Consider the following 72,089-nt stretch of genomic DNA (forward strand, 5'->3'; position numbering starts at 1 on the left):
TCTCCTTCAAGGGAAAAACACGATTTCCTGCAGCAGGATGCCCGCCATCTCCAGCTAATCTGTCTTCTTGGAAGATGTCCAAATATTTCTTTGAAAGTTTCCCATGCATCCCATTTAAAGAATATGTACTGTCATCTGGGTCCCATATTGGAATCTGCCACACAGGAGCCAGCCAGTTATTGACTATTGTCTCTTTCCCATCCATAAAATGAAGACTTCTAAGAAAATATTTGCAAGTGAAGCCAGGCTGAAAGCTTAGAATTAAAGCAGAGTTAGTGCTCCTTAGCTCCTGTGAAGTGATATAAAAAAAGCCCTGATGGGTTCTGCTAGTGACTGAGACAGTGCTTGCTGGGATCCCTGTAAGAATTCAATCTGTGTTCCCTGGACCATGTTGAAATCTGGGCAAAAGTTTTCCTGATACTGTGAAAACAGCTGGTTTCTGAGATTCCTCATAGTCAACTTTTTCATTTCTTTGATTTGAAGTAACCCAGGTCTAATACCAGCTAGGCCTTGATTCCATGCCCCTCCCATCTTTTTTTCCTCAATGACTGTGTGTGTATGTATTTGTGCATATGTGTTTCTTGGCCTAATATTAGGCTATCTGTTAATTGTAATACACATTTAATACTGAACTTCAATTCTAACCTTAACTGATTCTCTAAGACTAGGACATAATATGTATGCATATGTATGTGTGTGTGTGTGTGTATGTATGTATATATACACACATATATATAGTTTGTTAAGAATTTTTAAGAATCAATATAAATTGTAAAAGAACAAGATTCAGAACATTTTAGAAATAGAGGAAAAGAGATATGAGTCAGAAAGTGTATGAGAATTGGTATCTTGGCTTCTGCTGGCGGCTCTTCTGGCAGTGAGATCTGGCGTAAGCCACTAACAGTCCAGGCAGGAGTTTCTGTTTTCTATGTGTTTAATGTAACTATCCTGGACTATATCAGAAAAGAAGATAGGAATATTTCATGTTCCAGATATCTCAGACTACGTTTCATCTTACCACTCATTTATCACCCAACAAATGTTTATTCTATGCCTACTGTGTGCAAAACACTGGACTGGTTTCTGAGGATACATTGGTCCATTTGATGGATCTGGCCTTTGCCCTCCTGGGGTCCACAAGTCTCCAAGCATTCCTCCAGGGACCGTTAGGCTGGACATGATAAATCAGTGGGGACTAACTAACCAAACCTCAGTGTGTCCCCACACCAGAGTTCTCTTTGTCTTTGTCTCCTGAATCCTATGTATCCAAATGCAGGCACACCTTCCAATTATCCACTTATTCTACTAATTTATCTCTGCTAACTTTTTATCTCCAATTCAGTCTCTCCACCAAATTGTTTTTGGAGGATTTAAAAACAAATAAACATGTGCCCTCAAGAAACTTATAGTTTAAAAAAAAATAGAGGCAAATATGTAGCTGGATATATGAGCAAATTCAGGGCTGAGTAAAATCTCCTAGTACAGGATATTGACATGGTTCAGAGCCTATGACTCAAATATGCTTTATAATAGCTGAATGTAACCAGGTCACCTTATGAAAAAGAGCAGTATGATAATAAATCAGGCGTCCTTTATCTCATTACAAAATTGAAGGGCAAAAGTAGTTGGGTCTTAGATTGGTAGATGAAAGAGTGGGCTAAAGTGGAGAGGACTTCCCAGATTTCTCAGAGAAATTGAGACCTAAAGGGCAAATTAAAAAAAAAAAAAAAACTTAAGGCTTAAGGAAGCCTGTTGTTTTTGTGAGCAGAATAGCTTTTTGTGTCTGGTAAAGGCCTCTGTGTAACTGGGGGAGTTACAGACAGATTGATTACAAGTAAAAATGAGGGGAGAAGCATACTAAAGGATGAAACAAATATGTAAGTGGGTGTAAATTTTATAATTTTACCTTCATCTTTGAGTGAACTTGATTATCAAATAAATTGCCTGGATTTGCTTAATTTACTTAACCAATTCAATAATCAGATACAAAATTTTGTTCTTCAGGGTCCTCAAGGACACAAACACACAAAAAAAGATGTGTGCATTCTGACAAAACATAATCATAATGCAAATAATTTCTATTTATAAACTATTTTATAGTTCATGCATATCACTCAAACAGTGTATTACTGTCATTTCAAAATAACATGCTCTCTCCTCTGTAGTCTGCACACCTGAGAGTGACAGCATCTCTTAGCAGTCCCCAGTCTTGCTGAGTCATTCTGTTCATCCTCCTGTAGCTCAGGCATCATTCAGAGGCCCAACAGGTTGAGAATTGACAAGTGCTTAACTATGGATCCCTAACTTACTCTGGAGGAATGCTGTAAGACTGTGGACCTCAGGAGGGTAAAGGTCACATCCATCACATAGACTAGCACATCCCCAGAACCCAGTGCATTGTTGTGCATATGGCAGGCAGCCAATAAATATTTGTTAGATAATAAATGAATGGGTGAAGTGAAGTCTGAGGCTTCTGAAATGCACATTTTCTCTATCTTGTATAGTGCAGGGTCCTCTCAAGATTTAATCCCTAGCTCTGTCTACATTAACATGTTCTTATTTGATTGAAGAATCAACACACTTAAAGACTGGGATTTGGAAGTGAGAAGGAGTACATGGAAGTGATTCAGGAAGACAAGGAAATGAGACACAAGTGGCAACATTTGTCAAAGTAAGATAAAAGAATACTTATTACAAGATTACTTATTATATTTCTCATGTCTGTGCATGTCTTCATCTTCACCTTCTGGTAACATATACATCCACGTTGAATTGAGCCATTTTCCCCAAATCGAGGATCTTGTGACTTTGAAGTACCATAATATCTTGAGATTTCTTTGATAATTTTTGACCAATGGGTTCTAGAGATGCTGGAAACCCTGACAGTATAAAATAACAAGACAGTGTAAAAACATGAGTCAGAAAATCATGACTGCCTTTAGACATAGCTACTTAAATATAGCATGGTGACTAAAAGTATGGATTCTGGAGCAAGACTACTTAGATTCAAATCCTGACTTTGCCCTTGTGAGCTGTTTGATTTTTGTTGTTAATTAATTTCTCTGTGCCTTAGGTTTGTATTTCAAAAATGGGTTGTGGTGAGGATTAAATAAACAATACTGTTAGAGCAGTTCTAGGCATATAGGAAGTGCCATATTAATCTTAGCTCTTGTCGTGATCATAGGTAAGTCACTTATCCAATCTGGGTTTAAAGTTTCCAGGTATAAAATGAGAGATTTTGACTAGATTTTCTCTAAGGCCCTCCTGAACCTACTGTTTGCAAATGCTTACAGTCCATGTGCTTTTCTACATATATGTATGTAGTTTGTGATAGGAAAGTGCATGATTAGTAAATGCTTTCCTTGATTGATGCAAGGAGATGTTATTATGGGATTGAGACTGTCTTCTTCACTAGGCCAAATTCCTTGAGGGTAAGAGTGTATCTTTTCCTCCTCAGGATCCCAAGGCCTAATGTGGTGCCTGGGGACAGTGGGTGCTCTGTAAACTGTTAATAGATATGGAATAAATGCCTATGTCTTGTGTACCCAGATATATGGGAATGGGAAAGGGTTGTAACTCCTTCCTAGGCCTTATCTCAATTAAAGCTACTTACACCGAATATTCATAAAACATTAGTGCTCTCTACTGGAGACATTCCTAGTACAGGAATTCAAGTTTGAGTTTTTGATGGCAAATTCTGATTTGAGTTCATAAGTCCTGGATTTGAGAAGTAGGGTATAGCAGATACACATAGTTTACTGTGTTGCAAGCACAGATTTGGTGTTATGGCACTGAGGATGGCATGATCAGCATTAAAATGCCAAGTCTCATTTCTTTGCCATGTATTTATGCATTTTTTCCAGAGCAGCTTTATCTATAGATTTGTACACATGTTGTGTTTGCTCTGATTCATTTTAAGTAAAAAAAAAAAAAAAAAAAGAGAGAGAGACATAGCATTAATTGAAAAAGTAATGTTAAGAAAATGAAAAGACAACCCACAAAATGGTAGAAAATATTCACAAATAATATATCTGATAAGGGACTTGTATCCAGAGTTCATAAAAACAAAACTAAGCAAAACAATAGGATTTACATTTCTCATTTAAGTTATTATTTTCTCTACACCTCAAGTCTTTTTTTTTTGTCATTACTGTTTTCTTTTTCATTAATTGAATATTTTCTAGTATTACTTTTTAACTTCTTTAATGATTTTCTTGCTATATATTTTTAGTTATTTACTTAGTGATTGCTTTAGGCCTTACCATATATGTCTTATCAAAAACAGTTTCACAATTACACCAGCAATTTCAGAGAATTTAGAAACAGCATTCCCATATAGCTCTACTCTCTTTTCTTTCTTACTGTGGTATTCTTGTCATAGGTATTATCTCTATGCATGTTATAAGCCCAACAGTACATCATTATAATTATTATTCTTTATGTAATTTTATGTCTTTTAAAGAAGCTGAGAGGAGAAAAGAGAGCAAGTTTATACGTATAACTTTTTTTCTTTTTTTTAATTGAGTTATAGTCAGTTTCCAGTGTTGTGTCAGTTTCCAGTGTAGAACACAATTTTTATGTTATATGTATAATTTTTCTCATATTAGCCTTCTTTCCATTTCAGGTTCTATGCATTTGTTCCTTTGGATTCAAGTGAAACATCTGGAGTCAATTCTTAACCCAATGTTGGTTTGTTCTCACCAACCTCTTTGCCCTGCTATTGGAAAATATATTACATTTCTGTATGTTATATGCCCACAAATACAATTAAATGTATACTGCTTTATGAATTTTAAAGAAGATAAGAAAGGATAAGAAATAGGCAATTATACTCCTTTATAATTGCATAATTACCTTTATCAGTGTTCTTTGTTTTGTGTGTGTGTGTATTCAAATTACTGTCTTGGGTCACTTGCTTTCAGCCTGAAGAACTAACTTTAGTATGTCTTGTAAGGTAGGTCTACTGGCAGCAGATTCCTTCAGATTTTGTTTTCCAAATGTCTTTTTATTTCATCTTCATTTTTAAATGATAATTTTGCTGGATATATGATTCTTGATTAAGAACTTTTAAAATTTGAGGGCTGAGAATAGGTTATCCTATTGCCTTCAGCCCTCTATTGTTTCTGATGATAAGTCAACTGTTAATCTTATAGGAGTTTCCTTAAGCAAGATGTCATTTTCCTCTTGCTGCCTTCAAGATTTTCTTTGGCATTTTTACTATGTGTCTATTCATGGGTCTTTTTGAGTTTATCCTACTTGCAGTTTGTTGAACTTCCTGGATATGTAGATTTAAATTTTTTAGGAAATGGGAATTTTTTAGCCACTAATTTTTCAAATATTTTTCTGCTCCTTTCCTTCTCCGTTCTTCTGGTGCTGCCTTTACATGTCTGTTGTTATACATTAGTGTCCCACATTTCTCTGAGAATTTGCTCATTTTTTCTTCATTCTTTTTTCACTCTGTTCTTGGATTGCATAATTTCTATTGATCTATTCTTAAGTACTTTTACTTTCTGCCCATTTAAGTGTATTATTGATTCCATCTAGTGAATTTTTAAATTTCAGTTATTGCTCCTTTCAGTTCCAAAATTTCCATTTGGTTATTTTTAATAATTTCTGTCTCTTTATTAATGTTCTCTATGTGATGTGACACTGTCATCATGCTTTACTTCTAAAATCATGGTTTTCTTTGTTTCTTTGAACATATTTATAATGGCTTCTTTTCTCACATCTGTTCTCTCCTGCAGGTGGCTTTATTGCCTGCTATTCTTCTGGTATCTAGGCCATAATTTCCTGCTTATTTTGCATGTCTCATATTTTTTGGAAAATGAACATTTTAGATATTGCAGCAACTTTGGGTACTGGCTTCATCTCTCCCCTCTTTCAGTGCTTGTCATTGTTGTTAGCTTGTTTACTTGTTTAAAGACTAACTGGATTATTTTAGTGTTGTCCATTCCCTTCTCTTCCTCCTCTATCCCCTAAACAGACACAGGGTAAAGCCTCTGATGTTTTTCCTCAGGGATTCATCCTTGGACATGCCCAGCCACTTTGGGATAACAAGGTTTTAGCAGGACTTAGGCAGTGTTTGTCTAGTTACCTGACCACACTAACCTATGAAACTCCACTAAGTGCTGGTTAAAAGCTCTACTGTTCATAACAATGCCCTGGAGAATAAATTATTTACACCCTAATCCAGTCAAATTCAGGCTGCTATGAAGGGACAGTTCCTGATGGTCAAAGTTTGAAATTTATTCAGACTCTAGTTCTTGCAGCTGGTTTCTTATTTTTCTCCAGCAACTAGTTGGCTTATCATTTAGCCTGTATCTTCAATGAATTTATCAGTCTCCTCCCCATTGCCTCTCACCAACACTTCTACTGTTTTTGAAAGCACACTTAGATTTGAACTTCATATGCTGTTGCAAATAAAGTTGGCTCCTTTGGGGAGATAATTTGAACTCTCTGTTCTATGGTCTGCCTTTCCTCCGAGGGAAAATCTCTGAGCCACAACTCTGGTGCTGGAGTAAGGAACAATAGGTCAATTCTAAGTGACAGCCCAGTTTGAAGAAGTAAGTGCTCAGTGGATATATGGGCAAGAGCCCCAGGTGTCCTTGGCTTGTCTCCCTTGGCACAAGCCCATGTCCTATGAGCTGAGTCAATAGCAATTGGGACCTCAATGTCCTACCATGCCCAAGGTAGAACCTTTGTCTCATGAGAGGAAACGTGGTGGAAGAATGGGGCCCCCACCTGTTGGCTGCAGTAGTACAGAACTTTGCCTCAGCAACAAGTATCTAGGGGCAGTATGAGAAATGCTAATGTCATGTCTTTCCCAGGAAGACAACCCTCCAACCAGGACCTGGGGGGAGTCAAAAACTTGTGTTCTTGGTTGTACAAGTCTGGGTGGAGTTCCCAGCTCAATGAGTGGAGAGGGGAAAAGTGCGGATCTTCAAATACTAAAGACTCATGATTTTATGGAGCTTTAGTAAATATTCTTGAGTAAATGTGTCCTCATTTGCTGTATATCTGTAGCGGCATTTCCATTTGTGTATGCTCATAAGGCCAACTATTTTTAAATGTGTTTTAAAAATAGTTTTCATCAGTTTTTTTGAGGAGTGATTCTGAGTTGCACACCATCGTGCCAGAAGTGGAGCCAGGAAGGGGAAACTGATACAGTATAGATTAGCATTCTCTTTAACTGAGGGCTTGCTGTATCTTTGGTTGCTAGTGGAAGGCCTAAGATATATTTGTAGTATTAAAAATAAAAATTAAAAAATAATTTTCTAATGTTAGTATGTTAGAAGCAAAGCATAAGATGGCAATTCCTGTAGATGATTTGTTGCTTGAATCCTCTGAGAAGAAATCTTTAGAGAAGTGGAGACATAGGAGGATGCAAGTTCCCAGGCATTTCTCAAGGGAGATCATGTAAGCATTTCTAGAAGCCAGCACTCAAAGCATCTTGGGATGGATACTCTGCTGTAAAGAGACTAAGAGAGTTCAATATCAGCTATCAAAATCAACCTCATAAAAATAATCATATTAAAGAGTATGTAGAGTAAAGAAACTCAGTGTAGAGTTTACTAACAGCTGCTCCAAGAACCCAAATCAACCACATAAACAAAATTGTAGCAACAGTAATAAAAACAATATAACAGCCACTCTTATTGGACACTTTCTACCTTTTAGGAAGTACACTTACTATCTCTAATCCTCATGATCACACAGTAAATTAGATATTATTCCTACATTTATGCAAGTGAAGAGATTAGACTTAACATCTTCTAGGTCACTTAGCTTGGTTCTAGAGCTTAGTCTCAGATGCAAGCTCTCTGACTCCAAGGCCTGTCCTCTGTCCATTACTTACACAAAACTGTCCAAAAAGGGGTGAAGAAATGAGAAAAGAAAGAAAAACAAAGGGTAAAAATAGATAAGAGAATAAAGTGGTAAGGAAAAATGTATGAAAGTATAGTCATGCATGGGAGTGCCAGGGCAGGATCAACAGGTTCCCCTGTAGATCTTCATTAGCACAAATACCCTCCAATTTGGTCTAAGCCTTCTGAGGCGAACTTCATCAAGGCTCAACAATGCTGAACCCACAAATCCTTTCAATGTAGCCCTATTTCTACGTTGGGTTTTTGCTGAGAAGTCTGAGGAAAAACTCCCTTAAACTTTCCAGAAGCCCAATTGTTTGAGAGCATCTATGATACATACTGTATCTCCTCAGAGACTCTTTTTCTGATTATGTCATACTCCAAGGATGATACTGTAATGATTCTGAGGTTTAAGGAAAAGAATCTTCAGTCATGTCCTTCATTTCATATTTGACCCCTCCATCTTTTTTCTTTTCTTTTCTGGCAAAACCCTGGATTTGTTCTTTGATTGGAAACCATTTATGAATTTAATTTTAGGATCATTTACCTTCCTGGGAACTGCTGCTTTGTGTCTTCCTATTCCCCTTACCAAAATTGAGTTTATGGTCTCCATAAGATTATATATCATGACAAAAGTATCTTACAAGTCTCCTTCAAATTTCACTGCATTTTGCAAATTTTGATGAGTTGTATTTTTATTTTTATTTCATTGAATACATTTTAAAATCCCTCTTGAGACTTATTTGACCTATGTATAATGTAGAAGTGTGTTGTTTACTATCCAGGTATTTTAGGACTTTCCAGCTATCTTTCCATTGTTGATTTCTAGTTTAATTTCACTCTAGTCTGAGACATACATTATAACATTTCTGTTCCTTTCAATTTTTAAGGTGTGTTTAATGATACATAATGAGGTCTAGCTTGGTGAATGTTTCATGTTAGCTTGAGGAAAATATGTATTCTGATGTTTTTGGTATTCTATAAATGTTGATTATATCCTGTAGATTCCAAATAGAAAAATCAATCAATATAATATACCACATTAAGAGAGCAAAGAAAAAAAATGGTCATCCAATTGATTCACAAAAATCCTTTGATCAAATTTAATAATTTTTCTGTTAAAAAAATACTAAAAAATTAGGAATAGAAGAAAACTTCCTCAACATGATAAAAAACATGCATGAAAAATCCACAGCTACATCCTACTCAATGATGAAAGACTGAAATCTTCTCCCCTAAGATAACAAAAAAGACAGTAATGCCCATTTTTCCCTTCTCTATTTAACATAGTATTAGAGGTACTAGCCAGTGTAATAAAACAAGGGAAAGAAATAAAGAGATTTAAAATTGGAAATGAAGAAATAAATTCTCTCAACACACGACAAGATATTAAATATAGAAATATCAAAGATTTCACCAAAAAATAGAAAAAATAAACGAATTCAGCAAATTTGGAGGATACAAAATCAACAATTAAAAATCAGTTGCATTTCTATACACTAACATGACAATTCAAAAAATTAAGAAAGCAATCCCATTTAAAATAGGATCAAAGTGATTAATTAAAAATAAATTTAGCCTAGAAGAAGAAAGATTTGCATACTGAAAACATTGCCAAAAGACATTAAATAAGACATAAAGAAATAGACATCCATGTTCATAGGTGGGAAGTTTTAATATTGTTAAGCTGTCAGTACTACTCAACAGATTCTACAGATCTCATGCAATTCTTATCAACATTCCAATATTTTTTCCAGAAAATAAAAAGTTCTAAAATTCATAGGGAATTTCAAGAGATCCCAAATAAACAAATAAAAAATCTTGAAACAGAAAAACAAAGTGGGAGATATCATACTTCCTGATTTCAAAACTTAGTACAAACTATTGTAATCCAAATAGACATATAGACGAATACAGTAAATAAATCTTCTCATATGCGGTCAAATGATTTGGTAAAGGTGTCAAGACCATTCAGTGGGAAAAGCACAATATTTTCAACAAGTGATACAGAGGAAATTCGATATTCACATGCAAAAGAATGAAGTTATACCCTTACCTTCCTCCATATTCAAAATTTACTCAAAATAGAACAAATATCTAAATGTAAAAGCTAAACAAAATCTCTTAGAAGAAAACGTAGGGGAAACTCTTCATTCTATTGGGTTTGGCAATGATTTCTTGGATATACACCAAAGGTGTTTGTAGATAACAAATGAAAAAATAGATAAATTGGTTTTTACAAAAATTTAAAACTTTTGTGCATATCAAAGTACAATATCAAAAGAATAAATGGTAACTCACAGGATGGGAGAAAATGTTTACAAATCATACATTTGATAAGAAATTAATATACAGAATATATAAAGAACCCTTTAACTCAGCAACAACAAAAACAAAAACAAAGAGCTCATTTCAAAAATAGTCAAGGACTTGAAGACACCTTCCCCAAATAACAAAGATAAATGGCCAATAAGTACCTGAAAAGGTGCTCATCATCATTATTCATTAAGGAAATGAGATACATTTCACACACATTAATATGGTTGCCATTTCTTTAGAAACAGAAAACAAATTTTGGTGAGGATGTAGAGAAATTGAGAATCCTGTACATCATTGGTAGGAACAAACTGAACAGCTAATGTAGGAAACAGTATAACTATTCCTCAGAAAATTAAACATAAAATTACCATTTGATTCAACAGTTCAACTTCTAGTTATATATCTCAAAAGAACTGAAAGTAAGAACTCAAATATATAGTTGTACACCAATGTTTATAATAGCATTATTCAAAACAATACAAAAAAATGGAAACAATCTAGTTATCCACTAACATATGAATGGGTAAATAAATTGTAGTGTATTTGCTGGTCAGAATGGCTGTCATCAAAAGAACACAAGCAACAAATATTGGCAATGATGTGGAGAGAAGAAACCCTTGGTGGGCTCTTGGTGGGAAAGTAAATTCATGCAGCCACTGTGGAAAATAGTATGGAGATTTCTCCAAAAATCTCAAAATATAATTACTATATGACCCAGAAATTCCACCCCTGGGTATAAAAGCCAAAACCAAAACCAAAACCAAAAACACTAATTTTAAAAGATACATGCATGTCAATGTTCATAGCATCATTATGTACAATTGCCAAGGTATGGAAGCAACCTAAGTGTCCATGAACAGGTGAATGGATAAAGAAGATATGATATACACACACAGAGAGATAGATAGATATAGATAGATATAGTATGTATAGATATTTATTGTATACTACACACACACACACACACACACACACACACAATGGAATACTACTCAGCCATAAAAAATGAAATTTTGCCATTAACAGCAACATGGATGGACTTGGATGGCATTATGCTAAGTGAAATAAGTCAGACAGAGAAAGACAAATACTATATGATATCACTTATATGTAGAATGTATAAAATACAACAAACTATTGAATATAACAAAAACAACAACAAAAAAGGAAGCAGGCTCACAGATATAGAGAACAAACCAGTGGTTACCAGTGGGAAGTGGGGCGGGAAATAAAGGTATGGAGGAGTGGGAGGAGTGGGAATAACACACTATTGAGTATAAGACAGGCTACAAAGATGTACTGCACAACAAAGGGAACATAGCCAGTATTTTGTAATAACTGCAAATTAAGTGGAAATGTAAAAGTTCTATAATAATTAAAAATTAAAAAAATAAAATAGAGTGTAGTACATTCTTACCATGGAATGTTATTCAGCCTTAAAAAGAAGGATATTCTAACACATGTTACAGTCTAAATAAACCTGAGGACATTATGCTAACTGAAATAAGACAGTCACAAAAAGAAAAATACTATATGATGTCATTTTTATGAGGTATCCAGGGTAGTTAAATTCATAGAAACAGAAAGTTTACTCACACTTACCAGGAGCTTGGGGAGAGGGAAATGGAGACTTGTTTATTGAATACAGAGTTTCAGCTGAGCATGATGCAATGGGTTGGAGGTAGATAGTGATGATGATTGTAACATCTATGTGAATATACTTAATTCCACTATATTGTACACTTTAAATAGTTAAAATAGTAAATAGTTGTGCATATTTCATCAAAATAAAATAATTAGGTACTTTAAGTGGGAGGGAAATAGAACTTGATTGTCTGCATTGTCTATATTAGTGGACAGTCAGCAGGGGCAGAGAGAGATTGGGGCCTTAGACAAAATATATCAGGGGAGGAATTCATTACTCATGTTTTATCAGGGACTGTTTCCTGGGCTAAGAGTGAGCACCATATTCAATGCAGCCTGGGACCACTGTCCACAAAATAGTCGTCAGGAAATAAGATCACATTATCTGAAGTAAAAGGAATTCCATCCAAATAACACTGTTGAGTGGCACAACCACACTTCCATGGAAAAAGAGACACAAGGAAGAATATTCCAGAGTTGTCATATCAGTCCTAGTACAGTCATAGAAACAGAATCCACTTTAGTTTGTTTAAACACAATAAATTTGTACAGGTGATAAAGGAATAGAGATCAAAGAACACAAAATTCTTCATCAAAGCCTTTACTTTTTGGCCTATAGGTAATGAGGGATATTTATTACCCTTTGAAATAATAAACAAATGTCACACTTATTCATACATCCAACCATTAATCTATTTATTCATTGTTTCAATCACCATGCACTCTAGGTTTTACCTTACTTTAAAGTTACCATATTTGGTCCTTAGGGCTCTATAATACACAATTATATCTCCAGGCAAGATGCACTAGGTTGAAACCAAACTTAAAAAATGACTATTTGGTTGCTACTTAGATTCTTGATCACTACACATAAAATATTTATATATATACACACACACATACACATACATACACATACACGTATCTATATACACACACACATCTATATACACACACATATATATATATACATGTATATAATTACAATATTTATTTCTGCCTAAATAACATTATGTAAGGCCCATACACAGTGTAAGCTGCATGAGGACAAGATCTTTGCTTTTCTCTATTTACATAATCCAGAACAATGGCAGGGAGGACATAAGAATTTAACAAACAATGTAAATAATTAGAACCAAGCATTCCTTAATGAGGATTAGAATAGATGTGTGAATAAATTGTTAACTACTTTTTAAAGCCTTTTTATTTTTCTAAGTGACCATTGTCAGTTTTATTATTTTTTATTGAAAGAAAATAGAAACAGTATTTCAAAGAGATATCTGCACTCATGTTTATTGCAGCAATAACCACAGTAGCCAAGAAATGAAAGCAACCTAAATGCCAACACATGAATGGATACAAAAGATGTGGCACATATACATATACACAAGGGAATATTATTCAGTCACAAGGAAGGAGGATATCCTGCCATTTGCAACATCAATGGACCTTGAGCACATTATGCTAAGTGAGATAGGTCAGAGAAAGACAAGTACAGTGTGATATCACTTGTATGTTGAATCTAAAAAAGACAAGGCTTCTCTTTGCTCTTCAATGCAGGGTGTGTCTAGTCCAAGGGATTAGAACATCTGCTTAAGTCAAGCTCTCAGTGGGAACAGATATACAGATATTTCTGTAGAATAGTTTACTTTTCCATTAAACCCCATGATACATTGGTCACATATTCATTACTATATGGTTTCTTCTTTAAAAGGCAAAGCCATTCATTCTTCCTTCTGAACACTTGAAGCCACGACTAGATGGAGTCATTTAAATTCTCCAGTGGAGATGAGTTAACATCCTCGCAGAGATACTTAGACTGTGGTGAATAAGGTCACAGAGGGGGAAACTGTACCGAAAGAGTTTCTTCTGCTCCTCTGGTCCTTAAGTCAAATTAGAGACCTTAATCTAATATCTAAAATCCAAACAATCTATTATCTCAGAGGTTTGGGGTGATCATGGAATTCTGGCAATTGAAAACAATCACACATGTGTCAGCTTTTTGTTTTTACAGAAGTTTCTTACTAAGTACCCTCTGTGCCTAAACATGCACTATGAAGATGTAAAGAAAATACATATATATATATAAAATGGTGTCTGTCTTCAGACGAACTCTACTTTTATTTGAAAAAAATACTAGACCAAGTTAGTTGCACCTGGGCCAAGACTGTGTTCATACCAGGATGTCATGTACCTCTAACAGGGAGACTGTGATGTCTTTTCAGGATCTGAGCATCACTCCTAGCTTGGATCCTGATTCTGAGAGTCCTTGAAGTGTTTGGGCATTCTCATTTCACAGCATATGGATCCAAGTACATTTCAAGAGGTCCCTTGGAGAGGCACTGTGAAAATCATTATCATTTATCCTCATCCCAGAGTTGCAAGGTCCTCTCTCCTGGGATCCTGCCCTCCCCTCCAGGTGATAGTTCCATCATCTGAAATTGGTTTAGACCAAGGCTACGGATTATAACCTTTTATCAATGTTACCTCTCAGCTTCCTATAAATATCCTTGATTCCAATGGTTTCCTCCCCATTCTTTTTTCTCTACAGACACCTTGTTTTATTTGCCATCTTCAGAATTTTCTCTGGTCATGTCTGCTGGCTGCCACTCCAACCAAATTATAGACTGAATGTTTGAATGTGTTCTCCAAAATCTATTTGAGGAAACCCCAACTACCAATGTCCCAATGTGCTTGGAAATGGGGTTTGGGAGGGATTAGATAATGAGTGTGGGGCCTTCATGAATCTAATTAGTGCCTGTATAACAAAGAATCATGAGATTCATTCTCTCTGTCTCTCTCTCTCTCTGTCTCTCTCTCTTCACCATGCTAGGACACAGTAAGAACCTTGTCATCTGTAAAGCTGTAAGAGGACCCTTACCAAGAAAATAACAATGCTGGCACAGTGTTTTTGGACTTACAGACTCCAGGACTGGGAGAAATAAATGTTTGTTTTGTAAGCCACACAGTCTATGGTAATTTGTTATAGCAGCCTGAGCTAAGACAAACCACGATGCTCATTACTCTTATTGTATGTACTTGAATTCTGATGTTTAAATGCCAACACCTGGCCTCTGTGTGTCTGGGTTTTTCATTCCCCATTACTATCAAGGCATCCACTTCTGCAGTGGTGCATCACCCCTTCTGTACTTGTCTACAGCAGAGATGCCACCACTGAACATAAGGATGATGGGAATTCCTCTCACCAGTGAATATTCTTAGTGTTTTGTAATTTGTTTCTAAACACTGTAAAAGTGTAATTGAAACCTATGAAGCAAAGGTTACTGTTGTTGAGATTTCAAGGGGTAACAGGAAAGTTCATACCTTATTTTTGAAGCAAATATAAGGGATTAAAAACCAAGGCCAAAGCAAAAACAAGATTAGGATGCAAACGTTATTTTCTAGTATTCTGATCTTAGTCTTAGACCCCTCATTAAGCAGGCTAATGTCATTTCTGGAAGCAATGAGCAATTCCATTTATTCACATTCCATTTACTATTTTAATTATTAGTATTTTAGTTTGTTTTCTTTGTTATTCGAGAAATAACAAAAGCTAACTTTGCAAAATTGAAAATATAGAGTATATAATGAAAAGCATGTGTCCTTTCCATCCCTGATGCCAAGCTGCCCTCTCCAGGAAGAACCAATGATACCAATTTCTAATGAATCTTCCAGAAATGTACTATACATACATGTGTATGAGTGCCCAAAATAATTGCCTTTTTTTTTTTTACGGTGAACACATTATACAAACTGTTTTGTGCCTCTTTTTTCACTCTACATTCTATCTTCCAGATTGTTCTATATTTATACGAATAGAGCTCCACTATCTATTTACTAGCAACCTAGTATTCTAGTATAAATGCATGCAAAATATATATTACCAAATTACAAAAATGAGCATTAAGTGGTTTCCAATCTTTTGCCATTAGAAGTGAAGCCTCAGTGAAACTCTTGTATATATGTACATACACAAATATATGATTTTGCACACATATATATTTCCTAAAACTGAACACACTATATCAAAGTGTCCATGCATTTATTCTATCTAATGTGGGCCAGGCATCAGTATTCTCTAGAAATCACTTTTTATATTTAAAGCATTGCTGGATGAAAGTGAAAAGCATGCACATCAGAAATAGGCCAGAGAACATACATGTATTTTATATTATATATCTGATTTCTTTACAAGGAGAGCTACTTCTTTTTAAATAGTGAGCTCACTAATTTCATAACATTACAAAGAATGTTGGCTGGGGCAGGCAATAACGAAGCGATCCTTTTGTCAAGGTTGTCCAAGGCTTGTGCAAGCAAGGAACTATCATCATTTTTAGTATCAACAATTCTCTCTCCCAAATCATTTATCTCTGTACTCATCTCCTCACATTTCTTTCTAAATCCTTCAGTCCACAGATCTTCTTAGACCTAAAAAAAAAAATGAGGAAGGAAGTAAAACTTTTTAAATCCCCCATTTTTTCAAGGATTACATTTTGTCAAACTTTAAAACTTTGTCAGACTATCTTTGTTTTATTCCTAAAATTGTTCTCTCTTAATCATGAAAGGAGACTCTTGTAACAAGGAATATTTCCTGGTTTGGACCTAAATATTAAGAGGAAGTGTAGTTTACAGCCTTAATAATATTCATATATCTTAGGGTTTTGCCAGGAGGCTAAGCCTGGCATGAGGACAAATGTAATATTTTCCAGTCAAAAAATGCAAATGAGAGGTAGCCTTGGTCTGACTGCACTAATTCTCAGTCCCACTCAGGATGACACTGTCACCCATATTATAAAAATCTGTTATAAACTCATGGCCCCTAAATTATAGAAATCTCTTATAAATCATGTTCAGATGAACAATGAGAGAAATCCCTCCATGCCACATGATAGCTTGGGGATCTGTCCACACCTGGAGGCAATGCAGCAAGTGTAAAATCTATTATTTCTATGTGTTTTTAAATCTGGACATTTCTGGTAGTTTTATGTCAGCACAGATCTACCTCAGGGCCTTGGGCTGAGCAGGTCTCCTGGTAAAAGGTAGTAATCTTGGTAGAGCGTACTAGTTGTTGTTCATATTAAACACACATAGTTGGAATATCTGTTCAATCAAGCCCTGTGAGATCATTTTAAAATTCTCTAAATGGCTATTCAACCCTATTTATATTCTCTGAGGGCTTGGAGTAGAGGGGGGAATACTCATCCTGAACTCTCCAAAGTCTACTTACAGAGCCGAATTTAAAGGTTTTGGAAGGATTCAAAGGCTTCAGGGTTTTAATAAATCACAAGCAGTAGATGCACTTGTGATCTCTGCATGACCATGCTGTAACATTCACCCATCCCTTCCTGGGGTACTGGGGCAAAGTTATCAAGCTCTACTACTGCCACAGCCTGATTCACCTTCAGCTGATGCTCCAATATCTTGTTTGGCTCTCTCAGCAGGTTTTCTCTTTCTCTCACCAGCTTCTCCATCATCTGGACTATGTGTTTCTGGAGACTTCTCTTCTGAGCCTCCACCTGCTGCTGCTGCTCCTGCAGTTTCTGATTCAGCAGCTCCTGTTCCTTCTCAGCTGTCTCCTTCCAGGTCTGCTCTTCTGCCCCAGGAAGGTATTAGAGAGGGAAAAAATAGGCAAGAATTGACCTCCACCCTCCTGAGCTCAGAGGCCAAACCAAATTGAAGAGAGAGGTAGGAAATCTCTGAAGTCCTCCCCCCCCACCCCATGTCCACACCATCGAGAGCACACTTCAGAATGTGAGAGAAAAGGCTCTGCCTGTCTGGCATCCAATCACAGTTTCCTTTGCTGTTTCTAAATGCAGCAGGGTTGCTCCACAGAAAGGAAGGAAGCTCCAATATTGGGAAGGTTTTGCTCTCACACCTGTCAGAGGGCACTGCAAGAACATACGCATCCCACTGTGAGCCCAGCCCTACCCCGTACCTGCTATGGCCTTCTCCCCATCAGTGAGGGCTTTATCTGCCTGCAGGATTTCTCTAGTGCCACCTGGGACTGCAGAAACCTCTGGAGGAACTCATTTGCCTGAGGAACCAAGGAGGAGCACAGAAATTAGATTTCCAATAGGGAAATTAGTGCTGCAAAGACAACTAAGTCCATGTAAATTTTGCTTCAAGTTTAAAGTTCCACAGTGGTTCCTTACAATGAGTCCAAGCTCCTTAGAATGACCTGTCTCTCTCCAGTCTCTTGCCCAGTGCTACTTTCTTCTCCCCACTCTAGAATCCAGCCAGTCAGAATCATGTTCAGTTCTACAAACCCCAAATCTCTGGTGCTTTTACATATCTGCTTTACCAGTGTGAAATAGTGCCTCTAAATTGTGCTGCTGTTCTCCTCTGCCACTAGCTGGTTATAACTTTAGACAACTTATTTTAACCTGCCTATGCTTCTTAGTTGAGATCTTTAAAATGTTGATAATGTAGATGCTTCTTAATGCTATTTGAAAGATTAAGTTAAAGAGTCTAGGGAAAGAACTTAACACTTTGGCTATAGGAAACAACAGTTCAATATATATTAGTTGCATTATTATTGTTTTTTATTATTATTATTATTATTATTATTATTATTATTATTATTATTATTATTATTATTATTATTATTATTATTATTATTATATTTGTTTCTAACACCTAAGTATCTCTTTCCTGAGTGTTATAGCTTGCCTATGTAGTTGACTTCCTGTCTCACTTGTGATCATCCTTGTGTACAAAGACTGACTTGTAAATTATCAGTGCTCAAAACGTCAAATATGTTGTTGAGTAAAAAAAAAAATGAATAATTTCTGTTCTGTCTCTTGTGGATTTAAGAAATCTGTACTCATGTTTGGGAGTTGACATTTGTACTCTCTTCAGGAATAAATAGCATGCAGTGAACCTTAAAAGCCACAGCTGTTTGAATGGCTCCATACACTCTCTTTATGCATGCATGGAGCTGCACTCTCAGATTTTCAGGAGACCCCTTTGAGTACTCTGTAGGTTCCCCATGTTTCCCTTATTCCTCACCTTCACTCCTTTCATGGTCACTTGGTAATATTCCTTTTCAATAATTTCCTTTGCTTTCCTGTAGAGTTCATGACCTCCAGGAACAGAGAAAATTCCTGCTGAGATACTTTTTATTAGTGCCTTTGAAAGCTGATCAAGTTTAGTCTGGCAATATTTGATTGATGTCTCTTCATTCTGCATCAAGAAATCAATCATCTTTCTTATTCTTTATGATTTCCTAGAGGGAAGAAAGATAGAGGGCTGTCACCAGAAGCAAGGAACAGAGGAAGTAAATTTCCAAAGGATCTGTTAGAAGAATTGGTCTAACTGTGTTCCTCATGAGAAAAGTATTCTGTTGGAGGACATGTAATAAAACAGCAGTCACAAGATTTGATTTATTCACAGCTCTGAAAACTCTGGAAGACCATGGGGAAGTTCCCTAACCTCCTTTGGGTATTTCATCTGAGCTGTTGGAGTTGCATTACCTAATCTCTGTGGTTCCTTGAAGCTGCCACATTCAGTGATTCTGTCTGTATTCAATGATAGATACAACAAGGAGCAACCTAAGCTGAAAGTGGCCTGAGATGTGGATCTGAAAAGATAAATTTTGGTTCCCAGCCATAGGAGTGTGTTCACAGAAAAAGAAGCCAGCTAAAGAATGTCTTGGGTGTTCTGGACAGGCTTGGAATCCACAGAAGTATTTATTTCAAGAGGATATCTATACTGATTTTTCATTGAAGGTCAAAGGGAGTTCCAGATAAACTGCCTGAGTTCTGACAGTCAAAAAAGAAGGAAATGTAGTCCTTTGAAACTCTGTCCCTCATGAGAACATGGACTACTTTATCCTTGAGTGAGAGATGAGCCATGGGACTGGTAACAACACTTCTAGGCTTCATTCTTCAAAGGGAGGCGACATAAAGTAAATACTAAGACAGATTATGACAAGGTTCCTCTAGAACTCCTGCTTGTCTTCCTTGAAGGAGTGCTCCATGAAGACTGAAGGGGCTTCCCTCTCACAGGCAGCATGCGCCTCCAGCGGCTCCTGCAGCATGTCTGTGGGGAAGCTCACTCGCTGGGCTATCTGCTCGCTGTAGTGGTTGTCTGCCTTCTGAATGGCAGCTGAGTTCTCCAGCTGGGCCAGAGTTGTCACTGCGTTCTCCAAGCGAGGTACTGCTCCACTATTGATAGTATCCAGGTAGGTCACAACCAGAGTCCTCAGCCCTGAAGAAGCCAGGAAATTTAGGGGCTAAATATCAAGTTATCAGTCAATGGCTCCAGGATTCTGAGACTATGCTTCTAGGGTCATATACACATGCACACACACAAACACACACACGCAACCCTACCTCCTTCTACTATTATCACCTTCATTTTCCTACTGACTCTTCATTTTTATGGTTTTCCAGGCCACAGGACTAAAAAAGTTAATATCTACTTCTATCTAACATACTAGGGGCTACCTGGAAAATACAGTTTCTCATTTTAAAAATTGAAAGCAATACAGATTACATAGATAGACAGATGAGGCAAAGTGTACCATGTTTAATTTATTCCTAATTCTGAGGCTTTGAATGGATTTTCAGAGATTTATGGGCTAATATTTATTTTTGGACCACTCTAAATTCTCAAAATATCTTTTGAATTCTCCTTGTGAAGAACACTTATTGTATAGGACTTCCTTTGAAAACATGCAGTATTCTGTTTTTACACCAAGAGAGTGATTATATTCTAAGTGGAGGATGTTTTCAGATAAGTGGGAGTCACCAATATCATTGACAAAAGTTGCAATTTGGGGAAGGAATTTGTAAATCCCCCAAAGTGAGATAATTATAAAGTATACAGATTTCTTCATGGAGTATAAAAGTCTGTAAAATCAGAATCCTTTATAGAATCAAACAAAAATACTAGAAAGCACATTATATAAAATATTCAACACATAGCAGTCCCCATGGAAATGGGAAAAAGAGACTCACCTTTCCCAGTGACCATGATTCCTTCTGTGAGTGTCTTGCTCCTTGCATCAGTGAAGATGTAACAACAGAAATTTTTTGTTTGCTCCTGGAATTTAGGATCCAGTTGGTCTTCAGATACCATCGCAATATTGGCTAGAATTTTTTTTTCCTATGTTGGCCAGTCAAAGACAAAACACTTCCATCTTGGAAATAAATGCCTGATGCAGTCTCTGGGTAGATTGGATGTTTGGGCTTTGGGATTCTTCCCTGAGGGACAGAAAAACAGGGATTAGAGTGTGTAGAGTCTTGAGGCGAGGGGTTACAGATGTTCATGGCAGGGATTTGTGTGTCTTTGCCATTTCTACACATAGAACTGTTTTAACATAGACATTCAATACTTCTTTGCACATCAGACTTATACCAATGATATAACTGCAGAGAAATTTAGGGAGACATCTGATCCAGTAAAGGAAACCTATGGCTTGTCTCTCCAGACATGCACATAGTAGAGTGGTTGTCTATGATGTGTTTGCTTAACTAGCAGCTAAAAGGATGAAAGGTCACATGAAACTTTCTGCTCAACTCAACTTCATGTAGGAATTGAGCTGTGGAACCAAAAAGGAGAGCTACAAACAAGGGATCATGGACAGTAATTGGAATATTAAGAATGACATCCTCATTATTTAAGAAAAACTGTTTTGATGCTAAAAATAATTGATGCAGTGTTATGTATTTATTAGTAAAAACCTCTGAAGTATAAATGTACCTGAAATATAATTTTAAGGTATCACCACTAATCTATAAACTCTTTGAGGTAAATGTTTATATCTGGTCCTCTGCTGCCAGCCAATTTTTAATAGCTGTTTTGAGAAATCATAAATAGAAACGTGAAAGGAAGAATGACTAAATTGGGATTGATATTTCTCTCAAGGTTTCAATAGACACATATCCTTGGAAATGTAACCCATGAAAATAATTTTTTACCTTGTAATTAATTCATGGGTAAACATGTGGGAATTAGGAGAAAGCTATGATGTGGAAGGTAAAATGAATATTCTAATAATTGTCAGTATTATTGAAAAGGCATAGATTGTAAAGACAGTCACTTCTTCAGGTTTATTTAGAACATACAGTCATTTTGTAGATGATATAATTATACAGGATTAGAAGTTTTCTAGCCCTCTTTGAAAAGAATAATATGTGAAATCTATATTTTGTTCATTAGATAAGCTTTTCACTGCAGTTTCATGTCTAACAATTAGCTGATTAGTTGTTTTCTTCAACAGAGAAAAATTGATGGAAAAGGAAACACAGTGTCCAGTCTTTAGAATGTTTCATCACCCATGTAAATCTGGATGCTAAATTTAAACTTGTATAAAAAACAAATTGGTTTTGAGTAATTTCACTTTACACTTTACTTTTCTTGAGTAAACTTCAACTGTAGCCCCTAGATCTTTGCAACCCACTTTCCAGCCACCATTTCCACAGACTTTGATTTAGTCTCAAATACAAATGCAATCACAGAGATGAGGGATATTGTTTAGTAGATCCCACACTCTATTGGACCGTACACTGCCCAGGCCATACTCTGATACCTGGAATCAGCTTCAGGGCATTCTCCAACTACACATCTTCTGTGATAGGCTGACCACATAACTGCAGCTTCAGGGTGAAATCCCATACAGTCCAGATAAAGTCTGGAAAGAAATTCACAAATTCTGTGGAATCTTCTACTCTATCAGGTGTTTGAGAGGACTTTGCCCTGATGTTTTCAAGCTCTGTCGCATAACTAACATTTGGTTAGGGAAAGGAAACTCACTACCAACAATTCCCACATTTCTCTAGTATAAAAATATTATAAACACACTCTTTTGCCATGGGTCCCCTCTGTTCCACCCAAGAAACTAAATGACAGGAAGGGAGAGACTGACTCTATCCTCATTCCCATGAATTCAGTGAAACATGGTGGTTCAGGACCTGGAAGGATACTGCAGATGCTCCAGGGCCTGGTGGTTGATGGTGCTCATGCTGTTCTAGACAAAGCTACTGCAGAGAACCACGGCCAGGGCAAAGATCCATGAATCCTTCTTAGACTCATCCTAGAAAGCACATTAGAACAAGAGAGTTAGAAGTTTACCCCTACATTAGAAATTAATCTGTACACTTCTTCAATCATGATTTCATTTATTATTTCAGCTAACATACTCACCATGCAAAGAAATTGCTTGAAGACAGATGTAAATGCAGATATCAACTTTGACAATTACAGAGACATTTCTTGTGTTTGCAAATTTTTCATATATAAAAGGATTCTAGTTTTCACAGTGCTTTCTTTTCCCTCAATTGGATAAATTAAAATAACATATACAGAAAAACTAATACAGTACCTGTTGTGTAATTAGGAATTCAGTGATGAGTGTGGGCACTTATTCATTCTGCATATATTTATTAATCAGAGTCCATATAAAATATACCATAGTAGGCATAACTGGGTATTTAAATTATATGCAATCAATAAATACTTGCAGGAAGCTACTAAATATCCCCCACTGTTCTTAGATTTAAAAAAGCAATGCTAAAAATAAAAATTTTCTTTCAACATGATTATTTCAAAGCAGTGGAGAAACATCCATAACAGTAAGTGCAACAAAGATAGAAGTATCTGTAAAAGGCTTACTCTCAGTAATGTATATAAGCAGTGAAACCTATAGCTATAACACTAAACTAAAATTTAGAAGTCTATCAAGGAAGAACAGAGCTATGAAATTTGGAGAAAGAATATCTGATCTGAAAGCTTCCTCAATGTCTTGAGCTGAATATTAAAGAACTGGTAAATGTAGAACTGAAGAAATGAAGGTGATCCCATAGACAGGAAAACCCAGAGAAACAAAATTAGAGATGGGAGAAGACAGGGGTCTTGTAGTTAGAACAGAGTCATTTGAGGGCAGAGGGCAAGTGGAGAAGTTAAGGTGAGTTTCATGCAGCCTAATCAAGGGCCCTAAAGCCCAGGCTAAGTTGTATAAATCATAGCATTGTCTAAATGACGGCATAAACTGGAAATAGTTTTTTTTTTATTATAAATGGCATGTAAAGTTGCTCCCAGTGTAAATGCAAAAACTGTGGTTTATGTTGAGAAGATTCTAAATGGGAGTTTGGGGGGATAAGAGTCTATTCATTACTTTCTTTCCCCAAAACCCAGTTTTTAAAAATAATCAATTAGGATAAGAAGAAGTAGCAGTTATGACAAACAATTATTTCAACAGCAAGATTATATCATTGTTTGATATATGGCTTTAAAAATAAGCAGACTTTCTAACTCCTGTTGAGAAAAAAGACAGAGCTATAAAAATGTAGGTACTATTTCCAAATAAATCTCAAAACGGAGAAAAGAGGGATAGTTCATTTCACCCATTAGCAGAAAGCTAAAACACCAAAAATCCATTTTAAAATGTTTCTTGTAGGACAAAAACTTTCTTTTATAGAACTTGCACATTCAGAGGTGTCTCACAGATTTCCAGAACACTCTGTGAGTAGTTGATGAACTTCATCATAGAAAATGTAAACCCGTCTCTTAAATCCAACCCTCAAATACACTCTTCACCTTGTAGCTAAGAAGGTGAATCAGAAATTTTTCCTCACTCACAGATTGATACTTCTCTTTCTTAGTTATGCTTAACTGTAAGTTCTCAAAACCAGTCAGGTGCTGCCTGGATTGCCTTTCAAAACTGAAGGACTTATTCCCCCAGCTGTTGGGAGTGCTGGTGGAAGACAGTCTTCAGGTGTCAGCCCTCTTAATTAGAAAGGCTTCTGGAGCAGCTCTTCAAAAATGTATCAGCACCCCTGTCCCAAACTCAGGCTAACTCAAAAAAGCCAATCCAGCCATGGAGCTCCCATGAAATTCCCAGAAATTGGGGATTGCAATGCAATGTAATTTCTTCTTCTCTCCAGCCTGCTTCTTTCCCAATTACATGGTATTAAATCTGACTGCAGATAATGTCTTGTCAATTGAACTAAAGACTCTTTTAGGGCAGGACATTTACTTTGGTCACTGATATCTACAATCCTAAGCCCAAAGGCCTGGAACTCAGCCGTTCAATAATGACTTACTAAATGTAATCAAGTCATCCACACAGTGCCAAGAAATAAAAGAATTTATCTAAGACACTATGATAACTTACCTAGAAGTGAGATTCAAACAAAACATAGTTTGCCTTATTTACTATAATTGATTTCTAGATTTTACAGATTAAAGCAGTAAAATTTCTAGGACCATGGAGAGATAAGGGGAAAATCCAGAATAAAAAGGATTTAATTGTGAATTTCTGCTTTACCATTCACACATCCCCCAGGCTCTAATTGTGCAGAAGGACCACCAGAGTACAATTGGGCTTGCCTGGGTGAGGCACACACCACATCCAAATGCCCTTGGTTTCAGATTGCACTGTAGAGCCTAGAGGAAACCCTGTGAGGAGAGGGGAGAAAGCAGCATTTAGTTAGAGCAGATAATCTAAACCACCAAGGGGCTACAGAGTCAGATCTATTGGAATGTCAGTATCCCAGCATACGAGTTGGTGCTTTCTCCATTTCCTCAAGAATGTCCTACATTGTGTGTCATCTGTTTCAAGGAGGAAGGAACATTAATTGTGATAAAGATACCAAGCAAGGGCTCAACATAGAGGCAAAGGGGAATCCATGAATCAGACAAAATGGAAGTCACTGATAACCATAACAAGAGTATCTTGAAAGAACGGTGAGGTTCAAAGCCAGAGAGAAATGGACTGAAGACAGACATGGGAAGAGAAAAAGGTGGGAAAAAAATCAAGATTATATTTTTTGTCAGACAAATTTTTCAAAAGTGGGGAGAGGTGTTAGCCACAGTAGTATATGACATACAGGAAATATTTTTAAGATTATAGACATTTGAACACATTTATATGTTGATGAGTATATTCCATAAAAAAGCAAAATGTGTTTCAAGAGCGAGTAGACACAATTGCAAGAGTCCAGTGCTTAAGCATGTAAAATAAGGTAGGATTGTGAGAATTGGTAGGAGAAATTTTGCTTTACAGGAATAAAACATACAATATGATAATGAATTACAGTAAGACAGTGGTTTAGCAGTGAGAAATAGGAGTGGAAAGTTGATTTGTTAAGAGAAGTTTGGTTCTCCCTACACAAGATCAGGACAAAAATTAAGAAGCTGAGGTATTAGCTAGAATCAAGCAATTGGTCCTTGAACCAGTACAACACTCACCATGATTCTGACCTGCAAGATGGTTCATCAAGTAGGATTTGCCTGTATGATACGGCCCTACGATGGCCACCACCAGCACTGGCAAAGAAATCTCACCAAGAATCTGCAGAGATTTTTGGTTCACTGAAAGCACCTTGACACTTTCCAGCAGACAAATGGGGTCCATCATTTTGGGTCTGGATGCCATGGCAACCTGCCAACCTAGAAGAGCTTCTTAGTGGAAATCAGATTATAAAGTCATTCTCTAACTCAGACTTATACAAAGCATCTATCAACTTAGGATAAGGTAAGTAAGAGTTCTGTGCTTTCCATTAGACAAAATGTAACCTAGAATTAGCATACTGCAGAGGTTTACCCCCATCATTCCCTCAAGTCTCTCATGATATTGGTAGTGAAATAATATAATATCACTCTCCAAACTGTTATTTCAAAATAATAATATAATTAAAGTTATTGTTATGATGCACTGAAGGCCTACAATATACCAAGCCCTTTGATAATAACTTACATATCCAGCTAAACTGATATTCACAAGAGACTGAAAGTTAGAAATTAACATAACTACTTTTGAAATGAGGTAAATGGTTCTCACAAAGGCTGAGTGAATGTCATTGAGAAAGGATTGAAAATCTACATACTTGAGCAAAATGACAGACTAGCAAACTCTAAGCTCTTGTTTCCCCAAGGAGATATAAACAACAACCAAAATACTAGCTAGAATAACCTTACACTAGTTCCATAAAACAGTCAAAGGTCCAAAGCAACCAACCAAATACCAAATCAAGAAACAGCCTCATTCAAAATGGTAGGAAATTCTGTGGTTTTTCTGTTGCCCTCGGTCCCCATTGTGGTAAGGTCTTTAAGGAAGTGGCAAATCATTTCCCAATTCCCTCCCCTGATTCAGAGAGAGGGAATTTTATAATGTTCTAACCTGTCAGGGCTGCCTCTTCAGGTCTCTGTTTCACTTCACATGAAACTCAGGGAAGGGTGGCAGAGGGGAAGGTGGTGGTAAAACTTGGATATCAGTTGGAAAGAAGCAGCAGGTATTTCTCAAGGAAAAATGTGGAGAGACAGCTCCACAGATGCCTAGAGCAAGAGGTTACCAGTGAATATATAAAATAGACTATCTAAGGCATCAATTGAGTTTCCAATTCCCTTTTTCAAAATAAACAGTGCAGAGCAGACTGCATTTACAATGTTCTGACATCTCATGGGCTGCCTGAAGGACTGTTATCTTTTCCCTTATTTGGATCTTAGGCAGGGAGAAGCAGTGGGCATTGCTTGGGAAAGCTGCAGGGAGAATGACCTGCAGACACCTATGACAAGATATTATGGGTGTGTGATATTGAGATGTATAATAAGAAACACAAATTTGATCATTGTCCTTATTCCTGGTATATAGCTCTTAAAACCCTATGTGATGAGAGAGATGAAATTATTTTTCTTGTAACTTTTGTTCTTTTGTCCTCAATTCCTAAAATAGCTCCAGACTGATAAAGATGAAAGAAGAGTCTTTTGTTATTTATAACAAGCACCTTTCAACAACAACTGAGTTTATGTTAATGAGGTGATTTTGTAAAGCCCCCAGATCACTACAATGGAGTTGTTTGCTAGAGGAATCAATGTTATTAGAAAGTTGCAACATTTAGCCTGATGCTCCAACCACTGGGGAGCAGAGAAGAGATGAAAGTTGAGTTAATCACCAATGACCAATAGTTTACTCAACCATATCTATCTAAGAAGTCCTCCATTAAAAAATAAATAAAACCTAACTGAAATGGTTCAGAGAGTTTCTGGCTTGATGAATATGTGGATGTTGTTAGAAGGTGGCACATCCAAAGGGGTCATGGAAGCTCCACATGCTTTTCTTGATATCTTTCCCTTTGCATCTCCTATTTTGCTGTTTATAGGCTGTATCCTTTTTTAAAATAAACCAGTAATCTAGTAAGCAAACTATCCTTCCTGAGTTCTTAAGCCATCCTAGCAAATCATTGAACCTGGGGAAGAGATGGGTAACTCCAATGTACAGCCAGTTAGTCAGAAGCACAGGTGACAACCTGGATTTGTAATTGCATCTGAACTGAGGAGAAGTCTTGTGGGACTGAGCCCTTAATCTGTAGGGTATAAACTAACTCTTGGAAGTTAGTGTCAGAATTGCTTATTGTGAAAAAATGCTCACGTATGTGGTGACCAGAAATAAGTATAGAGAATAGAAAGTTGAGAAGAGAAACTGAATTTTTCTTTTTCTTTTCAGGGTGGAGACACACAATAGACAATCAAAAGTTCAAAGGAGACATCCTTTAGGAAATTAATATACTTAAAAGGAGCACATATATGGAAAAACTGAAAAAGCAAAACGCAGGCCCAGGGAAGATGCATGCTCAAAAAAGCCTAAAAAGACTTTACAACTTCTCTTAAGCTTAATCCCATGTTTCAAAATCAAGAGCCAGCTTAGGAAAAGACTCCCTTGTCAAAAGGCCAGTATGCAAAGAATGGGAAAGGTGACTGCTTTCATAAATGCTCAATTTTCAGGGGGTGGGAGGGTAATAACTCAGTAGTAGAGCATGTACTTAACATGTCCAAGATCCTGGGTTAAATACTGAGTACCTTCATTTAAAATAAATAAATAGATAAATAAATATCCAATTTTTCAACAACAACAACAAAAATCACAAGGCATACAAAATAAATGAAAATATGGTCCTTCCAAAGGAAGAATATAAAGTGGTAAAAAAAAAAAAAAAAACAAACCCTGAGGAAACATGTGCATTAGATGTTTTAGGCAAAGACTTTAAAATAACTTTTTAAAAATATGCTTAAAAAGCTAAAGGAAAACTCAGAAAAATAACTAAATAAAATCAGAAAAACAATATATGAACAAAATTAGAAAATGAACAAGGAGATAAAAATAATTAAAAAAGGAACCAAACTGAAATTCTGAGGCTGGAAAATACAATGAATGAATTTACACATTTTCTACAGGGAATTAGCCTTGGGGGTAAAGCTCAGGGGAAGAGCATTTGAATACATATAAAGGGGATTAGACTTGCACAGGCAAAAAGACTCAGCAAACTTGAAGACAGGACATTTGAAATTATCAAGTCTCAGGAGCAGAAGGAAGAAATAATTTTTTTTAAAGTGAATACAGCCTAAAAAACTTATGGAATACTGTCACATAGACAGGTATATACATTATGAAAGTCCCTAAAGCAGAAGGGAGAGGCAGGGCAGAGAGATTATTTGAGGAAATAATGGCTAAAAAATTCCCAATGCAATGAAATATATAAATCTAAAATGCAAGATATTCAACAAACTCCAGTAGGATAAATATTCAGAGACCAATGCTGAGGCATATTATAATCAAACTGTCAAAAGACAAAGAGAGAATCTTGAAAGCGACAAAAAGCAGTAACTCATCACATCCAATAAGATTGTCAGTCAATTTATCAACAAAATATTTGTAGGCCAGAAGGCAGTGGAATGATATGTATAAATTGCTAAAAACTGAGTGATGGGGTAGGGGGGAACCTACCAATCAAGAATACTGTTTCCAGAGGAGGGGGGTCAAGATGAGGGATAATAACTTCTCACAGAAAAGTGACTGAAAACTGGCAGAACTCCTATACAAACAAGATTTCAAGAGATATTTCCACATAATTAGGGAGGAGTAAAAACTTCAGGTTGGGACCTGTGCACCTAGGGAAGGACTAAGAGGAAAAGGAAGACTGTGCAAATAGGCCCTAACCCTGAGGAGTGAGTAGGTCAATCCACAGACTTGGCATCCCAGTCCTGGGGTCCTGCACAGAGGAGACAAATCCCCTTGGCTACTTGGAGAAAGACTGAAACAGATAGAAAGGCTGGAGAAGCCTAGACTAGAAGGAGTGAATGGGTGCTTGTTTGCCACCAGACAGGTTGGAGACAGGTCAGCCTGAGCAACTACCACCTTACTGTACACCCCAGGAAGATTTTCTATTCAAATAACAACAAAAAGAGTACTGTTGCGGTTATATCTATATGAGATAAAAAAGTTATTTCAAGCACTGTTAAAAGAGACAAAGAAGGATATTATGTTAAAAGAGTCAAGTTTATCTAGAAGATAAACAATTCTAAATATGTATACCTGAACCTCAGAGTTCCAAAATGTGTGAAATAAACATTGACAATATTGAGCAACAGATCACTTAACAATAATACAATAGTTTAATACCTTACTTGCAATAATAGGTAGAAAAAACAGAGTACTTGAATAACACGATAAATTAATTGAACCTAACAGACATATACAGAACACTCTCATCCAACAAGTGAAAACACGTTTTCCCAGATGGGCATGGAATATTTCCAAGGATAGACCATATTTTAGGCCACAAAACAAGTCAACAAATTTTAAAAGGTTAAACTGATACAAAGTATCTTTTTGAACCCAATGAAATGAAACTGGAAATTAATAGATGGAATAAAACTGCAAAGTCTACAAATATGTGAAAACTAAACAAAATACAATTAAGAATAAAAATAAACTACCTGAACATAATGAAGTCTATGTATGGAAAAACGCACAGGTAACATCATCCTCATAGGTAAACTACTGAAGACTTTTCCCACCCTCCTGCCTCCCCTTTTTGAGAAGGAGACTGCACACTTTAGGTCAATGTTCCCACACACTTGCTCCTTCTCCCGCTTGCCACTCTTCTTCTGTTTCAGGAGGATGTCCTGAATCTTGAGAGATTTAGGCCAAGGTACTTAGATGAGAAGGGTCAGGATTTTTGCAACTTAATCCCATAAACGAAAATAAGAATGAAAATGCAAATATTGTTTTATATTATATTGAGAGACATATACATATATTTAGAGAGAGGAAGCAAATCTAGGAAAATGCCACCAGTGGGTAAATCTAGGTGAAAAGGATATGAGATTCCCTTGTAATTGTTTTCCAAAGCAAATTTGATTTTAAAAATTAAGTACTAAAAACACAATTATACCATGGTTCTTCTGGCATATTTCTGATTGGCATTATAATGAAAGTTCCCTATAATATCTATGCATATTTCATAATCAGACTATATAAACATGATATTATATTCAAATGTCTAAACTATTCAGTTCCATATTTATAGGTCAAGTATTCAAGATGCCTCAAATACTATAAAAAATATTTTTAAAAAATACCAGCTTTATCAGTTACTACTTGTGTGGCCTTAAACAAGAAGCCTCCCCTAGCTAAACCTAAGTTTTTAAGAATACTTATAGGGGTAATATGAAAAAAATGGTAAGTCCAGTCTGGAGGATGTATTGATAATAAAATCAGATAAGTAAAAGCTTATATATGAGCATAGAATGCAGCACAAAAAGGGATTTCAGTGCACGCTTACTGAATTAGATGGAGATTTATCCACAATAATTGCACTAAACAAATTGGGTTACATATTTGAACACAATCTGCAAACTTCAGGTTACTAAGAAACAAGGTCTATAATTTTTTTTTTCAGAGCAAAGCAGCAAGAAAATTCAAACACTGCTCCTGTACCATCTCCTTTTTTCTGATTCTTCATTGTGGGAGAAAAGAATACAAAGGTAAAACAGGATCCTCTAACAGCTACATTATAATGACCAGAGTTGTCCAGTCCCCCTCTTTAAATGGAAAACTTAAAGGAAGCTGCAGGAAAATGTGAGAGAAACAACTTTATAAAAACCAGGTCTGCGGAATAGAATAGAAAGCCCATAAATGAACTCACAAGCTTTTGGTCAACTAAACTTCTACAAAGGAGGCAAGAATATACAATGGAATAAAGATAGTCTATTCAGCAAATGATTTTGGGAAAACTGGACAGCAGCATGTAAATCAATGAAGCTAGAACATTCCCTACACCATACACAAAAATAAACTCAAAATGGATCAAATGTTTAAACATAACACAAGATACAATAAACCTCCTAGAAGAAAACATAGGTAAAACATTATCTGACATACAGCTCAAAAATGTTCTCCTAGGGCAGTCTACACAAGCAGTATAAATAAAAGCAAGAATAAACAAATAGGACCTAACTAAGCTTACAAGCTTCTGCACAGCAAAGGAAACCATAAGTAAAACAAAACAAAAATATAAGGAATGGGAAAAAATTTTTGCAAATGATGAAACCAACAAAGGCTTGATCTCCAGAATATATAAGTAGCTCATACTACATAATAAGAAAAAACCAACAGCCCAATTCAAAAATGGGCAGAAGATCTAAACAAGCAATTCTCCAAGGAAGACATACAAATGATCAATAGGAAAAAGAAAAAATGCTCAAGATCACTAATTATCAGAGAAATGCAAATCAAAACTACAGTGAGGTATCACCTCACAACAGCCAGAATGGCCATCATTCAAATGTCCACAAATGACAAATGCTGGAGAGGCTGTGGAGAAAAGGGAACCCTCTTACACTGCTGGTGGGAATGCAGTTTGGTGCAGCCACTGTGGAAAACAGTATGGAGATTCCTCAAAAGACTAGGAATAGACATAACATATGACCCAGTGATCCCACTCCTGGGCATATATCAAGAAGGAACTCTACTTCAAAAAGACACCTGCACCCCAATGTTCATAGCAGCACTATTTACAATAGCCAAGAGATGTCAACAGCCTAAATGTCCATCAACAGATGACTTGATGAAGAAGAAGTGGTATATTTGTACAATGGAATACTATTCAGCCATAAAAACTGACAACATAACGCCATTTGCAGCAATATGGATGCTCCTGGAGAATGTCATTCTAAGTGAAGTAAGCCAGAAAGAGAAAGAAAAATACCATATGAGATCTCTCATATGTGGAATCTCAAAAAATTTTAAAATGTATATAAATACAAAACAGAAACTGACTCATAGACATAGAATACAAAATTGTGGTTGCCAAGGGGACAGGGCGGGGGGAGGGAAAGACTGGGAGTTCAAAACTTGTAGATACTGACAGGCATATGCAGAATAGATAAACAAGATTATACTGTATAGCACAGGGAAATATATACAAGATCTTGTGTTACCTCACAGTGAAATGTGTGACAATGAATATATGTATGTTCATGTATAACTGAAAAATTGTGCTTTACAGTGGAATTTGACACAACATTGTAAAATGACTATAACTCAATAAAAAATGTTTTAAAGAAACAGACCTGTGATTTCTTAGCTGTGAATAAGCCACATAATTTTTAACATCAAATTAACAATCTGCAGCTATTCAATCCTGTTCCAGGTTGGTTTTCAAAATGTAATCTACAGAAAAAAATCACCCAGAGTGATTGTTAAACCTAGGTTGTGTACGTATAAAACATGCTACAAATGATTCCAATGTTCTTATGAAAAACAAACCCACAAATGAGGGGGCGGGGATTGGGGGACAGGGGAAGAGAGAGAATAAGAGGGAGGAAGAGGGAGCCAGAGAGACAGAAAGAGAAAGATAGTTTTGATGTGATTGTAATGTTTAACTAATAAAGGTCAGGGGTGAGGGGACTAAATTTATCTCTACATAGAGATTTACAGAGCTCTCACTGTGAGCTTTCTTAAATTGACTAATAGAAACATTAAAAAGAAACAATTTCTATAGATGACAGTTCCCTATAACCTCCTTGCCAGGGACGGTCTTATTCTCTGAATTCTAATGCCAGCCCACAGAGCTTGACAGAGGAAGACAGGCAGGACCCCAGGAGGACTCTCTCAAGGAGAAGAACATCGAGGGGGACACAGTGTGTCTGGCTGTCACTTTGCAGCTGCTACTGTTCCATACAGAGAAGCTGAGCTTCCTTTGAACTAAAGCCAGCCACAGACCCCTGCATGCCAGACAGCAGGCCACTTGCCCTTCCTCAGGTGTCACTTTGAATCTGAAATCAATCTTGCTAACTACTACATACAGAATGGATAAGCAACAAAGTCCTATTGAACTATATTCAGCATCTTGTAATAACCTATAATGAGAAAGAATATATATATATCAATCACTGTGTTGTACAAAAGAAACTAACACAGCATTGTAAATCGACTCTATTTCAATAAAAACAGAAAAGACATCAATTTTGCACTGCATGTAAAAGACAAGGACATACCTGCTCCACACACTGGGGATAAAAGAACGGTTCTCAGTGCCTCTCACACCTTGCTCACTAGTTCCTCCTACCAGTCTGACTCTCCTTCATGAAAGCTAAAAAAGAGCGAAGAGGTTCATCTTTTCTTGGTCCATCTAGTATGATGGTAATAAAACTGAAGCTGAAAGCAAAAGTAATTCATGCTGTTTTTCAGTTAGCAGAGTCATGCTAGATCCACTGATTACAGTACGAATATGGGTGTGTAGTTCATGGTGAGAGGAGATTAGAAAAAGCTATTTAATAGTCACATCTTAACACATGCCACCGCTTTCTGTGGGCTGCCCTGCACTGGAAGGCCTTCATAGCCCCCCTTCTTGATACATCTCTCCCCCCCTGTAAAGTTGCCAAAGGCGGCTTAAGTTTCCTTGGCAAACAAGAAAAATAGAAAATCCATGGCACAAATGTAAGCAAGGCTGTATACAACAAGTATATTTCAAGCATTTTCCTCTTGGCGGGGATTCCTGGGTATTTTTGTTAGTAAAGGGCTTTTAACATTTTACATCTGTTCCTTAATATATATGTTTATTTAAATGAAAATCTTTTATCATAATTAGAAAATAAAGATTAAAGATGGAAATGAACAACCCTTCATTGTATTATCTGGAGATGCTCACTATTGGCATTTTGCTCAGCATGCCTGTACTTCCCTAACACATGGACCCTCTCCTAACATAGATACCCTCTTTCCACAGGAATTTAGCCAATTGGACCAGTTCCAAAGGGATGTATTTGGTCAGATAAGAAAGTGACTGGGGGCACACATTTGTGAGAAAGAAAATGGAGCAGCGTATAAGTGAAAGATGAGAAGTGCAGCAGGGAGATGTCCAAGGAAGCCAGACTGTGAGGGTATAGGGAGTACTTCTCCTTCCTCCTCTTCTCCACCTTCCTCAGCATTCTCCGTGTCTATGGTTACTTCTTCATAAAAGGCCAGATAGTAAATATTTTAGGCTTTTTGAGATATAGGGTCTCTGTCACAACTATTCAGTGAAAGCATCCATGCAATAGGTAAACAAATGGGCATAACTATATTCCAGTAAGACATTGTTTACAAAGGTGGACAATGGGAAGTCATCCTGGTTTAAGTAAATGTGGTGCTACGATATACCAGGGGTTGTCATCAGCTCATATATGTATCATTGTCTTACAAGCCAAGTAAAATGGTCCAAGTCCAGAATCTCAGGCTGAGTGTCTGCTTTTAGTGCCATTTGGGTTAAACAGTGTCTAACTATCCTCATTGTCTTGGAGCAGAGATGCAGAAAAGGAATCTGTGTACTGTCCATGTGTCTATGCATCATCCACATGGGTTCCTGCCTGGTCCCCAAGCCATGCATCCACACATCTATGCCAGTAACTGTCTCACTCCCAACAACATAGCACTGCCAGTAACTCCTAGATCAGCCAAAGAGAAACAAAACGTGATGGAATACACTCAGTGGTAGTGAGGAAGAGTCTGGTTTGGTGTGTGACATCTGCCCAGGTCTGCAGGCCTCTGTGAGTGTGGGATGAAGCCTGACATCTGGATAAGTGTCAAGGTGACTGTAAACTCAATTTTTGAAAGGGGACTAGGAAGACACCAAGCAGCTATCTGGGTATTTTTCAAATTCATTTGAGTTGGTAAAATATCCACTCTGTTTTCAACTAGTCTTTTCCACATGTGGTAGTTGCTTTTAGGGTCCCTACATTTCCAAAAATCCACAGAAGGGAAAAAGAAGCCTAAAGCTGAGTGATTATAGAGAGTTTAAGGCTAGAGTGGGAAGGGGAAATTCTGATAAGGGTGGATTGAGGGTTGAAGTATATAGTTATGGGAACATTTAAATAGACCTCAGGATAGAGTTCTATTAGATTTGAAGGGGAACATGTTAGCATCTTCAGTCTTGGAATAGCCAGTATCCTTTCCATTTGGCTTTTAAACAGCCAGAATGAAAGTGTTGCATGGGATACAAATAGGAACCAGGAGTACCTTATCTAATAATTCTTGAACTATTAGCACCCATCAAGTTTCTCTTGTGTTATATTATATTGGGGGATCTTGGGGGGGTGGGCATGGACAGAACTAATTCTACTTACCATAGCATTCTATTATGGGGTTCTCCACCTCATACATGCCCAATTTCAGTTAAATTCCTTGTCTAGAAAGAAGAGAACTCCTGTCCACTAATTGACTTAAGTCCACAGTAAGATTGGTACTAGGTTGAAGAGGACAGAGAAGGTTAAGGAAGTCAGGTAAAGCCATTAGAGGTAACAAAAGTGAAAGAAATGAATAGGAGACCTGTGAAAGGAGTCCTGCAGTATCACAATGAAGTATAATACCCCAATCCATGAAGTTATTGGAGTAGTTGGTCTAAGAGGAAAATTTGTTTGACACAGAAGGGATCTTATAGATATACTAAGGGACTGGGAGGCAAACTATGAGGGAAATTATCAAAACCCACCACTGGCAGTTTGGTGACTTTGAAGAAGATGCCAGAAAAGGAAGCAGTGTTAAAAGTGAAATATGTCACTCCAAAATTAAAGAGAAATGTGTTAGGGTGCCCTTCAACTAATAAAGGTAACCTCACCCTGTGAATTTAGTGGGAACTGTGGTCAAAGAATGCTTGCTTCCTCAGAGCTAAGTTAGTATTCCTCCTGTGTGTTTTGGGAGCTTTCCTTTCTATTTGGAGTCTAGACAGTCCAAAATCCAGTGAAATTTTCTTTGTAATGCCAGCAAGTATTCTGTTCAATGGAAGCCCTTATTTTGGGGTCCTGTCTTTGTTCAGATTTTTGTAATTGTTTTAATTGTAAAGCCATGTGATTTGATAGTGAATTTTCTATTTTTTAGAAATGTTACCCTTCACAATGCTGAGCTGATGTCTGAAATTCAGGCATCTCAGCATTTTAACAGTAGACTTTTTTCTGTCATAAAGCTCAAGTCTTATGTCATTCAGAAAGCTGTGGCTAGAGCAAAGGCTACTTTTGTAATTCAGTTTAAGCCTTGACTGATTTTTCCAAATAGTTTCTAATTGCTGGTGTTAATTTGCCACATTTCATCCTTCAGTTGTTTACAATTTTGAACACAGGACCAAACGATTTTAACAAAATAAATCTTGGAATGGCTTCTAACCCTTTTTCTCTAACTCTTACATTCTGACTGAACTCAGCAGTAATTTGAGACCCCTCCAGGTCTTCCAAGATAGTGGTCCATTTAGCTTTCTGAAACCAAAGAAAAGTATCACCACATAAAAGTTTATAAGTTGATATAAGTATGGGGAATCTCAGAGAGTAAGCAGCCAAGGCTTCTTGACTTTTTGCAGTTTCCCTCTTTCCTTTTGGGACTTGGGGAAATCACTCGCCATGCAATTTAATTGAAGACAAAGGTTTAAATGCTACTTTCTCAGTTTGTTTATGGTTGGGAGTAGGTGGCATGAGTGGTTTGAGCATTGTCTCCAGAAGGTAGAGATCCAACAGATTTATTCTCCACAGTAAGCTGAAAAGCAGGAGATCATTTTGAGGGGGGAACTAAAAGAGAGGGTGAAGAGGGAAGAATGGAGGCCCTGGAGGATAGGGCATATGGGATTGTGTTTGAGCAAGCAAACTCCTCTGCTGCCCTCTTGTTGGTATCTGTGGCTGAGCAGCCAATCATCAGGCTCCCACTAACGAGCAACTGGTAGGTTGCTTTCCTCCTTGGCAGTAACCAAGATGCTGAATCAGTCATAGCCACACTTTAAAAAGATTAACCAGGGAGGCCGAGGGTGGGAAGGGATAGACTGGGATTTCAAAATTGTACAATAGAAAAACAAGATTATACTGTATAGCACAGGGTAATATACACAAAATGTTATGGTAGCTCACAGAGAAAAAAATGTGACAATGAGTGTGTGTATGTCCATGTATGACTGAAAAATTGTGCTGAACACTGGAATTTGACACAACATTGTAAAATGATTATAAATCAATAAAAAATATTAAAAAATTAATTAATTGCTTTGTTTGTTTGTTTAGGCTCAGCTAGTCTTCTGTTGTTGGTAGCTTATGAGAAGTTTCCCCTATTTTCTGTCCTAGTCCCAAGGTTTAGAGTCAAGGAAGAAAGCAAAGCATTTCACAAATGTATGAAGCTGTTCCCTGCAAAGAGCTCCTGGATTGTGACTAGGTGGGATCAGAATGGTCCTTCTCAAGTGTCCAGATTGAACTTCATTCAGGGTGCCAGGGAGTTACTGAGCTATTTCTGCTGTTTTTTTTTTCCCTCCAGGAGGGTGCTAAGCATTTAAAATATCTATATCTATATCTATGTGTATATCTATATCTATATCTATATAAAAGTCACATGTTCATTTGTACTTTGGGAAAAACAGATAGTGAGAGAAAGAGAAAGGTCTCCTGTGATGTCAACACAGTGACAAGCTGTTGGTGGTTTGCATTGTATCATCCTGTGTGTACATGTATCTTTGAAGAGTTGTATCCTATTAGAGAAGATGTTCTAGACCCCTCTTCTCACATAGCACCATAATTGCAAACATGTTCCTCAGCCATGCTCATCTTTTTCACCTGTGTAGCAGTCCTCATGCTCACATCAGTGCCTTTACACTCTGCTATCACTTGTGAGGATGGGAAGATTTAAGAGGTGTCCCCCGTGGCAGCTCCTTGTTGTCACTCAAGCCTCAGCTCCAATACTGCCACCCCAATGTAACCTTCCCTCTCCCTCAATCTAGGGAAACTCCTCTGTCGTTTATTATTTCCTTCATGCCATGCACCAGTCCTATTGGTAATGAATTTGTTCATTTATTTGTTGGCTTGTTTTTGGCTCTCCCCTGAGAGCAGAAGCCTTCTCTATTTTCTTTATCACTCTGTCCTCAGGGCTTAGGGTAGTATTGATGCCGAGAACTTGCCTGGGTGGTAACTGTTCACTGATTGGCTGAATTCATTCTGTGGCTGGACCATCTGTACTAAATGTGTTTAAGTGATTTATTTTTGCAGTGCATTTAGATTGTAACCTGAGTTATAATATTTTTAACAGCATTGCAAGAATGCCTTTCTACACTTGGACAGTTCTTTTCTCTCTCCAAACATTAAATTGATACATTTTAAACATACAGAAAAGTGGAAAAGATAGTGCAATGAACACCCATATACCTTCCATTAAGATTTAAAATTTGTTAATATTTTGTCACGTTTACTTTCTCTCTCTACATACTTTTTTCGATGAACCATTTAAAACTTGTTTCATGACAATTCACAATACCCCTAAGTATTTCAGCATGCATCTCCCAAGAATAAGTATTTTTCCTGAATAAACATTTGTTATTAGTGTAACTGGGAAAGAATGGTAATTTATAATTCTCTAATATAACCTGATAGCCAATATTTGAATTTCCCCAATTGCGTCTAACATACCTTTTTAGCTGTATCATTTATTTATATCTTTGAATCAGGGTCAAACCAAGTATCATGTCCTATATTTATTTGTTATATCTGTTTATATAAACCTAGAATTATCATTTTGTGTTTTTAATGTGTTATTCATTTTAAAACAGCATTGAATTTTAAAAGAAACTAGTTTTCATATAGAATATCCCACCTGTTTATTTTCTCATGGTGTCTTTTATCTTGGTTTTCTTTCCCTGTGTTTCCTATTACTGAAGTTATATCTGGATACCGGCTTAGGTTATGTGAATATAATCACTTATAGTCATGAGTCTTTTTGATATTAAAATTATCCCAAACTTGCCCATGATATGTCCATTTGGCATATTTGATACGACCTATTTGATATGACCTCATTAATCTTTGAGTGTACTTTTGTTTTCTGGCACCAAACTATATCATAGCCACATGTTGTGTTTTTCCCCTACACCTGCAATCAATGTGTGATTTCTCTAAGGAACATTGTTTGCTACATTTTTTTAAGTGAACAAAAATTTGAAAACAAAAATCTGGGTGTTGCATTTATTCATTATTTCTGCAGTACTGTTGCTTCAAAAACATTTTAGTGGGCCAAACTGCTATATATATATATTATATATATTTATATATATATAATATGTATACACATACACACACACTTTTTAATTTAATTTTTATTAAAGTTTAGTCAGTTTACAATGTTGCATCCATTTCTGATACACAGAATAATGTTTCAGTCATAAACACATACATATATTCATTTTCATCTTTTTCTTTATATGTTACTACAAGATACTGAATATAGTTTCCTGTGTTATACAGTATAAACTTGTTTATCTATTTTATATATCTTAACAAGTTTTTAAGTGTGTAGTGCAGTATTGTTAACTGTAGGCATAGTACCATACTGCAGCTCTCTGGAACATACACATCTTGTGCAACTGACAACCTAATGAGCAACCAAGCTCCCTTTCATCCTCTTCATAGCTCCTGGCAACCAGCATTTTATTCACTACATCTATGACTTTGACAATATTTAGGCACCTCATGTAAGTAGAATCATGCAGTATTTGTCCTCTGTGACCAACTTAATTCGCTTATATAACGTCTTCCGGTTTCATTCATGTTGTGTTAAATGGTGGGAATTCCTTACCTTTTTAAAGCCGAGTAATATTCCATTGTATGATTAGACCACATTTTCTTAATCTACTCATTTGTTGCTGGACATTAACTGTTTATAGCTTTGTCTATCTTATAGTTCTTTGTTCCTCTTTTCCTTTCTTGCTGTCTTCCTTTGTGTTTTGTTGATTTTTGTTACTTTTTGATTGTTTTCTCTTTTTCTTCTGTCTTCTCTGTTGGTATTTTCATGTCATGTGGTTACCATGAGGCTTGCATAAAATATCTTAGAGTTATGTCTCTTTTTAAACTGACAATAACTTGACTTCAATCACATACAAATACTCTACTCTTTTACTTCTCCAACTTTATATTTGTTGTCACATTTTACATATTTTTATATTGTGTATCCATTCATAACTTTTTATACTTATGTTTATTTTTAACACTTTTGTGTTTTAACTCTTATACCAAAATAAGCTGTGATTTACACACTACTATCAGAGTGTACAATATTCCATATTTGTTTATATATTTATATTTATCAGTGAGTTTTATACTTTGGTATACTTTCCTGTTGCTATTTAGTGTCTTTTCTTTTCAACTTGAATAACTCCCTTTAATATTTCTTGGTGATGAACTCCTTCAGCTTTTGTTTGTCTGAGAATGCCTTTATCTCTCCTTCACTTTTGAATACCAATTTTGTGGGATATAGTAGTCTTATTTTACAGTTTTTCTTCTATTAGCATTTTGAATATATCATTTTACTCCTTTCTAGCCTATAAGATTTATGTTGAGAAATTCTCTCATTTCTGGGCTCACTATCCTGTTCCATTGGTCCATATGTCTGTTTTTGTACCAATACAATGCTGTCTTGATGACTGTAGCTCTGTAGTATTGTCTGAAGTCTGGGAGAGTTATTTCTCCAGCCTCTTTCTTTCTCTTCAGTAATGCTTTGGTAATTCTAGGTCTTTGATGGTTCCATATAATTTTATAATGATTTGTTCTAGTCCTCTGAAATATGTCCTGGGTAATTTGATAGGGATTGCATGAAATCTGTACACTGCCTTGGGTAGTGTGACCATTTTAACAATATTGATTCTTCCAATCCAAGAACATGGGATATCTTTCCATTTTTTAAAGTCTTCTTTAATTTCCTTCAGCAGTGTTTTATAGTTTTCTGTATAATTCTTTCACCTCCTTGGTTAGATTTATTCCTAGGTATTTTATTATTTTGGGTGCTATTTTAAAGGGGATTGTTTCTTTACTTTCTTTTTCTGTTGATTCATCATTAGTGTAAAGGAATGCAACTGATTTTTGAACATTAACCTTGTGACCTGCTACCTTGCTGAATTCTTTAAACAGATCTAGTAGTTTTTGTGTGGACCTTTTAGGGTCTTCTATATATAGTAACATGTCGTTGGCATATAGTGACACTTTTACCTCTTCTCTTCCAATTTGGAACACTTTTCTCTCTCTTGCTTGATTGCTGTGTCTAGGACTTCCAAGACGATGTTGAATATGAGTGGTGATATTGGGCATCCTTGTCTTCTCCCAGATTTTAGTGGGAAGCTGCTGAGTTTTTCACCATTGAGTACTATGCTGGCTGTAGGTTTGTCATATATAGCTTTTATTATATTGAGATATGTTCCATCTATATCCACTTTGGTAAGAATTTTTATCACAAATGGGTGTTGAATTTTATCAAATGCTTTTTCCACATCTATTGAGATGAGCATGTGGTTTTTGTCCTTTCTCTTGTTGATGTGATATATTACATTGATTGATTTGCATATGTTGAACCATCCTTGTGTCCCTGGGATGAACGCCACTTGGTCATGATGTATAATCTTTTTTATGTGTTGTTGGATTCTATTTGCTAATATTTTGGTGAGGACTTTGGCATGTATGTTCATCAGTGATACCGGCATATAATTTTCTTTTTTGGTAGTGTCTTTGCCTGGTTTTGGTATCAGGATGATGATGGCTTCATAGAATGAGTTTGGGAGTATTCCCTCCTGTTCAGTCTTCTGGAAGAGTTTGAGAATGACTGGTATGAGTGAACCCACAAACTTTTGGTCAACTCATCTTCAACAAAGGAGGCAAGAGTATACAATGGAATAAAGACAGTCTCTTCAGCAAATGGTATGGAGGAAACTGGACAGAACATGTAAAGCAATGAAGCTAGAACACTCCCTTACACCATACACAAAAATAAACTCAAAATGGATCAAAGACTTAAACATAAGACAAGATACAATAAACCTCCTGGAAGAAAATATAGGCAAAATATTATCTGATATACATCTCAAGAATGTTCTCCTAGAATAGTCTACTCAAGCAATAGAAGTAAAAGCAAGAATAAATAAATGGGACCTAATGAAACTTACAAGCTTCTGCACAGCAGAGGAAACCATAAGTAAAACAAAAAGACAACCTATGGAATGGGAGAAAATGTTTGTAAATGAAACCGACAAAGGCTTGATCTCCAGAATATATAAGCAGCTCATATGACTTAATAAAAGAAAAAACCCAATCCAAAAATGGGCAGAAGAGCTAAACAACAATTCTCCAAGGAAGACATACAAATGATCAATAGGCAGATGAAAAAATGCTCAATATCACTAATTATCAGAGAAATGCAAATCAAAACTACAATGAGGTTTCACCTCACATCAGTCAGAATGGCCATAACTTAAAAATCCACAAATGACAAGTGCTGGAGAGGCTGTCGAGAAAAGGGAACCCTCCTTCACTGCTGGTGGGAATGCAGTTTGGTGCAGCCACTGTGGAAAACAGTATGGAGATTTCTCAAAAGACTAGGAACAGACTTAATATATGACCCAGGAACCCCACTCCTGGGCATATATAGAGAAGGAGCCCTACTTCAGGATGACACCTTCACCCCAGTGTTCATAGCAGCACTATTTACAATAGCCAAGACATGGAAACAGCCTAAATGTCCATCAACAGATGACTGGATAAAGAAGAAGTGGTATAGTTATACAATGGAATACTATTCAGCCATAAAAACCAACAACATAATGCCATTTGCAGCAACATGGATGTTCCTGGAGAATGTCATTCTAAGTGAAGTAAGCTAGAAAGAGAAAGAAAAATACCATATGAGTTCGCTCATATGTGGAATCTAAAAATAAAAACAAAACAAAACAAAAGCATAAATACAAAACAGAAATAGACTTATAGACATAGAATACAATCTTGTGGTTGCCAAGGGGGTGGAGGGTGGGAAGGGATAGACTGGGATTTCAAAATTGTAGAACTGATAAACAAGATTATACTGTATAGCATGGAGAAAGAAATACAAGGTCTTATGGTAGCTCACAGAAAAATATATGTGACAATGAATTTATATATGTTCATGTATAACTGAAAAATTATGCTCTACACTAGAATTTGACACAACATTGTAATTTGATTATAAATTAATAAAAACGTTAAAAAAAGGAAATTCTCTCATAGTTATGGGTTCTCTTGTATGTGACAATTTATTTTTTTAATGACTCTTTGTAAAGTCTGTCTTCATCTTTGATTTGACAATTGCTTATAATGTGTCTCAGTGTCGACTTTGAATCCATTCCCTTTGGATTATGCTGTATGAATATGGATATATATTTCCCTCCATAAATTTGGGAAGATTTCTACCATTATTTCTTTCTAATAAACTTTCTGTCCCTTCTCTCTCTCTCCTCCTCCACTCATACTGTTCTAGTATTTCCTTCCTTCTACTCACTTTGGGCTTTCTTTGTTTATTTTTTTTTTTTGCTTTAGTTTGTTTTGGTGTAAGGTTAGATTGTTTATTTGCTTTCTTGTTTCCCAAGATAGGCCTTTATAACTATACATTTTTGTCTTAGAATGATTTTTGCAGTGTCCTACAGATTTTGGAATGCTGTATTTCTATTTTAATTTGTTTCAAGGTATTTTTTAATTTCCTCTTTGATTTCTTTGTTGACTCATTTACTTTTTTAGAACCTTGATCTTTAGCCTCCATGTGTTTGTGGCTTTTTTTTTTCCAGTTTTCTTATTATAATTGATTTCTAATTTTATACCGTTTTGGTCAGAAAAGATGTTTAATATAATTTCACTCTTCTTAAATTTATTGAGTTTTGTTTTGTGGCCTCACATGTGATCTATCTTGTATAATGCTTTATGTGCATTCGAAAGGAATATGTATCTGCTGCTTCTGGGTGGAATGTTCTGTGTTTATCTATTATGTTCATCTGGTCTAAAGTACTGTTTTAGGTCATTGTTTCCTTTCTGCTTTTCTGTGATCTAGCCATTGATGTAAGTGAGGTGTTAAAGTCCTCAAATATTATTGTATTTTTGTCATTACTATTATTATCTTACTGTCTCCCTTTGTGTCTGTTAATATTTGCTTTGTGTATTTCGGTACTCCTATGTTGGATGCATAGATTTTACAAGTCTTGCGTACTCTTTTAAAAAATATTTTATTTATTATTGTATGAGTTAATTATTTAATCTTGATGGCAAGGTAATTGGGTTTGTCTATTTTTAGAGGAGCTACTGGGGATTGAACCCAGGACCTCATGCATGCTAAGCAAGAACTCTACCAATTGAACTATACCTTTCCCCCATACAATTGTTATATCCTCTTGTTAAATTGATCCCTTTATCATTATGTAATGCTCTTCTTTGTCTCTTTTTACAGTCTCTGTTTTAAATCTATTTTGTCTGATGTAAGTATTGCTACCCCAGCTTTCTTTTTGTCTCCCTTTGCATAGGATATATTTTGCCATTCCTTCACTTTCAGTCAGTGTGTATCTTGATCCAAAGTGAGGCTTTTGTAGGCAACATATATATCGATCTTGTTTTTCATATGTTCAGTCACTCTATGTCTTCTGTTTGGAGACTTTAGTCCATCTATATTTAGAGTAATTATTGATAGGTATTCAATTATTGCCATTTTGTTAATTTCTTTCTGGTTGTTGATATTTCTTTAAAACTTCTTCTGCATTAATCTCAATTTGGTTCTGGAACACCCATTTCATATAGTTAAGATTTTCTTGCCTTATCCTCTAAGATGCCTCACTTCTCTTCCATATCTTCTTCTCCTTCTCCTCCTACTTCCTCTTCTGTATTGCACTCAGGATATTGTATTCTGATTTGTCTCCCAGAACAGCAGTTCTCTTGTCAGATGTCTCTAATCTGCTTTTAATAATATATTTTGGGTTTTTAATTTCAGCTATTCCATTTTTCATTTAAAGACTTTTCCATTCCTTTTGAAATTTGCTGTCACTATATAATTTTCTATTACTTGCAAATATTTTAAAGTTTGTCTTTTATTTGTTTAAACAGAGAAAGCTTATGAGTTTGTAATCTGTATTCAATAATTTTCAACATTTAAATTTTGTTAGTCACTTTATTCTTTTTTTTTTTTTTTTTTTGGAGGGGTGTTTGCTCATTGTTTCCGTTTGAGCTTGGCAATTTTTAAATTGTTATTGTTATTTAATTTCTTTTAAAATTTCTTGTTGGAATTGTAAGATGAATAGGGTAAAATTATCTTCCATTGTGAAGGATTCATATTTAATTCTTTAAGGTGCCTGTGGATATTACCAGTCCAGAGTCATCCTAAACCAAAATTTTGGCTTGAGTTCCTGGACCATCCAAGAGATGCAACCCTGTAGTAACTATATTTACTAGCTTCTGTATTTAATGGTTTGGCATCTTGGGACTTTGCAGTCCCTGAAGAGACTGATCAATCTGGGGTTAGCCAATTCTTAAAAATATTAAAGGACTCCCTTGCAAGTGTGCCTTTTGTAAAAAACCAACCAATCAATAGGCTATATTCCAGCCACCTCCTCTATCAGCCTTCACACTCTGGGCCACTATCCAACTGCTCTAATCACCTGAGGATCAGATATCAGTCAACTATGGACACCCCCATACCATACAGCCTGCTGAAATTATTCAAACTAACCAATCTTAACCTGACTACTTTGCTTCACCTCTTCCCTTTCCCCTTCCAGCAGCAGCCACAATAAAGCTCTTGCCCAGGTTTCACCTTGCTCACTCTGCTCCTTACTGACCCTGGTACTTTCTTGTGTTGCCCCACATTGTCATGGCATGCCCTCTCCTCTTGGGAGCTGTGAATAACAAACCATCTTTTCCATGACAATCATCTCCTTATCTGTTGGCCTCACCATATTTGAATAATAACAAAACATACACTTTAAAACAAACCCCTGGCTGCAAATAAATATGATAGCCATGAATCTTTTTTTGCTACTCTTCTCTCTCCTTTCCATACTGTATCAAATCAACATTGAATATAATGCATTGGGAGTGAGGGAAGGCAGATTCCCTTCAAGTTCACACTTTCTTTGTAGGTGTACTCCAGTTGTTTTCATCCTTGGCTTGCAATTAAAATCACTTGGGGAGGAGGCCTTAAAAAAACACTCATGCTTAGCTCCAAGTCCAGCTCTGTTAAATCAGACACTCTGGTGATGGTCCAAAGGTCAAGTGTGAGCATTTTTAAGAGCATCCCTGTTGATGTTTATGTACAGAAAATGTTAAGAATAACTAGTTTATTCTTTCAATATCTAAAGGAGGTCTCCCACTAGACCGTGTCTGTCCTCCTAACACCTTCTACTGACAAAGCTGAACTTTGCCATTTTGCCAAGGAAAAATACTTGAGGAGTTAAGCTCTAATTTTTCAGAATAGAGAATAAAGAGTAGACTTGGAGTTGGGAAGTCAATGAATTGACAAATAGCACAATCACATTGAGAATCACACAAGGTGTATAGTTATCACATTTAATTTATTAACATTGAGCAAGTTTAGCACTGTTCCAGGAATACAATAAGTGATTAATATATATTTTACTGTTATTATATTTTCTAATATAACATATAGTTTTATGTATAATAAAACCTATTCTAGTTTTATTATCAAATAATGCTGGAATTCTAATTAACGACTCTAGGAGGTGTGAAATAATGGATAATTTTCAGGAGAGATGAGATAGCATCTATTCCTTTTAAGCTGAAAAAAAAAACAAACAATGCACAGTTATTCATTTGCCTCATATAGTTTAGGGAGTATTCTGATCTGAAGTTATTTTTTGAAGTGAAAGTTTAAGCCCCTCAAACTGCAGCAAGAATTCTTTAGTAGGGCTCTACTATGGGAATTTCAAGCTTGGAATTTTTAATGTTCAAGCAAAACATATTTCTTCATTAATAAAGACACTTTGCCATTAAAGCTTCATCACATTTTGTGTTGAATGGAACTGTGTTGTCATTGCATTAATCTTCAGTGTTCTTGAGAGGCAAGAATATAGAATTATACATCCCATTTTATATTGCTTTTATTTCTCATAATTGGTTAATATCATGTTATTAAAACCTAAGTCCTTTACCTTTATTTTTCTTCTTTTCTCCTTTGATATTTTAGTTCATGCATTTTTACATTATTTTTAAATTGAGATATAACTGGCATATAATATTATATTACTTTCAGGTACACAAAATCATGGATTTGAAATAGATATATTATATATATATATATCATATTTATGTATTTGATACAAATGATCACAATAAGTCTAGTTAACATCCATTGCCACAAATAGCTATATATGTTTTCTCCTATGATGAGAACGTTTAATATCTACTCTCTTAGCAACTTTCAAATATATGATACAGTATTATTAACTATGGTCATCAAGTACAATGCATCCCCATAGACTCTTTGGGTGAGCTCTGGCTTTGAACTCTGTCCCCTTATCTCACACCTTCAAAATTGATGGCACATTCCTTTGTTTGACAACAGCTTCGATGCTCCACTTACCTCACTGAGTTCCCACTTTCCCTTGAAATTTGGCCTAATGATGTCATTCAGTACTAGTTTAACATTTTTATTGCTTTTGAAAAGATACTTTTCCTTAATCCAGAAGCTTAAATTATTTTCAGTACAAGGCTTTGTCTGAAAGTATTATTCAGATTTCGTCACTCTATTTTGCAATTCCTAGGCTTCAGTTATTTCCAATTCTCATTGCTCATCTTCTTGCCTCTGTTCTCAAACGTACTGTAGCAGAGCATTCCTGGTACCAGTAAGCTTACGTCTATGTCCTGCCTCGAGTGCCTTTCATCTATTCTGTCTCAGGATTTTCTTTAAACTGAAAGGCAGCTCATTTTGCACAAGCACAGCCTGAAAGTTTAGGGGTGTTAAAGACATCTACAAAAACTCTCAATCAATGGGAAATGTGAGTTGTTGGATAAATCTCCACATTGCCCTTCAAAGGGATACTTCTGAAGTGCATTCTATGTAGTTCTTCAGAATATCCATTTTGGGATTGACCTCATTTCCCAGAAGTGGAACCAGTCCCATAACTCGCCTTTCTTGACTTTTCCATTTTCCCTGTCTTACTGTCCCTTTTTGCCATCTACACCTCTCTGGATTCCTGTCATCACTTCCCAAATAAGCCACATACATCCAAATATCTTTTGCTGTGAAATTGTCTCTCTATAGGAGCTTAAGATCTTACTACTTCTCTCTTCATTTCAATTAACCTTTAAAGAAACTACATTATAGCTGTTTATGTTAGGAAACATATGATGGCAAAATTATTATTGCATGCATGGGATATATTTGTATATGTGGATTTCTACTTCACTATAATTGAATTTCTATAAAATCTACATTGAATTTATATTGAATTCTGTAAAGCACTTTTCTCAGGAAAATTCACACATTACTGGATGGATGATGGTTTTGAGTTACCACACGATGGCAGGGTCAGTAAGCCATTACACCTTAGGTTTGGCCTTGTGCAGCACCCGTGGGAACTGTGTTGTTCTCTAATCTGTGCTGGGGATGAACAGACCATGTTGCACAAGTGTAGGCAGAAGTACCCCTGAAAAGTCTGTTATAACCTTCACCAATGCCCCACACTCTCAGCCCAGCTGAGGTCACCTTGACATGTACCCAGATATCAGGCTTCCTCGCTCACTCACAGAGGCCTGCAAACCTAGGAAGATGCCACATGTCCAAACCAGCCTCTCCCAAACCACTACCACTGACTATATCCCATCACATTCTGTTTCTCTTTGTCTGGTCTAGGAGCTACTGGCAGTGCTATGTTGTTGGGAGTGAGACAGTTACTTGCATAGACATGTGGATGCAAGGCTTGGGGACCCAGGCAGGAACTCACATGGATGATTCTTAGACAGAATGGCAGTACATCTGCACCTCTGATGCAAGACAATAAGGATGTTTAGATACTGTTTAACCTTGATGGCTACTTGTATACTCCTCCCACAGTACCTCTTAATAGCAAGTGGATTTCTACAAGGGCAATTATCATCACAACTTTAGATGACCTTGGTCTGGATAAGTATTGGCCTCTATATCAACGTTTGATATCTGTCTTATCCACTTTTCTGCCATGGTATTGATATCGTTGCTTTGAAAATATTGGACTTTCCAATAAATTTTGTAATGATAAAAAGTCCTCATAGTTGGCACTTTGCACCAGATACTGTAGTCCGCTTTCCCCAAAGCAGGGACACTCTCCTGAAGAACCACCATATAATGTGCAAATGAGGAAGTGATATGCTTTCCACATTATTATTTAATCCGTAGGATCACTTCAACTTTCACCAGTAGGTCTAACTGCTTGTTTTCTTTTTTTTTTCTTTTTCTAGAATTGTTACTGAGATTCTCTCCTTTTTACAACCTTGATGGATTTAAAGCATACACGATAATCACTTAATCTGGGAGAACTTTTCTTTATGGCTTTTTTCACTAGGGGTCTTTTTAGTGTGTATTACTATCATGCATTGTATCAGTACTACATTCCTGATTATTTTGATTGTGATTAAAAATACATAATATGACACTTAAATCATTTTAAATCATAACATTTAAATCATTTTAAGTACACACTTTTGTGGTATTAGCTGTCTATAGATAATTGTATAAACAAACTTAGCAACATGAGTACCACCTTTAAGCATGGGAGATACCAAGAAAATTGAGTAATTCCCTGAAATGGCCCAAGACATCACTTGAAATACCATCTTCACCTAAAACCAAAAGAAACGAAGGGTATGTTCATTGTAAAGATTTAAATCTTAGCCTTCTCCATTAATAACAGTGTTTTGTTGTTGTTGTTGTTGTTGTTGTTGTTGTTGTTGTTGTTGTTGTTGTTGTTGTTGTTTGAGATTTAGTCATTTTTCTATTCCTGGTACAGAGGGGGACACAACCTTTCAAATGGAGATTTCCATTATAAATATAAAATTGCCTCAAAAAGGCAAAATTGACTTGGGTTTCAGAGAACCTCATGGTTCTTTTTTAAGAAATCTGTCCATTGTAATCTTCAAGCTAAAGAAATCTATGTTAGAGTGTAATTTGCCATCCTTCACATGGATTCATGCATGGAAGGATATCCTCATATTTTAAAGATTTTAGGCATTATGAGTAGAGTTGTGTGTAATTGCAGGCTAGGTTTTGTTTGGACACTTTCAAAGCAGTTGTCTAAATACTAAAGACACACTGTTGGGTCCTCAGGTGAACTTTGACTAGCTTTGGAAAAAACTGCCAAACTGTCTTTCAAAGTAGCAACACATGGATTCCTCCAGCAGTGAGGGAGAGTTCCTGTTTTTCTTCATTCTCTATAAATCACAGGTAATGTCATTTCTTTGGAGTTTAGTGGTTCTAATAAGTGTGCATTTCTATATCATCATTTTAGTTTGTAATTCCTTAATGGTATATGATTTTTTTGGAAAGGTGTTTGTTAAGATCTTTGCCAGTTTTTATTTGGGTTGTTTGTTATAAAATTTTTGATGTAATTGTGTCCAAATCCTTAATCAGTTATGTGTTGTGTAGATTTATTTTTCTCAGTGTGTGGTTTGTCTTTATGTTTTCTGAATAAGATCATAAACAATGTTTAAATTTTTATTTTTTTAAAATTCCATGATACAAATTTTACTTTTGTGGATAGATTTGGGGATTTTTTTTAAAAAGTTCATCACTTAGACAAGGTTATGTAGATTTTCTTACATGTTTTCCTTTAGAATATTTATAGATGTGCATTTTTATAATTGTATGGACAATTTAGAGTACACTTGGTAAACACTGAGTGGTTGCACCTGCAGTTCCCAGCTGGTCAGAAGGTGGCTCCATGCCCACTCTCTGACCCTTGAGGTGCATGTTTCTCACTGAGGGGCTTGGCTCCTTTTGGAGCTAGTGGAGGCTGGGCCTCTTCAGGACCCGTCGTGGTTTCAACTTCAGGACAATGCTCAGGTAAGTACACACAGGCAGGAACCAGACTTCTTCAGGAACCAACAGGAGGCAACATCATGAGAGTAAAAGATGTGGAAAAAGTGGGCAGAAGCTTTCTCCAAGTGGTTACAGCCAAGGGTTTCCATTTTCAGAGGATCCAGCAGAGAAGGGGCTTTATATGGGAACTTGTGGAGTTTACTCTTAATTTTGTGTGTGATGTTGACAGTGTCTCGTTTCATTTTGGGGGGATATGATTTCCGGTGTTCTTGGCACCATTTATTGAGGATAATGTCTTTCCCCATTATGTGTCCTTAGCTCTTTTGTTGTGAATTAACTGACAACATAAACTGGGTTTATTCCTGTGCTCTCTATTCTATCACTCTGTTTCATGTGCCTGTTTTTGTGCCAGTACCACACTGCTTAGGTGACTGTAGCTTCATCATGTTCTGTGAAGTCAGTGAGAAAGATGCCTCTAGCTGTTTTCTCCTTTCTTAGGATCATTTAGGTTATTCCAGGTTCTTTGTTCTACACAAATGCTAGGATTTCTTGGTTTTTGTGTCCATGAAAAAAAAGCTATTTGAATTTGATAGAGTTTGCAATTAATGTGTACACTGCTTTGGCTTGATGAATGTTATACCAATGTTCTTCTAATGTATGAGCACAAATTTTTTGGATGTGTGTTCTGTATCAATTTCTTTATCACTGTTTTATAAGTTTCCATGTGCTGGCCTTTCACATCCTTTATAATTTATTTATAGGCATTTTGGTTATTTTTTGGTACAATTGTGAAATAAGTTTGTTTTAGTAATTTATCTTTCTGGAACTTATTAGCATATAGAAAGTCAAATCATTTTGCTTTTTTTTTAACATTTTTTATTGCTTTATAATCATTTTACAATGTGTCAAATTCCAGTGAAGAGCACAATTTTTCAGTTACACATGTACATATATATATATATATATACTCATTGTCAAATTTTTCTCTCTGTGAGCTACCATAAGATCTTGTATTTATTTCCCTGTGCTATACAGTATAATCTTGTTTATCTATTCTACAATTTTGAAATCCCAGTCTATCCCTTCCCACCGTCTGCCCCCTTGGCAACCACAAGATTGTATTCTATGTCTATGTGTCTATTTCTGATTTGTATTTATGCTGTTTGTTTGTTTGTTTGTTTTAGGTTCCACATATAAGTGATCTCATATGGTATTTTTCTTTCTTCTTCTGGCTTACTCCACTTAGAATGATATTCTCCAGGAGCATCCATGTTGTGCAAATGACGTTATGTTGTCGATTTATATGGCTGAATAGTATTCAATTGTATAATTATACCACTTCTTATTTATCCAGTCATCTGTTGATGGACATTTAGGCTGTTTCCATGTCTTGGCTACTGTAAATATTGCTGCTATAAACATTGGGACACAAGTGTCTTTTTGAAGTAGGGTTCCTTCTGGACAGAGGCCCAGGAGTGGGATTCCTGGGTCATATGATAAGTCTATTCCTAGTCTTTTGAGTAATCTCCATACTGTTTTCCACAGTGGCTGCACCAAGCTGCATTCCCACCAACAGTGTAGGAGAGTTCCATTTCTCCACAGCCTCTCCAGCATTTGTCATTTGTGGATTTTTGTATGATGGCTATTCTGACTGGTGTGAGGTGATACCTCATTGTAGTTTTGGTTTGCATTTCTCTGATAATTAGTGATATTGTGTATATTTTAAGAATTGATTTTTCTGTATTGATATTTTATCATACAACTTTTCTAAACACATTTATTTTTTCAGTTTTTTTTTTTTTGGTGGTTTGTCTCTGTAACAGCATCTTCAGTATACCCACAAAAGGAGCAGTCATAATCATAATGATTAGATATAAAAATGTCAGGTCTAAGTGTAAACTATTGGATGGCAAGTCAAGGGAAAACTTGAGTACAAAATAATATATACAAAATTGTTAAGAAATACCAAAGGAGAACATAGTTGTAAATTAAGAAGTGTGACAAATACAATCAGGACATGAAGCAGGCACACTCATGCCATCACTCTACTCTAACAGTGATAACTTTTTATAGCCCATTTGCAAGTACAAGTAATTAACCAGGAGGTGATTCATGACAATGTGAGCACACCAGAGAGTGTGCTTTGATGCATTAAAGTGTAGTTGAAAGAAAAGCACCTGGTTTACACCCAGTAGATTCCATACTTCATGAAAAATTTGAACTAAAGCCAGCCCCAGCTTCCTACCATATTCAACTATCATAAGTAAATTAGAGATTTGTTTAACAGTTAATATATTGAAGATAGAAAATTAAATCTAGTAGTATAAAGTACCATTAGGGAAAGATGAAATAAGTTAAATACCTTGAAACCAGATGATGTATTTATGAACAGTTTACTGGAACAAATTCATCTATATGGTATAATAGAAGATTTATGAGTAGAGGTAATAAGCCCAACAAGTCTGATGATAACAGGTTGTTCAGAAAATAATTTTAGTTCAATTTTAATTATTAATTAAAAACAAAACTGTTAATACAATTTAATATACTTTTAAAAGGTACAGGTTTTATGTAGATGCAGGATATAAGTTTCTCTAGAGAATAAGCATAAACAATGCTGTAGTTTGCTTAAAAGCAGCCACCAATTAAGAAAGTATTCAAGGTTAAGAACACATTCATCTCAATATCAATAGCAAAATAATAAAACTCATAATTTAATACTGGACTAATCTATTAGTTAGTAAAAGCAATACTATTCATATTGGTAGCAAGAAATATTTATCCTTGTATAAGCTTATATCAGGATGAATCACTTACTGATGGTTAACAGCAAAATAAACCCTAACCAATATTTAATTATTTTTAAAAAACTGTTAGTCCAACACAGGTTTGCATTTAAGGAATGACTTTCTAAAAGGAAAAGGAACTTGGTAATCACATGTCCTGCATGTTTACCAGGAAGGTTACCTCTAGCACTTCTAATCTTAGAGGCACTGCCTAACAAAGGACATATTTAATGACCATGGTTTCCTGACACTGAAAATGTAGAATAATCACTTGTTTTCTAAATAAGCAGCTGGGAGAATGGCACAAGGTTTTTACTATCTCTTTTCATCAGTGAAATTGACCTTCCCAATAAGAGGTGGGAGCCATATAAAATGAGAAGTTCCTTTGGTGCTTTATGTGTTTAATCTATAAAATAAATTACTGAATCTTAACAGATAGCATAGCTTTTAATGGGTTAATAATTTTGGTTGTGGTGGCCCCAATGAATATAACAAGCTCCAAGTGATTAAAATTTAGACCAGCTTTTCAAAATGCTGTAGCATGTATTGATCCAATACATTGACTAACAGAAAAAAGTACTCTAAGAATAATAGCTCAATTCAAAAGTAGAATTCATTTCAGCAATAGATTTTATACCCTCAGAATTGGATCAGAAGATCCCAGTGTTGTAACTGCTGAAAATGCTTCATTTAATGATTAAAGTTCTGTGAGATATGAGTTCAGACTGGATTGATCCCAATAAGTTTGTATGTATTACACACTTGTCCCAGTATGAGAGGACAAGAGAATTAAGGGTCACTTTATAAAAGCACCATGAAATTAATTGGTGATACAGTAAAATTTTAATAATTTATACATACCCTAGTGTAGAACATGGTTTGCTACAGTAGCAGAACACAACAATTGCATCAAACATAAATCTTTATTTCCTCAAGGTTAAGTCCTCTTCCTAAGAACAGATTTACAATCTACATTCTTTTACTAAGTATTACAGGTTTGCTCACTGTATCACTTTTCACATTAATTAAAGGGAATTCCTAGGTTCTGGAAATTTAGAGAGACACAAATATCATCAATTTATGTATATTATTGCACCAATGCTGGCCTTAACAATGGCTTTCACATTAGCAGTTCCTCTTAACATAACTTATCCACTATCCACTGATGTAAACTTAGGCACACTTCTCATACTGGCTGTATGAAGCCTAGCTTCTTATTCCATTCTCTGATCTGGATGAGTATAATATTAAAAATACACACTAATCAGAGCTTTATAGGCAAGAGTACAATCTGAAATAATGTAAACTAGCAATTATTGGTTTATCATTCCTGCTGATAAATGGATCATTTATACTCTCAGTTATTAAACAAGAATACATATGATTAATTTTCCCCTCCCAAACCCTAGCTAGATTTTTTTTTATATTTACCTCTACTGTAGCAGAAATCAACAAAGCCCCATTTTGATTTAACAGGAGAATCAAAACTTGTATATACCTTCCATGTAGAATATGTAGCAGGTTTATTTTCTCTGATTTTTATAGCTGAATATGTCAGTATCACTATAATAAATGGTTTCAAAATTATTCTATTTTTAAGGGCATTTCAAAATCCCTAGATAACAGAATTATATACAGCCAAATTACATACAGCCAATGTTATTATTCAAACATGCCTCCTAACAATATCCTTTCTATGAATTTGAATATCCTACACACAATTTTGAGATGATCATCTTATACATCTCTTATTTTTTAACATTTTTATTGAGTTATAGTCATTTTACAATGTTGTGTCAAATTCCAGTGTAGAGCATAATTTTTCAGACATACATGAACATATATATGTATTCATTGTTACATTATTTTCCCTGTGAACTACCACAAGATCTTGTATATATTTCCCTGTGCTATACAGTACAATCTTGTTTATCTATTCTGCATATGCCTGTCAGTATCTACAAATTTTGAACTCCCAGTTTATCCCTTCCCATCCCTCTCTCCCTTGGTAACCACAAGTTTGTATTCAATGTCTATGAATCTATTTCTGTTTTGGATTTATGTTCTCTTTTTAGATTTCTTTTTTATACATCCATTATTTATGAAAAAAATTAACACAAAGACTAGCTCTATGTATATGTTTCAGTACCTGTCAGTGCATCAGGCATCCCACTACAAACATAAGAATTATGTCTGACCAAAGAGTTTTTGTTTGTTTGTTTTGCTCTGCTTTTAGGGGGGAAGTAAGTAGGTTTATTTATGCATGTTTAAATTTATTATTATTATTATAATCATTTAAAATATTTAATATATTATTATTATTATTATCATCATCATCTAAGCATACAATCTACCACTGATCTATACCCTCCCCCAAAATAGTTCTTTTAAAATAGTAAATAAAAGAGGTCTAATCAGTTCCTAGAATCATAGGAATTGATCCTACCCCTAAGAATTTTAAAATGTTCATGCTACCACATTATACCACATTCTATGGTGAATATATTCTGTTAAATAAACTATCAGGCACATACCCTAAGAGTATTGTTTTACATGTTTAGTATACTAGTAAACCCTATTTTTACTGTCATTCTACTGAACATTATCTCAGGAATCATTATTTTAATAAAAAGCTCACATGGTACTAGTATTTCCTATCTAAAAGAAAATTAAATGCACAAGTTATAGAAGCAACCAATAAGTATTTTCTAACAAAAAACACCACATCAATACTATTTATATTGGATATTATTATTAATCTAGTATACTCCAGTCAATGAACAAGTACAAAATTCTTTAATCTAAGAGCATCCACCATTTTAACAATAGCCCTAGACATAAAATTGAACTTCCCCCATTTCTTTTCTGAGTGATTGAATTTATACAGGGCATACATCATACAATAGAGCCAATCTTATTAATGTGACAAATGTACACCCCTATGTGTTACACCAAATCTCACTGCCCACTAAACATACTATTCATCAAAGCTGTATTATGAAGTATCATCAGCAGCTGAGGCAGACTAACAAAACCCACTACAAAATGTATAGCCTGCTCATCAACTGTCCATATAAGATGAATAAAAGCTATTACAATGTGTAATCCAATCATGACAACCCTAAATGCACTAATTTGTATCAAAAACACTGTCAACTTACTATTTATGCCCTGTGCATGGACTGCAACAGTATCATTATCACACACATAAAATAAAACTCTTCTGATCACAATTTTTATCCCCATCATCATATTGTCTTAGGTGGTCTGCCACCAGTATAAGGGTTTTTCCTCAAATGAGTAATAACTCAAGATATAACAAAATTCATTAACATCAACCTACAATCTTTAATATTCCTTGCAGCATTATTCAACATATATTTGTACTTCTGGCTAAAATCCTCCAAGGCACTACCTATATTTTTATCAATAAATTATAAAAAAATGAGATTTTAAACATAGAAAACAACACTCTGATTATTACTAATCCTAACAGTCATAGGATTACTGCCTTAATATCAATGGTATCAGTGCTTAAGTATGGATTCAGGTTGTACACACCAACAGTCTTCAAATGTTTAAGGAAGTACAATTTCATTTCTGAAAATACAGCTTACAAGAGTTTGCACTGCATCAATTGAAGCCAATCAAACACTTTAATTAAGGAAAATACTTAGTAGATTGGTGGGCTTCCACTACAGGAAGTTTCAGTCAGCAGATAAATCTTCTAGTAAACTGGCTTCAGTCTATTTCTCTCTAGATCGCTTTGGGCACTCCTTCCATGTTTAGTTTTGTTATCAACATGGGATGTCTTCTTTTTTTAAGGTTTTATTTTATTTCTTTTGGTAATGTCTTTTCCATTTCAATTTACTAGTCTTACACGTTGATACAATTGATTCTTAAGTATTCTAGTAATATTGATATTATGTAAAATATAATTCTGTTAAATTATTCTTGACATTATTCATTGTTACTGTGTACAAGAAAGAAATTCTGATACATTGACAATTTGTATTGTCTACTTGCTGAAGTATTTGAGTTGCTTACAGCTTAAAAGTTGAGCTACTTAATGAATTGTTCATGATTTCAAGATTTATATATATATATATATATGATGATGTCATCTGATTGGTGAATAGATTTGTTTTTAGTATAACAATTTTATTTGTTGATACTTTTACTGTCTTTCACCCTGGCTTTTTGTGGAAGTTCCAGGAAAATAGTGAATAAAAGTGTTGAAAGGAAACCTCTGGGCTTTATTCCAGATTTTTATTTACTGTTTCTTATAATGCTGTGTATCATACTAAGATAATTTGTTTCTACCCCTATTTTCAAGAGTGTTTATTCCATGAAGTAAGAGTGGAGTTTTTTTAACGTTTCTTGTGATCAATTGAATCATATTATGTGATTTCTCCTGCTGTAATATTGTTGTTTATTATACCATTTAGTTTTATGTTAAAATTTAAGACATTGTTTGGTTTAAAATGTTAAAAAAGTATAAAATCTTCTGTGGAGACATTTGCTTAAGGTGCATAATCTTTTTATTGTGTGGTTAAATTAAGGTAAGTAGTACTTTAGGTAAGTGGAGGAATCGAATTTAATAGGCAAATTGATTGTTTTTGTGATGTTTCTGTGGGATTTTATTCCATCTAGATAGACTTAGTTTATTCCAAGAAAATAGGATTAAGGAATGAGGGGTAGAGACAGGGTGAAAGTAAAATAGTCAGTGGTAAGGGTTAGGCAAAGTGTGTTAGGGGTCAGTGCTAGGGAACAGGGGTCTGGGGAAGTATTGGATGTTTATGTCATGAGTATGGGCTGTGGTTGGGTCTATGGGCAAGAGCTGGGTTAGGCATTATGGGTCAGGGCAAAGTTCAAGGTCTGGGTCATGGTCTAGGTCAGGGTCTAGTGTTTAGGGTCTAAGGTCAGAGTCAGGGTCTGGGTCTGGGTAAGGGTCAGGGTCAGGGTTTTAGGGTTCAGGTTAGGGTGTGAGTGTTCGGGTTCGGGTTCAGGCTTGGGTTGGGGTTCGATTCGGGGTCGGGGTTGGTGTTGTAATCAGGTTAGGGTTAAGGTTAGGGTCAGGGTTCAGGCTTATGGTCAGCATTCAGGCTTAGGGTCAGGGTTCAGGTTCAGGGTCAGTGTTTTGGTTCAGGGTCAGGGTTAGGGCTAGGGCTCTGTCTATGGCTAGGGTTATGGTAAAGGCTTGGTTTCAGGTTAGGGTTTAGGGTTAGGGTTAGGGTAGGGTTAAGTTAGGATTAGGGTTAGTGTTAAGGGTAGGGTTAGGGTAAGGTCCAGTTCAGCATCTGGGTCTGGGTCAGGGTATGGGTCAGGGTCTGGGTCAGGGTCAATTTCAGGGGTCAGCATTAGGGTCTGTATAGGAGGCAGTGGTCAGTGTTAAGGTCAGTGTTTTTGGTGTGGGGACAAGGTTCAGGGACAGTTCCTGGGTCAATGTTGTTCAGAGTCATGTTCAGGTACAGGGTTTATGGTCAGGGTCAACAGATGGTGTCAGGGCTTCTGGGTCAGGGCTTTGATAGGGCTAGTGTTAGGACCAGGGCTAGGACTAAAACCACGTCCAGGGTTAGGGTTTGGGCCAAAGTCAGGGCTTGGGTCAGGGTCAGGGTCAAGTTCAGGGCTAGTGCTGGGATAGGGCTAGGGCTCAGGGTACAAGTTTAGGGCACGGGTATGTAGGATGCTGGCTCAGGTGATGGTTAGGGTACATGTTCGTTTTTAGTATGAGGTTGAGGGAGAGGGTGAGGTTGAGGGAGAGGATAAGGGTGAGGGTCAGGATGAGAGTGAGGTTCGGGGTCAGGTTAGGGGACAGGGACAAGTTTGTGGTTGGGGTTGGGTTTGTGTTTGTGTTTGGGGTTGGGGTTAGGGTTAGGATTGAGTTTAGGGTTAGGATTTGGGTTGGGGTTAGGTTTGGGATTGTGGTTGGGGTTGGGGCTGGGGCAAGGTTAGGGTTGGAGCTGGGGCTGGGGCTGGGGCAGGTTCAGGGTCAGGGTTTAGGGATAGGAGAAGTGTTCATGTTTAGGGTCAGGGTTCAAGGTTAGGGTCTGGATCCCAGAATGGAACATGTGGAGAAGCATACATTCAGCTAGCCTAAAGGGCAAGGGTAAATATAGAATCACTCTCCCTGAGTTCTCACCATGTTTCCCAGAGCCGGTTTCAAGGTAAAGGCAGTTTGCGAAGGAAAATCGAGTTGGAGAGAGTGCCTCCCCATATATACATATAGGTATGACTGTGTCCAAATCAATGAAACTCAGTGTTCGCAAAAAGGTAGGTGATGGATGGCTTCCACACACATTTAGTTCCGAGATTTATTTTTTAACATTTTTTATTGATTTATAGTCATTATACAATGTTGTGCCAATTTCCTATTTAGAGCACAATTTTTCAGTTATACATGAACATATATTTCACATTTTTCTCTCTGTGAGCTAGCATAAGATCTTGTATATATTTCCCTGTGCTATACAGTATAATCTTGTTTAACTATTCTACAATTTTGAAATCCCAATCTATCTCTTCCCACCCCCCTCCTCCTTGGCAGCCACAAGTTTGTATTCTGTGTCTCTGAGTCTATTTCGGTTTTGTATTTATGCTTTTTTTTTTTTGATTCCACATATGAGTGATCTCTTATGGCATTTTTCTTTCTCTTTCTGTCTTACTTCACTTAGAATGACATTCTCCAGGAACATCCATGTTGCTGCAAATGGCGTTATGTTGTCGGGTTTTATGGCTGAATATTATTCCATTGTATAAATATACCACTTCTTCTTTATCCAGTCATCTGTTGGACATTTAGGCTGTTGCCATGTCTTGGCTATTGTAAAGCTGCTATGAACATTGGGGTGCATGTGTCATCCTGAAGTAGGGGTCTTCTGGATATATGCCCAGGAGTGGGATTCCTGGGTCATACGGTAAGTCTATTCCTAGTCTTTTGAGGAATCTCCATACTGTTTTCCACAGTGGCTGCACCAAACTGCATTCCTACTAGCAGTGTAGGAGAGTTCCCTTTTCTCCACAGCCTCTCCAGTATTTGTCATTTGTGGACTTTTGAATGACGGCCATTCTGACTGGTGTGAGGTGATACCTCATTGTAGTTTTGATTTGCATTTTTCTGATAATTAGTGATATTGAACATTTTTTCATGTGTCTATTGATCATTTGTATGTCTTCCTTGGAGAATTGCTTCTTTAGATCTTCTGCCCATTTTTGGATTGTGTCATTTATTTTTTTCTTTTTGAGTCATATGAGCTGCTTATATATTCTGGAGATCAAGTCTTTATCGAATTCATTTGCAAAATTTTCTCCCATTCCGTAGGTTGTCTTTTTATTTTACTTATGGTTTCCTTTGCTGTGCAGAATCTTGTAAATTTCATTAGGTCCCATTTATTTATTCTTGCTTTTACTTCTACTAGGAGAAAAATTTTGATATGTATGTCAGATAATGTTTTGCCTATGTTTCCCTCTTATTGTATCTTGTCTTATATTTAAGTCTTTGATACATTTTGAGTTTATTTTTGTGTATGTTGTTAAGGGAGTGTTCTAGCTTCATTGTTTTACATGCTGCTGTCCAGTTTTCCCAATACCATTTGCTGAAGAGTCAGTCTTTATTCCATTGTATATTCTTGCTTCCTTCATCAAAGATTAGTTGACCAAAAGCTTGTGGGTTCGTTTCTGGGTTCTCTTTTCTGTTCCATTGGTCTATATGTCTGCTTTTGTACCAATACCATGCTGTCTTAATAACTGTAGTTCTATAGTATTGTCTGAAGTGTTGGAGAATGATTCCTCCAGCCTCTTTCTTTCTCTTCAGTAATGCTTTGGTAATTCTAGGTCTTTGATGGTTCCATATAAATTTTATTATGATTTATTCTAGTTCTGCGAAATATGTCCTGGGTAATTTGATAGGGATTGCATTAAATATGTCAATTGTCTTGTGCATTGTGACCATTTTAACAATATTGATTCTTCCAATCCAAGAGCATGGGATACCTTTCCAATTTTTAAAGTCTTCTTTAATTTCCTTCATCAATGTTTTTTTAAAATTTTTTATTGATTTATAATCATTTTACAATGTTGTGTCAATTTCCAGTGTAGAGCACAATTTTTTCATTTATACATGAACATATATATATTGATTGTCACATTTTTTTCTCTGTGAGCTACCATAAGATCTTGTATATATTTCCTTGTGCTGTACAGTGTATCTTGTTTATCTATTCTAAAACTCTGAAATCCTGGTCTATCTCTTCCCACCCCCCTGCCCCCTTGACAACCACAAGTTTGTATTCTATATCTATGAGTCTACTTCTGTTTGTATTTATGATTTGTTTTTTTTTGTTTGTTTGTTTTTTGGGTTTTTTGTTTGTTGGTTTTGTTTTGTTTTGTTTTTTTAGATTCCACAGATGAGCAATCTCATATGGTATTTTTCTTTCTCTTTCTGGCTTACTTCACTTTAATGACATTCTCCACGAACATCCATGTTGCTGCAAATGGCATTATGTTGTCAGCTTTTATTGCTGAGTAGTATTCCATTGTTTATATGTACCACTTCTTCTTTATCCAGTTATTTGTTAATGGACATTTAGGCTGTAGGTGACACCTGCACCCCAATGTTCATAGCAGCATTACCTACAATAGTCAAGACATGGAAACATCCTTCATCATTGGTTCATAGTTTTCTGTGTATAATTCGTTAACCTCCTTGGTTAGATTTGTTCCTTGTTATTTTATTACTTTGGGTGCTATTTTAAAGGGGATTGTTTCCTTACTTTCTATTTCTGTTGATTCATAATCAGTGTAAAGAAATGCAACAGATATTTGAACGTTAATCTTGTAACCTGATACCTTGCTGAATTCTTTGATCAGCTCTAGTAGTTTTTGTGTGGACCTTTTAGGGTTTTGTATATATAGTAACTTGTTGTCGGCATATAGTGACACTTTTATCACTTCTTTTCCAACTTGGATCCTTTTATTTCTCTCTCTTGTCTGATTGCTGTGGCTAGGACTTCCAACACTGTGTTGAATAGGAGTGGTAATAGTGGGCATCCTTGTCCCAGATTTTAGTGGGAAGCTTTTGAGTTTTTCACCATTTTGTTCTATTGTGGCTGTAGGTTTGTCATATATAGCTTTTATATGTAGATATGTTCCTTCTATACATACTTTGGTGACAGTTTTTAGCATAAATTGGTGTTGAATTTTATCAAATGTTTTTTCTGCATCTATTGAGATGATCATGTGGTTTTTGTCTTTTCTCTTGTTGATGTGATGTATTACATTGATTAATTTGCATATGTTGAAACACCCTTGTGTCCCTGGGATGAACACCACTTGGTCATGTAGTATAATCTTTTTTATGTGTTGTTGGATTCTATTTGCTAATATTTTGATGAAGATTTTGGCATCTATGTTCATCAGTGATATTGGCCTATAATTTTATTTTTTGGTAGTGTCTTTGCCTGGTTGTGGTATCAGGGTGATGGTGGATTTATAGAATGAGTTTGGGAGCATTCCCTACTTTTCAATATTCTGGAAGAGTTTGAGAAGGACTGGTATCAGTTCTTCTTTGCATGCTTTGTACAATTCCCCGGTGAAGCCATCAGGTCCTGGATTTTTATTTATAGGGAAGTTTCTTATTGCAAATTAGATTTCATTTCTAGTTATCAGTTTGTTCAAGTGGTCAGTATTTATTGATTCAGTCTTGGTGGACAGAATGTTTCCAGAAACTTGTCCATCTCCTGTAGGTTAACCAGTTTTGTTACATATAGTTTTTCATAATATTCTCAAATGGTAGTCTGTATTTCTATTTTGTTTGTTGCAATTTCTCCATTTCCTTTCTTTTTTTGGCTAATTTGTGCTCTCTATTTTTTCTTCTTTGTGAGTTTGGCCAGAGTTTTGTCGATTTTATTTACCTTTTCAAACAACCAGATTTTGGTTTGGTTGATTTTACCTATGGTCTTGTTAATCTCTATTTTCTTTATTTCCTCCCTAATCTTTATAATTTCCTTCCTTCTGCTGCCTTTTGGGGTTTTTTGGTCTTCTTTTTCTAGTTCATTCAGCTGGTGGGTTAAATTGTTTATTTGAGGTTTTTCTTCTTTTTAGAGGAAAGGCTGTATTGCTATAAAATTCCCTCTTAGTACTGCCTTTGCTGTGTCCCATAAATTTTGTCTGGTTATGCTTTCATTGTCATTTGTCTCAAGGTATTTTTTAATTTCAGCTTTCACTTCCTCATTGACTCATTGTTTTTTTTTTAATAACAATTTGTTTAATCTCCAAGCTTTCCTTTTCTTCTTCTTTGTTTCTCTGTTGTTGATTTCTAGTTTCATGGCATTGTTGTCAGTATAGATGCTTGAGATAATTTCTATCTTCTTAAAATTGTTGAGGTTTCTTTTGTGCCCAAGTACATGTTCTACTGAGAACAAGAAATTTAGAAAAGAAAAAAATTCTATATTTTCCTCCCTCCCTCTCCCACTCTCAATGATTTATATGCCTTCTTTTATAATTTTGTGTTTATTTTATTTGTAATTCATGAGTTATCACCTTTCCAGTTGTGAGTTTCTCATTTATGTAGCATCCTGCTGCTTTTCTATTTAGAGTAGAACTTTCAATATTTCTTTTAGCATGGGCTTAGTGTTGCTAAACTCTTGTAGTTTATTCTTGTCTGTGAAATTCTTTGTCTCTCCTTCTATCCTAAAGGATAGCCTTGCTGGATAAAGTATACTAGGCTGCATCATTTTTTCATTCAGGGCTTTGAATATATTTTGCCACTCCCTTCTGGCCTGTAGTGTTTGTGTAGAGAAATCAGCTGAAAGTCTTATGGCGGTTCCCTTGTAACTCCCTCTTTGCTTTTCTCTTGCTGACTTTAGGATCATTTCTTTATCCTTGACTCTGGCCATCATGATTATGATATGTGTTGGTGTGGGTCTATTTGGGTTCTTCCTGTTTGGGACCCTCTGAGCTTCCTGTACTTGGATATCTGATTCCTTCTTTACGTTTGGGAAGTTTTCAGTCATGATTTCTTCAAAAACCTTTTCAATCCCCTTTGATCTTTCTCCCCCTTCTGGGACCCCTATTATGGGAAGATTGGGATGCTTTATATTATCCCATAGGTCCCTTATGTCATTTTCATTTATTTTAATTTGTTTATCTTGTAGCTCTTCTCATTGGGTGCTTTCTATTGTCCTGTCTTCTAGGTCACTAATTCGTTCCTCTGCATTTTCTAGTCTGGTTTGCTCAGCCATTAGATCATTCCTCATCTAAGTCAATGAGTTTATCAATTCTACTTGGCTCTTCTTTATAGCTTCAATTTCATTTTTGGCATATTTTATTTCTCTAAACACTATCTCTTTTAGTTCCCTCAATACTTTGATCACTCCTTTTTTGAAATGTTGATCTAGTAGGCTATCAATGTCTATTTCATTGATTTTCTTTCAGGGTATTTTTCTTGGTCTTTTAATTGGGGATGCTTTCTCTGCTTCTTCATCATGCTCATGCCTCTCTGGCACTGTGGTTTATGGAGTATCAGTTATCTATTGTTCTCCTTAAGGAATTTATCTATCTAATGCCTATGTAGGAATAAGACTTAGAAAAAAAAAGAGAGAAAGAATTTTAAAAGAATGGAGAAAAAAAGGTTTGAAAAGAGTGTATAATGAATGATAGAAGAGCAAGTTGAAGCAGAACAGTAATCTGGTTGAGATGTCATTTAAAAACCTTTAAAAAAGGAGAAAAGTGGAAAAGATGTATCTGAAACCTGTGTGTAATCAATAACAGGACATCAAAGCCAAGAGAAATAAAAATGAATTAAGAAGTAAAAATTAAAAGGGTGATAGAAAATATAACAGGTAAAAACAGTTTTAAAAAAACAAAAAAGTAGGGGCTCAGTGTTCTCCTGTAGACTGTGTGCTTTTGATGTGAGATCTATCTGTGTTTATCCTGTTTTGGAAGCTCAGCTTGCTGTTTCCAGAGGCCGTCCATTGGCACCCTTGTCTGTGCTGCTCCCAGTGCCTGTCAGCAAGCAGATTGTGCCTCCTCCCTAAACTGAGTCAGGTGCAGCTCTCCTTTGCTATGGGCGGGCATGTCACTTCCCCTCCCGATGCCACAGTCAGATTTTGCAGACTGGCCAGGTAGAAGGGTGCGTCACTCCCCCTCCCAGCACTGTGGTCAGAGGCTGCATTCCTGCCCAAAAGTCTGGGGCCACCCTCCTTCTCCTGGTGCCAGTCGCTTTGCTGCTTTGTGTTGCTGTGCTCTCTGCCTGGGTCCGTGCTCCACAGGTGGTCTCAGGGAAGACTGAGGAACATCCCTGTCCCTGCCGAGGGCCAAAACCCAGCTCCTTGTTTGTCTTGGCAGAGTAAGTTTTCTGAGGGACCAGGACGGAAAGATCCTATCTGCCTCAGGCTGTTGTCAAGTCTCTTCCTGGCCCTTGAGGCTAAGTCCTTAGGTGCGGATGCAGGTTTTGCCCCTAACCCCACTTGGGTGCTAAGCACCAGAGGATATGGTGGCTGTGCCTGAGGCCAGCCTCTCTTCACCTGAAAACTTTCCATGGGTTTTCATATATGAGGGTATGCATCCTTCCCCCAGGGCATGTCAACCATGTTGTTTTATGGAGGGCCCAGTTTTTTCTGCCCTGTGCACCCACACCCATGTTGCACAGCCCTCTGCAGCCCCCTGGGGCTGCCTCAGTGCAGCTGCCCCCATCCTCCACCTGCCTTGGGCAGTCTGGTCCTGGCCCTGGCTGCTGGCCCGTGTCTCAGGCTGGGTGTTGCGGGGAACCCCTGTGCCTGTTTAACTTAGTTCTGTTGGTCAAGGGCTGCTCTGTACAGATCCGAGCCTCAGAGGCTCCCCCTCTCTCCTGCTAGTCTCTCAGTTGGAGAGGGGAGACCCACCAAACTAGCACCAGTCCTTCTTTTCTGCTCCCTCCCCCAGGACCCGTCCCACTCTTCTTTGCCTTTTCTTCTTTCTTTTTTCATTTTCTCCTACTAGATTTTTGGAGTCTCTATCTTTTGAAGAGGACAATATCCTGTTGGAGTTCCACAGGTGCTCTGGTTGGCTGAGTGGGACTGTGGATGTGAGTCTTGGTGCATTTGTGGGAGAGGGTGAGCTATGAGTATCCTTCTACTCCACCATCTTGGTTTCCTCAGTTCCAAGATTTTAATATGTGAAGAGGCATACATTCAACTAGCCTAAAGGGCAAAGGTACATCTACAAACAGTTACTCTCATTTCTAACCATGTTTCTTGGGGCCTATTTCAAGGTAAAGGAAGTTTGCAATAGAAAACGGAGTTGGAGCAACTGCCACCCCTTATATATATAGGTAAGCCTGTCTTCATAAAACAGAATCTCTCTGCACACAAGGTAGGTGAAGGAAGGTTTCCACACACATTCAAATCCCAGAATAGAACATGTTGAGAAACATTCCTTGAGCTAGCCTAAAGTACAAGGGTACATGTAGAAACACTGACCCAGATTTTTCAGCATGTTTCTAGGTCCGGTTTCAATTAAAGGTAGCTTGCATTGGAAAACCGAGTTGGAGCTAGTGCTTCCCCTTATATATATGGGTAGGCCTGTCTCCCTAACACAGAATCTGTGTTCCCTACAAGTTAGATGAAGGATGGAGTGCACACACATTGGATCCCAGAATGGATATGTGGAGAAGAATTCATTCAGGTAGCCTAAAGGGCAAGTGTTTCTAACACTTACCCATATTTCTCAGCTTTTTTTCCTATAGCCACACACATTCGGATCCCTATATGGAGTATGTGGAGAGGCACTCTTTCATCTAGCATAAAAGGCATAGGTACATCTAGAAACACTTATCTGATAACTCAGCATGTTTCCTAGAGCCAATTTTAAGAGAAAGGCAGTTCGCACTGAGAAACAGATATGGAGTGAGTGCCTCCAGATAGGTCACTTGCATAGTTCCTCTAACACAGAACACCTGTGTTCCCAACAAGCTATTTGAAGGATGTCTTCCAGACACATTCAGATCCCAGAATGGAGCACGTAGAGAGGCATTCTTTCACCTAACATAAAGGGCATGGGTACATCTAGAAACACTTACTCTGTTTTCTCAGCATGTTTCCTAGAGGTGGTTTCAAGGCACAGGCAGTTTGTGCTGGAAAACCGAGCTGGAGACAGGGCTTCCCCAAAGATATGTAAGTAGCATTGTTCTGCTAACCCAAAAACCCCGTGTTACCCACTAGCTAGGGGAAGGATGTCTTATATGAACACTTACTCTGCTTTCTCAGCATGTTTCCTAGAGTTGGTTTCAAGGGAAATTCACTTTGTACTGGAAATCCAATTTGGAGCAATTGCCTCCCGAAAGATAGGTAAGTTGCATAGTTCCCCTAACACAGAATTCCTGTGTTCCATACAAGCTAGTTTAAGGCCGACTTCCACACACATTCAGATCCCACAATGAAGCATGTGGAGAGGAGTTCTTTCATTTAGCATAAAGAGTATGGGTACATCTAGCAATAAATTCTCTGATTTCTCAGCATGTTTCCTACAGCCGGTTTCAAAGGAAAGGCAGTTTGCTCCAGAAAACTGATTAGAAGCAAGCGCCTCCTGATGGATATGTAAATAGCATAGTTCTTATCAAACAGAAGCCCTGTGTCCAAAGCAAGCTAGATGAAGGACAGCTTGCATATACATTAGGATCCCAAATGGACAATGTGGGGAGGTGTTCTTTCATGGAGCATAAAGGGCATGGGTACATCTAGAAAAACTTTCTGTGATTTCTCAGCATGTTTCCTAGAGCCGGTTTCAAGGGAATGGCACTTTGCCCTGGAAAATTGTGTTAGAGTGATTGCATCCCCATAGATATATAACTAGAATAATTCCCCTAATACAGAAACCCAGTGTTCCCAAAACTCTGAGGGATGGCTTCCACACACATTCGGATCCCAGAATGGAGCATGGGGACAGGTGTTCTTTCAGCTTGCATAAAGGGAATGAGTACATCTAGAAATAATTCTTCTGATTTCTCAGCATGTTTACTACAGCCAGTTTCAAGGGAAAGGCAGTTTGCACTGGAAAACCGAGTAGGAACAAGTGCCTCCCCATGGATATGTAAGTAGTGTAGTTCTCATGCCACAGAAACCATGTGTTCAAAGCAAGCTAGATGAAGGATCGCTTTCACACACATTAGGATCCCAGAATGGAGCATGTGGAGATTCGTTCTTTCTTCTAGCATAAAGGGCATAGGTATCTAAAGATACAGTTAGTCTTAATTCTCCACATGTTTCCTAGAAGCAGTTTCAAGGGAAAGAAGATAGTGCTGGAAAACCGAGTTGGACTGAGTGCCTCCATATGGATTTGTAAATAGAGTATTCCCCTAACACAGAAACTCTGTGTTCCCAACAAACTAGTTGAAGAATAGCTTACATACACATTTGGATCTCAGAATGAAACATGTAGAGAGGCATTAAGTTCATCTAGCATTTAGAGGATTGGTACATTTAGAAACAATGACTCTGAATTCTTAGCATGTTTCATAGGGCCTGTTTCAAGACAAAGGTAGTTTGTGCAGGAAAACTATTTTGGAGCGAGTGCCTCCCATCAATCTTTAGGTAGCGAGTTCCTCCAACACAGAAACAATGTGTTCCCATCAAGCTTGGTTAAAGATATCTTCCACACATATTCAGATACCAGAATGGAACATGTGGAGAAGAGTTCTTTCTTCTAGCTCAAAGGGCATGGGTACAGCTAGAAACAATTACTCTGATTTCTCAGCGTGTTTCCCAGAGCCGGGTTAAAAGGAAAGGCAGTTTACTCTGGAAAACCAAGCTGGAATGTGTGATTTCCCCATACGTTTGTAAGTTGCGAAGCTCCACTAACACACGAAATATGTGTTCCCAACAAGCTAAGTGAAGGACAGCTTCCACACACACTCGGATCTCAGATAGGAACATGTGGAGAGGCGTTCATTCATGTAGCATAAAGGGCATGATTAGAATTAAGAACCATTACTCTGAGTTCCCAGCATGTTTCCTTGAGCCGGTTTCAAGGGAAAGGAATTTTGACCTAGAAAAATATGTAGGAGTGATTGCCTCCCAATTGGTCTCTAAGTAACATTGTTCCCTTAATACAGTAACTATGGTTTTCCAACAAGCTAGATTAAGGAAGTCTTCCCAACATTCGGTTCCCAGAATGGAACATGTGGAGAAGCGTTCATTCATCTAGCTGAAAGGCATATGTACATTTAGAAACACTCTGAATTCTCAGCATGTTTCCTGGAGCCGGTTTCAAGGGAAAGGCAGTTTTTCCTGGAAAACCGAGTTGGAACTATTGCCTCCCCATACGTATGTAACTTGTGTAGTTCCCCTAACTCAGAATCTCTGTGTTACCAACCAGATAGTTGACGGACAGCTTCCACAGACATTCGTATTCCAGAATGGAACATGTGGTGAGGCGTTAATTCATCTAGCAGAAAGGGAATGTATACATCTAGAAACACTTTGATTTCTCAGCATGTTTCCTAGAGCAGGTTTCGAGGGAAAGGCAGTTTTCCTGGAAAACAGAGTTGGAGCAAGTGCCTCCATATAGGTTTGTGAGTATTTCCCACAACACAGGAACTATGTGTTCATAACAAGCTAGGTGAAGGAGGCCTTACACCCACATTTGGATTCCAGAATAGAACTTGTGGAGAAGTGTTCATTCATCTTGCACAAAGGGCTTGGGTACATCTAACACAAACACTCAGATTTCTCAGCAAGTTTCCTAGAGCGGGGTTCACTGGAACAGCAGTTTGTGCTGGAAAACATAGTTGGAGCTCCTGCATCCCCATATGTATTAATGTAATGTAGTTACTTTAACACAGAAACTATGTGTTCTGAACAAGCTATGTGAAGGACGGCTTGCGCACATATTCCGAACCAAATAAGGAACTTGTGGACTGGCATTCTTTCATCTAGTACAAAGGACATCTGTACAGCTATATACACTCTGAATTCTCAGCCTGTTTCCTAGAACCAGTTTTAAAGGAAAGGCAGTTTGCACTTCAAAACCGAGTTGGAGTGATTGCCACGCCATACATATGTAAGTAGCATAGTTCGGCAAACTTCAAAACACTGTGTTCCCAACAAACTATTTGAAGGAAGGCTTCCACACTTATTCATATCCCAGAATGGAGATGTGGAGAAGCATTCTTTCATCTAGCATAAAAGGCATGGGTATATCTACAAACACTTACTCTGATTTCTCAGCATGTTTCTCACAGCCGGTCTCAAGGGAAAGGCAGTTTGCAATTCAAAACCGAGTTGGAGCGAGTGTCTCCCAATAGATATGTAAGTAGCTTAGTTCCCCTAACACAGAACACCTGTGTTTCCAACAAGCTAGTTGAAGGGTGGCTTCCACACACATTCGTATCCCAGTATGGAGCAAATGGAGAGGCTTTCTTTCATCTAGCAT

General features: G+C 36.6%; 1 long non-coding RNA gene across 2 annotated transcripts; it reads left to right on the forward strand.

Moving 5' to 3' along the window:
- The first annotated feature begins 12,984 nt into the window (after positions 1–12,984).
- Positions 12,985–33,172, forward strand: LOC141574622 (uncharacterized). Of its 2 annotated transcripts, XR_012501508.1 has the most exons (4): positions 12,985–14,800; positions 17,288–17,510; positions 19,055–20,007; positions 31,508–33,172. It is a non-coding gene; the product is annotated as an uncharacterized LOC141574622 (long non-coding RNA). The 2 variants fall into 2 exon arrangements; XR_012501507.1 differs by having other exon boundaries at positions 12,988–17,510.
- The last annotated feature ends 38,917 nt before the right edge of the window (positions 33,173–72,089 follow it).

This window comes from Camelus bactrianus, chromosome 22 (assembly GCF_048773025.1).
Source record: "Camelus bactrianus isolate YW-2024 breed Bactrian camel chromosome 22, ASM4877302v1, whole genome shotgun sequence".
Classification (NCBI taxonomy): domain Eukaryota; kingdom Metazoa; phylum Chordata; class Mammalia; order Artiodactyla; family Camelidae; genus Camelus; species Camelus bactrianus.